The sequence below is a fragment of the Diabrotica virgifera genome, chromosome 3, assembly GCF_917563875.1.
Source record: "Diabrotica virgifera virgifera chromosome 3, PGI_DIABVI_V3a".
NCBI classification, from domain to species: domain Eukaryota; kingdom Metazoa; phylum Arthropoda; class Insecta; order Coleoptera; family Chrysomelidae; genus Diabrotica; species Diabrotica virgifera.
The window spans coordinates 42,706,346-42,778,434 of NC_065445.1; the positions used below are offsets into that span (position 1 = coordinate 42,706,346).

General features: G+C 31.7%; 1 protein-coding gene across 1 annotated transcript; it reads left to right on the plus strand.

Annotated features, from left to right (window-relative positions):
• Positions 1–876: 876 nt before the first annotated feature.
• On the plus strand, positions 877–53,664 carry LOC126881062 (odorant receptor coreceptor). The gene is made up of 11 exons (XM_050645077.1): positions 877–1,060; positions 8,168–8,340; positions 20,964–21,098; positions 21,921–22,057; positions 23,526–23,809; positions 33,228–33,321; positions 39,544–39,748; positions 39,829–39,928; positions 39,989–40,093; positions 44,243–44,398; positions 48,661–53,664. Exons 2-11 carry the CDS (start codon positions 8,168–8,170, stop codon positions 48,709–48,711), a joined length of 1,440 nt encoding a protein of 479 aa, XP_050501034.1. The 5' UTR covers positions 877–1,060; the 3' UTR covers positions 48,712–53,664.
• The last annotated feature ends 18,425 nt before the right edge of the window (positions 53,665–72,089 follow it).

A 72,089-nucleotide genomic window follows, 5' to 3' on the forward strand; every position in this document is an offset into this window, starting at 1 on the left:
AATAAATAAAACAAACTGTTTAAAGTATATTTATTTTTAAGAAATCATGTAATAGAAGTATAACTTCTTACGTGCGTACAAAGTACACACACATTCTTTTTTTGTGTTGTAAACTCGTTTTTTATTTTCTGTTCTTATATTTTTTTGTCCCAGTACCGAATTCAGGGCTCCTATCATCTGTTTTCCCTTTACTATCCTTTCCTTAATATTTTCTTCGTTTCGTCCTCTTCAATATTGATGAGACTTAAAATGAAATAGGTAATGAAAGTCATAAACTATGGCAGAATTCCCTGGAGGCAGAATGGTCAACAAAACTATTTTGTAACTACACTTTTTAAACCACTATTTTTGCATAAATGTTATATTTAAGTAGATTTAAAAACTCGTTTGAGACGTATTTAATAAAACGTCTAAAAAATCAATTAGCCTTCTCGTAATTTGTGTTTTGCATGATAAAATCGCTTAAAGTGTATTGCTATTCTAATCGATTGAAAACATTTGCAACAAATGCACAAGTTCAAGTAACAAAGCTAAATATCAAATCGATATCTAAAATACGTAGTTTTATAACTTTTCAAAATTATAACGAATCAACCCAATCATTTAGAACAAACTCCATCGGATTGTCATTTATACCGATTCATTGTTTCGGCATCAATATTAAATGAGATGAATTATTAAAGATTTTTCAATGAAATTATAGGCCACATCTTTTATCGTCGGGGAGGGTATCCATAGCTAGATAATACAATACGGATCACGTGACTAGCTCCGCCTTTCTCGTAGATGAGCCACTTTCTGATTGGTACACGAGGCTCTAATTTTGCGAGAAACGTTTGAACACGTTTAGAGTCTTATTCTATCTTGGTTATTTGAGAAAGAGTCAAGTGGGTTGAGGCCTACTTAATTTTCTTAACTAGACTTTTGGTCCTCTCGAATTTTCAGTTGTTGGTGCGACAATGCGCGAGTTTGGAGTGACGGCGTGAGTTTTGGTCAATTTTGAATGTAGCAGTGATCATCGGAATTTTCGAAAAAAACTGGGACTTATTTCACCATCAAGGTAAATATCTATAAATGTTTTCGTGTTTTCGTCACAATTTTTTGGATATGCCCCAATCTTGGATATAAGCCACAATTTTAGTTTAAACAAATTTATTTAACCATTTCCATTTCCACTTTGGAAATCGTTGCCAAAACATAAAACATTAATAAATGAAACAAATCTTGTTTTCTATTACTTGGTAAAAAATTCTTCTTATAATGTACTTTGTAATAAACGCGGGAAAAATAATAATACCACACATGAAAAAAAGCAGCGAAACATAAATCAATAAGAAATAAACTCAACGTTTCAACAACATTTAAAATAACAAAGAATTGTATTTGTAAAATACCTTGTGAATGCGAACATTTTTATTTAGGTACAACATCAAGACCATTACGTGTTAGAATAAGTGGACATCAATCTTATATCAAAAATAGAGAATTTAATAGTTCTCAAATATGTACGCATATACAAAAAAAATTATATTAGCGCTTCTAATTATGTCAAATGAAACCAATTGCGTCGCAAATTCGTCTGTAAAATGCTGGAGGACCTGATTACCCATAAAAAAAAATTAGTAGGAAGAAAATATCACTATTAGTAGATAAGTCAATAAAATATCGAGACTGCATTATTATTAGCCAGATTTAGCATACGGCTCACACTCCCTCTAAGGGAAAAAATGACTCATCGCAGATACCTACGGTATCAAAAGGATTGAGCTCTGGTGGGACTCTTTTCGGGTTATCAGCCCTAGCTGACTTGGTATGCAGGTGTATCTCCCAAAAATTTTCGTACACATCTGGCAGTTGCGAGTAGCACAGCTTTCTGGATGGTCTTGTAAAGATGTTCATTTAGACCCAGCCTTTTTATGCTTTCGAGGAGGTTCTTTGGAATGACTTCAATTATTATTATTATACAATAATACCCAGCCAAAGCAAAGCTTATATGGCTCAAAGTACAAAATATTTGTAGGTTTTAAACTAAATAATATAACATAAAACAAATTCTTACAAAATAAAAATTAAATTAAAGTAAATATTCAAAAGAATTGGTTTTTACAAAAGTTCTTAAAACAATAGAAAAAAAAAACAAAAAACAAAAATTAAAAAGTAGGTATATCCACAAATTACAAATTTTTTTCTCATAAAGAAAAAAACATAAAATATATCCTTACATTTTATAACAACTTTTTTAACAAAAATGGCTAACATTGCACTTACAATGTCTAGTTAGTTCTCATCAAACCTGTTTTGAAACTATTTAAGCTAATAGCTCATACGATGTCATCACTTAGACTGTTCCATTTATCAAAAACTCGATTTACCAAAAAGTTTTGCCTCACAGTAGTTTTAAAAGGTTCCTTTTTCAATTTATAGTGATGACCTTGTAGTCTAACATCTTCGGTGATATTAAAAAACTTCGATGTTCCCCGAAATTCCCCCCTAAGAATTCTATAAGTAGATATTAAATCACCTCTCTCTCTTCTATGAGTCAATGGAGACAACTTAAGCTTTCTTAATAGAGTTTCATAGCTTAATCTTTCATAATTAAAAGGTAGCTTAGTAGCTCTTCGTTGTACTTTTTCTAATAAATTAATATCTCTTTGTAAATGAGGTGACCAAACAGATACCGCAAATTCCAGGTGAGGCGTGACAAAACTTTTATAGAGTTTCAAAAACAAGTCTGGAGACATTCTAGGAAAAGCTTTTGATATGAGGTATAAAGCAGAGTTAGCTTTACCGACTACTTTTGCTGTTTGAGTAGACCAACCTAACGTTTGGTTGACCGTAACGCCCAAGTCATTAACTTCAGAGGAGCTCAATCCCAAAAATATGTTATATAACATGAATTATTATATCCACATTGACCGACACAACACTTACGCGTATTTATTGCAATAGCCCATTTCAAGCTCCATTTTGATAGCTGGTTAAGGTCACTCTGAAGAGTATTAACAATATAGGGACAGTAATATAACTTTAAATCGTCGGCATATGAAACTGATTTTGACTGGCATCCGGACGTTAAATCAGATACATACAATAAAAAAAGAATAGGCCCTAATATTGATCCCTGAGGGACACCACTGGCTACCGCACGAGGAACACTCTGCAGTCAGTTTCCACTTTGACCGAATAAGTTATTTCAGAGAAGTTTTCTAACCACAATAACAACTCACCACTCACTCCGTAATGTTCTAGCTTCAGCATTAATTTTTTTATAGTACCTTATCAAATGCAGGAGAAAAACCTATATAAATAATGTCAATCGGTTCATGTCGGTCCAAAGATAAAGTCCATTCATTAAGAGAGTGAAGAAGGTTGCTAGTTAAAGAATGGTTTTTCAGAAATCCATGTTGAGAGACTGGAATAACATTATGCTCTAATCAAAAGGATATTAATTCATTAGCTATTAATTTTTACATTATTTTAACTGTTGTTGGTGGAACTGTTACTGGGCGATAATTAGACGAAAGGAGTTTATTTCCACTTTTATATATCGGTGTTACTATACCAGATTTCCATGAAGCTGGTATTGAATTTGTTTGCAATATTTGCAAAGATTTGGCCAATAAAGCTGCAGATGGAGCCGCTAAACTATCTACACAATTATGATATAACATTGGTGAAATATGTTCCGATCCAGGAGATGCAGTAGTCTTTAAAGAACCTAATATCTCTCTCTAACCAATTCAGTAGAGATGTCAATTATTGATAAACTCTCCATTATTCTATCAGTAGTGGGCAAACCTGAAAACGCAGCCTCCGTGTCAACTGTAAAAGTACTGGAAAATGTCTCAGCAAATAATTCACAAACCTCTTCTTTTAAACATATTTCGCCATTAGATTTTTCTAATAACGGTATACCAGTTTTTGTACAGAATTTTGATCTAACGTATCTGTAAAAAAATTTGGGACCTCTGGAGCTAACTCGACAATCTCAACTCCTTTGTCAATCCGTTGGAAAATTGTTTATGTGTAAGTATGTCTTCTTCAGATGGATTTTTCTAACTCTTTTCCATAAAAGGTTTTTCTTTAGTCATTGCGATCAGTCGGTTATCGATCCAAGTGCTTCTGGGATTAGTCGTAATAGTGTACTTTGAAGTACATCAATACCTTTATATATAATTTCTTTATATTTATTACAAGAATCATTACAAGAACATTTATCCAAATCCGGCCAAATTACTTCTCTAAAATAGTGATCTAATTTAACATAATCTATTTTACTAAACTCTTTAACTATTTTTTCTTTAATTACTCCAGTAACGTCCAATTGAACTTTTGTCTGAAGAACTACATGGTCCGAAATACCTATTGGTGAAAGAGAATGAATTTCACTGATAAGTTCTTTCTCATTAGTGATTATCAAATCTAAAATTGAAGGTGTATTACCTTGACGATATCTAGTAGGTTCTGTTACCAATTGGTTTAGATTGGTTTGAAAAAATAAATTGTAAAATGGAACACTCGGATTATCTCTAATAAGCGGAGTTTGAACTGATCATCATTTATTTTTTAAAATATCATACATATCAAATCAGATTTTGGTGTTAAAATTCGGAGTTAACTAAATATAAGTACTTTGAGGTTTTTTCCTAATGATTTAATATAGGATCACTAATAGACGAATTGTACCTTCATGATTGCACTTGGTTGTATTTTTAAAGAAAAACCACAATGTTATGATATTTCTGAGAGGTATTCTTAAGTTAAAGTTGATTTCATGTAATCTAAAGAAAAGAACTATCTTCCAATATAGTCGTTTCAGGAACGCAACTCAAAAATATGAGAATATCATTTTAAAGTCATCTACTTTAAAGTGCATAATTATGTCTAAAGTCTAAATTGTCAATATGATTGATTCAAATAAAATTTAAATTATTCGGATTTTTTACCAAGTTAAAAAAAAGTTGCTAAATTTATTAATGTTTTGTATTTTGAGAACAATATCCGAAATAATAAAATATAATAAAGAGGATTAATAAAGAATAAAAAATAATAACATTATTTTAAAGTAAAATTGTTATTTCCATCACAAAAAGAAATTAAAGTATACATATTATATCCAAAGTGACTATCTCAAAAAACCATGGGATAGAAGGAATTTAAAGAATTTTATTGTGCATAATTTTATTTATTAAGTCAATTAGGGTATAAAACTGGTAAAATCGAAGAATCCTTACATTGAGTTTTTGAGATCGGGTAAAGGACACCACACACATCTTATTGAAAATATAATGTCACTCAAATTCAATAAAATTTATACGAATATATTCGTTTTAAATTAACGGTCAATTCTTATCATTGCGCCAACTCTTAGTTATGATTAATTACGGCCCAAATTGCAAATTAAACTTTATCCAAATCACATTTTTATAGTCTATAAAAGTGTCAGTTACAATCACTGTTGCTCTGGGTGCTATTCAAAACAGCTTAAACACCGCTGGGCCTAAGCGGATTAGTGAAACTATTATAATAAGATGCTTAATAGCCCGAGAAGATTTATGAAGTACCGATAATTTGGGTGTTTTAAAATATTTTTTCTCTCTCTAACTTATGTACGTACCCATTTGATTTCAGATTTATTTTTATCAATTTCTGCTCTTATTACTGAAAATTCAGAGTTGGCGCAATGATAAGAATTGACCGTTAATTTGAAACGAATCTATTCATATAAATTTTATTGAATTTTATTGACATTATACTTTCCATAAGATGTGTGTGGTGTCATTTGTCCACTCTTTGGTTTTTTGGACGTGACTCAAAATCTATGTGTTTTTCTAAAATACACGATATCTTAAGAATTTTTGTAGAGAATTACATTTTTTAAATTTTTTTAAACAAAATAAATGCAAAAATAATTTAAAACAGGAAAAAAATTTTCACAAAAAATAAAGACTGTAATTTTCTCATACAAAAGTAAAATACTTAGATTTGTATATTGGTATAAATTGTTTATTATTGGTTTGTGTCCATTGAACTAGCAAAAACCACGCGTTCTATTCGAGCACTGAACCATTTGCCCTTTGAGCATTAATAGTATATAACCCATTGAGCCGCTATATTTCATACAATCATACTTAATCCAGGAAAATAAGGCAAAAATATACCATAATACCCTGTTCGGGACACTTGACCAGCCAGGTTGCAAATGATATTTTGGATACTATATACCTATTACAATATAAATACAAAATTGCCCGTTCCAGTTCGGACGAGAATTTTAGTTACTAACAAATAAGGGTCAAAAAATGGCAGTTTTCCGTTTAGATCGTTACAGGTAAAAATAAGTAATTAAATATCTTATCTATAGTATTCACCTTTTAGTAGATAAACAAAGGTTTAAAATGGCAATTTTTGAGTTTCGGTCCGATCATTTGTTGCTTCAGAAATTGCAAAATAAAACTAAAATTTCGAAAATAAAAAATTTGTTGCTTGACAGTTTTCTTATAGAGTTGAAATATTTTTTTTATGTAAACCCAAATTGTATCTATTTTCTCACAATAAAACACTGAAAAACGTTTGTTTTCTATACTTCCACAAAATTTATTACAACTATGTTATTACTACAGCTGTTTCGGCAAAGTGCCTTTCTCAATTTTACAATGTGTTTGCCTTTTTAAGTCTTTAACTGAAGAGGTTGAGGAGTGGGGAGCTGTTTGTCTCGAGTTGGTCATTCAGAATTATATCTGTATTTTTCAATTTATTAATTTCCATTGATTCTAAAAGTGATAGCTTAAGGCCTTTATTTTGAATATGTATCTTTTTTGTTGTTGTTTTTTTGTTTATATTGTATTTACTAGTAGGTTACTTATGTAATTTCTTTGTTTTTGGGCATAATAGGGACTGGTCCCTCTGTCATTGTTTAAGTATAATAATAATAATAATAATCACTTTTTATTTATTTTTCCCCAAAGAAAATTTACAGTTCAGAAACAAAAACTTTCCTTTATTACACACTGTATGTTTAAATGGGGGCGTTAAAAACATATGTTATTAATTAAAGCATTTCGGGGACAATTCTTTTAAAATTTTGCCTGTACTTAAGTCAAATCCCGAGGTTTCTTAATATTTATTTTAGTCATAAATTGTTCTGACAACTACCTTTATTTTTATCGGTGCAATAGGGCGGCAGAACATGATCGGAAATACATACTCGCATCAATGATTTCAGTGTCTTTGGTAACATAATTTTGTCATTGATAAGTAACAAGTAGAAAAATAATATACCCAAAATAAAAAAAAGTTCGAACAAACTGATTATTTTAAACTACTTCATAGCCTAATAAAATAAAACAAAATCAAAATGTAATTCCGTATACGTTGAAACAAATTTTATATAAAATTTTATGTGAATACAAAAGATATTTTTAAAATAGTATTCTATAATCATATATAAGTATAATATAAGGGGATCATTATTTAAATAACTAAAAAGTGAGAATTTTTGAACAATATTTACTTGTTTAACTGCTGCGGTAATTCACGTTCTTATGAAGGTCTTTACGATTTTTTTCTGTAAAGGTGAACGACAGAGCTTTTAGTTAAGACTTACTAAATTAAATTTGACCTTCTATTTATTTAAATAATTATATATAAAACTTGAAAAACAAATTTGCAAAAAATTATTATTTTATTTTACAGGAGGATTTGAGCAAAGTTACTAGTATGAAGCAAAAAAATTGGTCAAAAAATATTTAATAATTTATGAGATATTGAATTTGTTTATCAAATGTTACCATATTTTCAACTATTTAGAGCTACTGTCTCAAAAATTAAAATTAAAAAATTTAAAATTAAAAAAAAATAAAAAAATAAAAAAAAAACAAAAATTAAAATAGCTACGATGATTGCCAACCTCCGTAGCGGAGATGGCGCCTGAAGAAGAAGATATTTTCACTACATACTCTACTTTTTACTACTGTTGATCAACAATTCTCTTATACGATTTGGATATTTTCACGAAAATATCTTTTGTACTCACCTAAACTTTGATATAAAATTTGTTGCAACCTGTACGAAATTACATTTTGATTTACATGTAGTGTAATTTTATTTTGCTAGACTAAATATTTTTTTGTGAGGTTTTATTAAAACATTTCTTGCTTGTTTACAGATGATGAAATTTAAGGTATCCGGCCTTGTGGCCGATTTGATGCCAAATATAAGACTCATCCAGGCTTCTGGACATTTCATGTTTAACTATTACGCCGATAATTCTGGATCGCTTCACACATTAAGAGTTGGATACTGCTGTGTCCATTTAGTTTTATGCTTACTTCAATACGGGTAAGTTATAGTTATTATAAATACATCTATATTATTTATGTAGGGTAGGTAATAAGTCTACTACTCACAGTCTTGTTAGATTTTTTTTATTTAGAATGTAGAAGTAAAAATAAAAATTTTTGGGCGACCGGTGTCGATGTTTAACATTTACAGCATCATCAGGCCCTTAACAAGATATATTATATCAGTATATTATTATAGCATTACCAGATTAGCCCCCTCCATTCAGACATTATTTTTTAGTAAATAATTTCTTTTAACTTTTGTGAAACAAAATAGATAACTAAAAATTTTACACCCAAATAGAAGTATATAAGTTGATTTGAAATCAAATTATATTTATATAACTGGGCAGCATATATCATTCCCCAAACGGGCACAAAGTTCATTACAAGGCTTTGAACTAGCGAATCGAAAAGTTGCACACGAGATTTCCACGAATTCATTTTGGTTTTAGCCATTAAACCTATTACGTTACCAATTGCGTGTTTTGCTTTTTCCACTGTTGTATCGGACATTGCTTTAAAAAGTAATGTTGTGGTTAGGGTGACTCTAAGGTATACAAATTTGTTGACAATTTCAATGTTTTCGTTCTTATATAGAAACTTCTCTGTTGCCAATTTGACCGCTTCGGGCAAATGGAATAATTTTGGTTTTGCCAACATTTACAGTTAGCTGGTTTTGGTCACTGTATATTTCTAGATAACTTAAATTTTTACCGAGTTCAACTTCCGAGTCACAAAGAATGACCGAATCATCAGCACACAATAGCATTATGATTTGATTTTGGCTAGCAATGGAGATACCTTTTGATCCTTGACTAATAAAAAATTGTTCTATATCCGCAATAAATAAACTAATAATAGAGGGCTCAAAGGTTCACCCTCTAAGACTCCCGTTGAGATATCAGATGGTCTTGTGTAGTCGTTTGGAATTTTGATGTACATTCTAGCATTATTATAAATGTTTTTCAAAACGGCTATTATTTTAGAACTCACCCCAAGGCCAAATACCTTTTGCCACAGCAAATGACGGACAATGGAGTCAAAAGCCCGCTTATAATCTACAAAGGCAGCGTACACTTTTTAGCGTACACGTACGCGTTTTTTCATTCGTAGTTGCAGTTGTACAGCAGAAGTGAGGGTGAACACATTATTAATGCAAACTCCTGATCCCCCGAAACCCGACTGACATTCGGGAATAACATTATTTTCTTCAACCCAATCTCCGAGTCTATTTAACAAAATATTAGTTAATATTTTTTCAGCACAGTTAAGTAAGTCAATACCTCTATAGTTTGCTGGATCATCTCTGTTGCCCTTTTTAAATATCATAGTAAAAATGACTTCACTCCAGTTATGCGGCGTAATGGTTGTTTCCAGTATTCTATTAAACATGTATACGCCCGTTAACACGTATATGTTAATGACCGTTAAATAAAGTATCCAATTATTTGGAAGATTTTTAAAAAATTCATAAGAAATATGGTCAGTTCCAGGCGATTTACGATCGGGACAGTTATTTAGAACTCTATATATTTCAAAATCCACAAGGAAAAGAAAAAGTTTTCCTGTAGTTGGCTGTATACCAACAATCACAAAATTGGAAAGAGATCCTTTGTAAAAGGTATAAATTTTTTTTTTATTAAAAATCCCTTAAAAGGGCTACATCACAACAAAAAGTTTTCGATTTTTATAAAAAATCATCATCAGTGTTTGATAAACTGGATGCTAGCTGAGCCACAAAAGAAAAATATCTGGGTAAAAACCCTTTACATAAAATGTAGATGCCTTAAAAGTGCATACTTCAATAAAAAGGCCTGTGATGGTCACAGTTGCCATTAAGTCATTGAAATGTGATCAACTCAATTTGGATCCCACGTGTTGGGAAACCTGTATACTTTACCTTAGGGCATTATCCTGTTTGCCATGTGACCATCACAGGCCTTTTTATTGAAGTATGCACTTTTAAGGCATCTATATTTTATGTAAAGGGTTTTTACCCAGATATTTTTCTTTTGTGGCTCAGCTAGCATCCAGTTTATCGAACACTGATGATGATTTTTTATAAAAATCGAAAACGTTTTGTTGTGATGTAGCCCTTTTAAGGGATTTTTAATAAAAAAAAATTTTATACCTTTTACAAAGGATCTCTTTCCAATTCTATATATTTCGTCACTGGTTATAATAGCGTCAAAAATGAGATGTCTTGCATCAAAAAAACAGGCAGTATGATATAGTTTTGGGGGATATATAGTCGAATAAAATTGTTCCCATACGTCTACATCGATAAAAGAAGTATTGTGATTTTTCCGAAATTTCTTAATCACTGACCAGAATGTTTTGGAGTCCCTGCTGTTTGTAAGTTGAGAATACAAGTTATGAAAATATACATGATTTTTCTTTTTAATTATTTGTCTATAGGTTTTTTTATGTCAAAAAATTTGTTTTATAGGGGTCGCGGAAGTTATTGGCTTTAGCTGCTTTGAGACTTTGTTTCATGTTATTTTTAGCTGCGGTACATGCATGATCAAACCATGGTGGACTTTGCCTGATACACGACGGGAAAGATTTTTCTTTACAAAGTTGTAATTGCGAAGCGCTTTCCTTAATTGCTGACAATAGATTATTGTATAGTTCCTGTGCATCAATATTTATAGAAAGAGACGTTTTAATGGAATGTGGCATAGCAATTTTATAGAAAAAGGCAAGATCAGTATTTCATTGATAAATAGTTTTTTTAAGTTTTGGAAGTGTTTTTTTGAAACGACTTTCACGAAAAAAGTCGGAAACGCAAGTTACCAGTATACCAAAGTGGTCAGAAGGGCTGTTATGGTTCATTACACATAAAATTGGATAATAGGTATTGCACTGTTCTGGATAAATGCTAATAATAAAAGTCAATTACATTATTTCCAGCTTTGCTAATGTGAGTAAATTGTACCGGTGTATCAGACTCAGTCCTACTATTTATTAAACAGAAAGAGTTGGTGTTCATGAAGTTATTAATATGGCGCCCCTTAGCATTTAAAATCATGTCATTGCTTAGACAATACTCCGATAGATTTGTGCCCTCCAGCATCTCTGGCGGAACTTCTCCAATATCTGATATTCTACTGTTAAAGTAAAGATTAGAAGCGGAACATCGAAATGGTTTTCTAGAATTTTCGACAGAGATACCTGAAAAAGTTCTAGAATATACACAATATCTAAGGGCGTTTAAAATATACTGTGCAAATAATAATAGATACTGGTTACAAGAACTGTAGTACTTAAATTAATCTGTTTACTTAATTAACCTTTACCTGACACATACATTCGAATGAAGCGGTGCATAGCATTCTGAAAAAGGAAGTACGCCAAGGATGCGTTTTACCTCCCTTCTTAGTTAACATTTATACAGTATTCATATTTCGCATGGTTTTGGATGGTTGGAAGGGAGAAATAAACCTAAGCGAAGTCAAGATGATAACTACACTTCTAGCAAATAGCAATATAGTATAAAGTCATAATCGAATAAATAAAGCAAAGAAATGAATCTAATATTAGTATTAGACATTTATTTCAGTACTAACGAGGACTATACTGTATTTACTCATCAAACGTTAAAAAGTCGAAATCAAGAAAGAAATTAAACAAACGGAGTGGACGATACTATGAAAGAAGATAAATGGAATAACGGGTACTTAACAGATAGCTACCATAAATTAAAAAAAAACAGAAATTATCAATATACTCAGAACTTAATATAAATTTTTAATGTACAGCAAATTCAAGCTCTTGCTATTTAATTTAAATAAGAGAGGTATAAGTAATAAAGTAGGATAATAGTAAATGTTCATATTGAAACAGATTTAGTAATGTTGGTAAAGGATTTATTGCCGGATCGTAAGTTCTGAAGAGATAAATAACCATAAAATATTTTTACTATCAAAGTTTAACTCAATATTCATGCGATAAATTTGAATTTACTTCTGTTATTAAGTATCAAGATTGAAGCTATCATAAAGCATAAAGAAGTTTAAATTAAAACAATAGCCGTAATAATTTGGAGAAAGCCCTATTAAAAGTTATTTTTGAAGAACGTACTTTAGACAAAAGTGTTACACTAACTATTACGTAAATAGGGATTTTTTTCCTTAGATAAAATGTTTTAAAATTTTAAAATGTTATAACAGTTTTGTTAGATACGTCAAATGAACGCCAAACCAAAATAGTTATTTATGAAACAGTTCGTGAAGTACCTATGCTTTTTGCGAACGCACGCGATCTTTAGAGCACTAGCGACAGCGGGGCGAGTGCTATACATCGCGTAAGTTCGCAAAAAGTACTTCACGCATAGTTTCATACAATATTTTATCTACGATTAACAAATAAAAAAAACTGTAACTCTTCGTCACTGGAATTCATTTCTATTCTATCATTTTTAGAACTTTGACATTTAAGAATTCTAACTTCTTTCAAACCACAAAACTGTCAAAATTTTTATTGTACATAATATATTGCTCATTATGTCATCACCATTACAACGCGAAAGTTAAGGATATTTGATTATATGAATGTGTGCCACAAAACAGTGCGAAGTAGTATATTAAGTATAGAGGACGGTAAGGGTTTTATACCGATCGAAGACAATTGTTTGGAGGAGGAGCGGAGCGACGACTTCAATTATTGTCTGAGATCGGTTACCCTTAACGTTCGACATGCTTATAACGTTTTTTGCACGATTGATACCATTATAAATTATAAAATTAAACATTTTCGTCATATTGACTAGTTTCATTCATTTTATCAAGATAGATACTTTGGTTGTTAGGTAGTAACTAGGGTGCATAACAACAATGGAGAATTGAGTTTTTATTTAGTTGTCAATAATTTTAAGTACAATTTTAATTATTATAAATTAAAATATGAGCGAAAGTGAATTTGAAGAAACTGAACGGGCTTGGGAAGAAGGGTTTTCCGCAATTATTCCCGAAAAATCCAAAATCCGTTATCAAAATAGCTACCAAAGTTTTAGAAAATGGTGCGAAGGCAAGAATTTAAGAATCGAAGAAAAGACTCTATTGGACTTTTCATTATTGCCGTGTTTATAATAAACATAGCAATAATGAAAAGTCACATTCTAATGTTTTGACAGTTCTCTTACGTCAAAAATTTTGACCTACGTAATAACGTTTTTGTAGTAAAAATACTATACCCCGTACCCCCTTAACATTTTGTAATGTTAGGTGGGGATATGTATACATAACGTACTCTAAAAGACTACAAGTACATACAAATTAAAAAATAATGGTTAAAATCCATCAACAAGCTGCGGATATATTAACCGTAACATATGTTTGAAGAATCAATTTCATTTTTTGAGTTCACGGATTTTAATAATACTCTACCGACAAAGAGTCCATTTCGTTACGACGATATTTTTAAAGCTTTTTTAACCACTCGGTTCAAGTTCAAAGTTTACTCAAACTTTTCAACATAAACTATATTAAAATGAAATAAAATACCATTTTTATTCAGTTGTAATGCGAACGCAAAACTGTCTTACTTTTCACTTAGGACAGAGAGCGCAAACCAGCACTCTAAATCGACCATTTTTGACTCTATTTGGAGTCATCATCAGAGAGGTGTATGTTTGCTGCTCTCTGCCCCAAGTGACTAATCTCCTAGAGCTTATCCCCGCATTGCAACTGACGTTTATGGAGTAGGTGTCTAACGACATCTGATAACTGAAAGTCAAATTTTCAACCTAATAGAAATATCAAAAATATTTAAAAATACTAAAAATATTTATAAAAGATATTTAATTGAAAAGTTATTGGACCATTTTCCTGTTAACACCTCCATGGCTTCTAAAAATTGCAAGCCAGATGAATGCTGAAGCGAAGAAGACAAGAGAGAATTCAAAAAATTTACAATTCACCTTTAAAACTTTGACTTTCAGTTACCAGATGTCGTTAGACACCTACTCCATAAACGTCAGTTGCAATGCGGGGACAAGCTCTCGGAGATTCGTCACTTGGGCCAGAGAGCAGCAAACTCACGTCCCTCTGATGATGACTCAAAATAGAGTCGAAAATCGTCTATTTAGAGTGCTGGTTTTCGCTCTCTGTTCTAAGTGAAAAATAAGACAGTTTTGCCTTCGCACTGCAACTGAATAAAAATGGTATTTTATTTCATTTTATATTGGTTTTACTCCTTTGAGTATCTAGGTCCATTTTCCGTTGGAATTTACCAGCTGAACAGACGGGGTCGTGAATTGTAAGTTTTTTGAATTCCCTCTTGTCTTCTTCGCTTCAGAATCCATCTGACTTGCAATTTTTAGAAGCCATGGAGGTGTTACCAGGAAAATAGTCCACTAAGTTTTCAATTAAATATCTTTTAGGAATATTGTTAATATTTTTTAATATTTTTGATATTTCTATTAGCTTGAAAACTTTAAAACTTTGACATAAACTATATTCTTTGAACTTCAAAAGGGTGCTTGTTAGGTTGCCTAATTGTTATAAACAAAGAGCTGTCAATTAAATAAAAAAAGTGGCTAACTTTTACCGTAATTACACTAGGCGAAAAGTTTTTTTGAAGTCATACTTCTTTACGATCGAGAGTGAAATTATATAATTCCCTGGCGCATGCGCAGACAGGCAGTATGTAGTTCGTTGCTAATATTTCAAATTATGTATGTATCTGCACAAATAAGTCATTAAACATATATTAGTGTTTTTAGTAAATGTATTATTTATTATAATTTTTGTGTCTTTGGATTTGTCCTCCTTGGGAATAAAATATTTTATAATAATAGTAAGTATATTTACTTTAAATTTTAAAGTTTTTTCTACTTTTCACTGGGTCTATTAAATTAGTCAGTATGTATGAGAAATCTTGTAACCTGTCAAAGAAAAGGGAGTATAGATTAGTGGAAGAGCGTTCGTCCGGAGATCGAGAGATCCCCGGTTCAAATCCGTGTGTTATCTAACTTTTTTTATTTTTGGTAGATATTGTTTTAATAAAATAAAAAAAATAAAAAATTAGTTTAATCTTTAAATAAAATACAAATAACCTGTTGAAAGTATATTTATTTCGTTGAAATCATATAATAGAAGTATAACTTCTTATGTGCGTACAAAGAACACACACATTCTTTTTTGAAAATTCGTGTAAAAATACCTGCTTTTCAAATCTTATTGTAGTTTTAGCCTACAGTTATTATTAACAAACTTATTCAAATTGTTTATAAGCCAAATATGACTACTTTAGTAAAATGTTTTCGGAATGATAAAAATGACTTTTTAATAATTTTTTTAAAAACTTTGAATATGTAACGATTCTTCTTTCATGTGGATTCCACAGAACTGCTATTACCCCAGGCCGTGGGTGAAAAATAGGTCGATTTCAGGATATAATTCAGGAATTTTTGAAACCTATCAGGTGTTGTTAAGGACGATGCCAGGAATAACTTCTACTAAAATGTAACCAAAAATATTGTGCGCTTTTTTTATTGCGATTTTCATTTGTTAAATTTGCAATTTTTAAGGATTTTTAATTTTGCAGCTTAGGATATTGATTTTAGAGAAAAACTTTTTAATAGAAAGTTGTAGTAAATTAAAAAACCTACAATTTGAGGTATGGTAAGTTTAATTTGGTTAAATGGTTATTGCAAAACAGCCTTCGAACAGTCCAAAATGGCCGTCTTTAACAATTGCATTATTTATTGTACAAATAATTTTTTTATTTTTCAAAGCTTTAAAATGAAGATCTTTCGATTCCAAACATAAAAAAATTGTAAAGCCAGATTAACGAATTTGTTGCTTAGATATTATAAATTGTTTATCCCAAGAGGTCAAATGTCGAAGGCTATAACTTTTTGAAAAAAAAAATCGTAGAGAGTTGGTGAAACATCTAATCTCCTTCTAAAGAGATATATTTTCATATTCTGATGCAAATAAATTCGTAAAATATTTTTAAACCTCTAATTTTTGGGTTTGAAAATAAGGGGGCAAATTTCGTTATTAACATTTAGAGCTGAAGCGGCCCTGTACATCCTATGAGTTTTTAACTTAAAGATTATTGTTGCTGAAGATAAAACGAAGATTTATAAAAAATAAAAATTTTCTACAACCAACTGAAGCCGAGATAATTGTTTTTTTTTCTTAAGTCGTAGTGCCTTTATTTATAACAATTAAGAAATTATTTTATAGTTATATAGATTTGAAGCGAGCCGAGCGATTTGCAAAATTCGGCCGCTCGCAAAAGCACCGATATTAAAAATAATTTTTAATAATTAAATGTAATTATATTTTATAATAATTTTTATTTTAAGATAACATAAGTCTTTCTTTAGTCAATGACTGTAAAATAATTTCTTAATTGTTATAAATAAAGGCACTACGATTTAAGAAAAAAAAAAACAATTATCTCGGCTTATGTTGGTTGTAGAAAATTTTAATTTTTTTATAAATCTTCGTTTCGTTTTCAGTAACAATAATCTGTAAGTTAGAAACTCATAGGTTATACAGGGCCGTTTCAGCTCTAAATGTTTATAACGAAATTTGCCCCCTTATTTTCAAACCCAAAAATTATCTCGGCTTCAGTTGGTCGTAGAACATTTTTATTTCTTTATAAATCTTCATTTCATCTTCAGCAACAATAATCTGTAAGTTAAAAACTCATAGGATGTACAGGGCTGCTTCAGCTCTAAATGTTTATAACGAAATTTGCCCCTTTATTTTCAAACCCAAAAATTAGAGGTTTAAAACTATTTTACGCATTTATTTACATCAGAATATGAAAATATAACTCTTAAGAAGGAGATTGGATGTTTCACCAACTCTACGATTTTTTTTTTCAAAAAGTTATAGCCTTCGACATTTGACCTCTTGGGATAAACAATTTATAATATCTAAGCAACAAATTCGTTAATCTGGCTATACATTTTTTTATGTTTGGAATTGAAAGATCTTCATTTTAAAGTTTTAAAAAATAAAAAAAAAATTATTTGTACAATAAATAATGCAATTGTAAAAAACGGCCATTTTGGACATTTCGCAGGCTGTTTTGCAATAACCAATTAACGAAATTAAACTTACCATAGCTCAAAGTGTAGGTTTTTTAATTTACTACAACTTTCTATTAAAAAGTTTTTCTCCAAAAATCAATATCCTGAGCTACAAAATTAAAAATCATTAAAAATTGCAAATTTAACAAATGAAAATCGCAATAAAAAAAAGCGCACAATATTTTTGGTTACATTTTAGTAGAAGTTATTCCTGGCATCGTCCTTTACAACACCTGATAGGTTTCAAAAATTCCTGAATTATATCACGTTTTTTCACCCACAGCCTGGGGTATATATCATTATTATTTTCTGAACAATATCATTGCAAAAAAGCTCTTTGGGAAAAACAAACTGAATAACATTTAAACTAATTGATGAATCGTCTTAAAATTTGTTGTGCATTATGTGGACTGTTTGACTCAACGTTTTGTGCAATATGAAAGTCTTAAAGTCATTTTCGCAAAAGTTATAGCAAATTTTTTATTTTATGTTCGAAATTATAGTTTTATGTTGCAATTTCCAATGCAACAAATGATAGGACCAAAATCTAAAAACTCACATTTTAAACCTTGACTCATCTATAAAAGAAGAATACTATAAAAATAAAATATTTAAATATCTACCCAATTTTTACCTGTAAAAATTTAAACGAAAAAACAACCATTTTTGACCTTTATTTGTTAATAACTAAAATTGTCGTCCGAACTGGGACGAACATTTTTTATTTATAATGTATTAGGTATATAGTACCCAAAAAACCCATTTAAAACCTGGCTGCTCAAGTGTCCCCAACATGGTATATTTTCTCCTTATTTCCCTAGCGTATTTCTCTTTTTATTCAAAAACGTTATCCCTTATTTTACTCATTGCGCATGTAGATAAGGCAAATACGGCGGGTTCGTTGGGAAAAATATTCCCATGAGATTTTTTTGCACAATCACATTCGTGAGACATCCAGAATAAGGTTCAAGAAGTCGCCCACGCGAAAAGTGGTCCAAATTTCTTTTAACAATTTTTTTTTAATTAAATTGCAAAAATCAATATTTTTGGCCACGACAATTTTTTTAGGTTTTTGGACCATTCTGGATAAAAAAGGTCTCTTATAATTTTTCTCTAAAGTTGATCGTTTTCGAGTTATAAGCAATTTAAAATTGAAAAAAGAAAAATGGCCATTTTCAAGGCTTAATAACTCGGTTAAAAGTTATTATTAAGAAAGTCAGGAAGTGACTAAATCAAAGTTTAATGCCCCCACCCCCTACAAGATCCTGAAGAAATTTTTGTCATTATTTTATTAGTAAGCTGTTATTTTTAAGTAATAATAATGAGTGCCACGCACGTGTTAGGCGGCCGTAAACGCTGAGTGCGAGAGAGATCCCAGTCCGGCAGTCCAATTGTGCATCTTACTTGCACTCACATTTACAGCCGCGTCAATATGATTTAACCGCCCATGGTTATTAATTAAAAATAACAGCTTAGTAATAAATTTATACACAGATCTGATTCAGAATCATGTAGAGGAGGCTTTAAATTTTAATTCCGTCACTATCTAACTTTCTTAATAATAATTTCTAACCGAGTTATTAAGTCTTAAAAAGGGTCATTTTCGCGTTTTTCAAATTTTAATTTGCTTATAACTCGAAAAAAATTAACTTTAGAGAAAAATTATGACAGACTTTTTTGGCCAGAATGGCTCAAAGAACCTAAAAAAAAAAAGATGTGTCCGAGCCAAAAATATTGATTTTTGAAATTTGATTAAATTTTTTTTTAAATTGAACCACTTTTCACGTGGGCGACTTCTTGATCCTTATTCTGGGATGTCTCACGAATGTGATTATGCAAAAAAATCTCATGAAAATATTTTTCCCAACGTACCCGCCGTTTTCGCCTTGTCTAATAACAAATACATATAACGTTTTACGTTACCGTACATCAAAAAGTAGAGCACCTAAAAACTGTCTATTATGGTCATTGATCCTGAGAAAACGTATGGGCGAATACGATACCTCGAAAGGAAGGAAATTTTGTAGTGAATTACCAATAATACTTATACATTTAGCGGGAATAAGAGCGAAATTGACGTGATACTAGATATGGAATCTCGTTTTATTGTTAAGTTATTCTAATAATCTATCAACACTACGTAACTTAAGATTAAATTTAAGAAGCACATCGTTGATTAACCACACCGCACGACACCGCAACAGTACGTTTTTCATTATTCGATCATTTTGGTTTAACCTAAGTATTTCCAAATATTTAGTAATTTTTTTATAATTAATTATATGCGTAATACATATTAATTTTTTCAATCTTGTACAACTGACGTGTAACAGTAATGTTACGTTATAATCAGGCGAATATTACAGAAGATCACATTATAGTCCAAGAGGCAGCGCTGAAAAATCTCTTTGAATTTACTAAAGCTAGATTTTCACAGTTGATTACTGTGATTGTGTAGAGAAACATACTGCGGTCGGTCAAGCGAAACGTAGAACAGGGGTTATTGAGAGGGTATCAAAGTTGCTTTCCTACGAAGGTAAAAAAATCCATTTAGTAAGGCTGAAAAATAGTACACACATTCTAAATTAAATATACCTAAATAAAAGTTATTATAGTCGGTCAGCTGTATGACGGGACAGAGTCGGTCGGTCGGTCCCAGTGAATGTACAGGGTTATTCACTATATTTTGTACCCGTTGTAAACTGCATTATTTACAAAATTAGAAAAAATGTAATACAGTCGAACCCGCTTATTAGAATAGCCTTTGTGCCAAGCAAAAATATTCTTTTCGGGAATATTTTGAGTTCTTGATTAAATAATATTGATAGTGAATTTGATAAATAATTGATTTAAGACGTGAAATAAAATCATTTAATAAAAATTTATTTATTGTTTATTATTTATGGAAGATCCAAAGCAGAGAATATACCAGGATATATTCAGTGATCCAAGTATTTTGTTGTTAAAGATGTTTAAAAATATAAGCGTTTAATAGTAACAATATATTATTAAAATATCACTTTATCACTGTTCCTCTTTTCTCGATTGATTATTAGTTTTTGTTGTACAGTAGATAAATTATTACAATCACTGAATACATAGTTAGGGAAAAAATTATCATATTAATAAACTGACTTAATAATTCAGGCAATTAATTATACAAGTAACAGTTATTAAAGAACATTCAAAAGCCATCTTTAAAGTTAATGAAGACATTTCAAGTCAAGTTTACATATCCATACCAGTGAGAATTTTACTACACATAATTTGCCGTGTAAAGACAGAAAAAGTAGGAATAGCCTTAAAATATTCTTAAATGAGCTATAACAATGACATGACCCCTATTCTCATTAAAAAAAATCATCGTACACGTCATTATACCCAGATGGATGACGTCATTAACATGATACATATTATGCAAATAAATTGTAATTTAAAAATAAAAATCGACCTGTTTCGAAAATTTCTAATAATATTGTTTATTTGGCTAATAATGATTTTATGCGTTAATACTTTATGGACACACTTTATTTATGAAATTATATTAATTTTGAATTTTGTTTTAGTTGCACTTTTGGTAACTTAGTAGTAGAAAGAGAAGATGTTAACGATTTAGCGGCCAATACAATCACTGTCCTATTCTTCACACATTGTATAACGAAATTTGTCTACTTTGCCTTAAGATCAAAATTATTTTATAGGTAAGTAAACAAGAAATATTTGTTATATCGCAACTGTCGTTGTTAGCTGAATTAGTTGAAAAGATTAAACTGTACTAGTGGACTATACTACAATCACAATAAAGATGCACTAGAAATAAACAAACCAAGACTGGTTTTATCATGATTCGCGAGTGCTCCTCTGCTCCTCATAACATTCAACGTCTCTTGTTTTGCTTATTTCTAGTGCATATTTATTGTGATTTTAGTATAGAATTAAATATATTGGGTGGTTAGTTCATAATCTTTTGTGTTACAAAGCATAGGTCAGAGTTGTACTCTTTACTTCACCCTGATGATTTGAATTTACTCGTGTTATTAGTGTTATTAGTAGGTTTACGGATATACTATGCAGCATGTCGTTTTCATAGTTGGTATTCATTAAGTGGGCATCTTTTATGCTTCTGCAAAATATCTACGCGACACTTCTACATATACGGTAAGATATAGATCTCTGTGCTTTGTATCCCGGTGTTCCCTTCCTTGTTTTTCTCAGTTATGTTAATCTTTTAATCCAGTGTTTTTGATAGATGCTCGCATTTTGACATACTTCTAGGTTTAGTTATCCGAAGAGTTGCTCCAATTTCCTTGATGATTTTATACGAACGCTTTGTGTGATGGTATGTCAATGCTTATAGTAGCCATAAGATCTCGATGCGATATTCTGATTACCATCAATTGTCTAATTCATTTAGTTCAAAAACTTTATATCTAAGGTACACCACGGGAAGAGGACCTAGTTTACACCAAACATTTGTTTGACCGTTTAACTGTAAGAAATTGAGTACTTTTTTGTAATTTTAGGACGTTAGGAATATGGAATCAACCAAACAGTCATCCATTATTTATAGAATCCAACAACCGATATCATGCGCTGGCTTTGAAAAAAATGAGGACTCTCTTGATATGCGTTGTTGCAACGACAGTGCTCTCAGCAGCAGGTAAAGTTTGAAAGTATATTTAGACATCTTTTAAGATGTAATTTAATATACAGTTCACCAAATATAGATGAAAGTGTGAAAACGCGTGACGATCATGATGCGCATTAGTCAAACGACGGACCTCGCACTCGCACTGACGGTCCAGACCATTTGTATGTACGTTCTCGCTTCATTGTTAGCTCAGGCAATGGGAATTTCACACTTTCAGCTATATTTGGTGAACTGTACCTAAACCATTAAAAAAGCAAAGTAACATTGAAATATTACTACGAGCTACTATTGAAATATTACTATGAGCTACGCCGAGGGCCAGCGTAGCTCAGACGGTAGTATGCTTTTCTCGAGTGCTGGTAGACCGGAGTTCAAATTCTTATTGCTTTACCATTCGATAGGTAATTGTTCTGTGTGTGAAATCTTGAACCAACGTGGATTTTTACTGTTCCTGATTACCAGTGGCCTTTCTTTGTCCCTCATCAAATTGGTGCAAAATATAATTCTGATTATATCTTTAGAAGCCTTACCTCCAGTGCACCTTTCTCTTTCAGCGTGTAACTTTTCTTGGGTAATGCTGTAAACTCTAAAAAATAATCCCGTCCCATCTGCGTTAAAAATGTCTCACGGAGAATATACTCTCATTAAAGTGAACAGTTTTTCCTTCCAGTTAGAAACCACTAATAAATCTATAGCAGCTGCTTCGCCACACACAGATTTGAAGGGAATATTATTATGGTATCGCTTACAAAATTTCTTGAGCCACCCACCAGAAGCTTTCACATCAACGCTTAATTCCCTTGCAACTTCTAATGAACTTTCTTGAATAATTTTTGCCAGAAACAGAAATATTTTTAGACCGCTCTTTACAAAATCAATCGAAAACAATTATTTCTAGGTCTAATGCAGTACCTCAATCGACTTTTCCTTTGCAACTTAAAACTTCCTTCTGGCGGACCCCATATTATTCACGTTACAAAAGCTCTCATAAAAATACAACTACGCCTATTGATTAGGCTTAATTAGACATTTCGATTAAAATTCTTAAATCCCTGTTCCATTCAAAACAATAAATTGAATGAGTTCCTGGTGTCGCATTTCTTTCATCGACGGACACACACAATAAATTTTTATTACTTAGTGTTGATAACGTGAACATTATCAAATATCACGTCGTACACATCTGTGTTGATTTGAAATAATACATGTATTATACACATTTATATGGCAAAATATTTGAAAAACAAATATTAATTTCTTTCATTTACTGTCCGCGTCCTTTGTTGAGAGTGTCCGCCTAAGGGAGTTAAAGGGTACAGGTTCGGATCGACGAATGATTTTTGTTTTAGAAATCATCCGTAATGATCTTTGTTTTAAAGATCATCCGTAAGGGGATGTCCGGCGAAGAGAGGTGTCCGTTATGAGAGGGTATACTGTACTATCTTTTTTTTAAATTAATATTTTTTTTGTCTGATAGCATGGACTGGTATTACATTTGTTGGAGAGAGTGTCCATAACGTGAAGGATCCCAACAACGCAAACGAAACCATCGTAGAAGAAATTCCTCGACTGTTGGTAAAATCATGGTATCCGTTTAATGCAATGTCGGGTGGAGCTTATTTCCTGTCTCTAGGTTTCCAGATCTATTACGTATTATTCTCACTGATGCATGCAAATCTCCTGGACAGTTTGTTCTGTTCATGGTTGATTTTTGCCTGCGAGCAACTGCAACATTTGAAGGAGATCATGAAACCCCTTATGGTAAGTAATTTAGATTATAGACTAAGAGCCGCTATAGGTGAAATTTGCTAATCATTTTAGGCACGATAAGAGCCTATAACTTAAACAGTAGAACCTAAAAGAACGTATGAACAATGTGCCGTCACTTTTTAGTGGCGCATCAAATTTCCACTTATGGACGGGATAAATAAATTAAAATGTACCCTCTCTCACTCCCTGAATTAAATTTTTTTAATTTTTTACTTTATATGTGATTAGAAAATAAGACTAAGCGTAATTTTAAGCCACCACCCCCTTCCCCCTTTCCCCACCATCAAAAACTTAATTTCTCGTTTATGTTTTTTAGGTAGGGTGCAACCAATTTTAAAATTTCAAAAAATTCATAGTCGTACCTGAGGCTTTTACAAAACACGTCTATTTTTTATAAATCCGTAGGTTTAGTGTACACAACCTCAAAAAAATTAATTTTTTTTTGAAAAAGCCTGTAACTTTTTTTGGAGATGGCTGGAGGTCTATTTTTTCTATTTTATGTATTTTATCAAAACCTATGTTTTTTAATTTTTTTCAGATTTTTCCGTAATGTTCACCAGCTTCAAAAATACAAAAAACTATTTTTTTTTCGTTTTTGGGAATTTTGTCTAGTTTATAGGATCCAAAATAGATCAAATCAATGTTTTTTTATAGGTTATATATGTAAATTAAAGTAACTGAGTCCTTTATAACATGTAAAGATGGGAGAAACACGTTTAAACCCACCAAACCCCCATAAAAAAACAATTTTTTGGATTTTTGAAGATGGCTAACTTTACGGAAAAATCTGAAAAAAATTTAAAAAACATTTTTAGTAAAGTACAAAAAATAGAAAAAAAAATAGATCTCCAACAATCTCTAAAAAAATATACGCTTATTTGCCAAAAATAAATTAAAAAAATATTTTGAGGTTATGTACCCTCAACCTACGGATCTATAAAAAATAGACATGTTTGGTAAAAGCCTCAACTATGCCTATGAAGTTTTTGAAATTTTAAAATTGATTTCAACCCACCTAAAAAAATTTAGTTTTTGATGGTTGGGGAAGGCGGAAGGGGGTGGTGATTTACGCTGAGTCTTACTTTCTAATCACATAGATCTTAAAAAAGTGAAAAAAGTTAAATTCTGGGAGTGAAGGAGGGTACCTTTTAATTTATTTTTCTCGTCCATAAGAGGAAAGTTTGATGCGCCACTGTCGACGCATATGCCACTAAAAAGAGACGGCACAGTGTATATATACGTTTTCTTTTAGGTTCTACTATAGTTATAGGGTCTTATTGTGCCTAAAAGGATAAGCAAATTTCATTTATACCGGCTCCTAGTCTATTAGACATCCTCCATAAAAAATTAATTAATGTTGAGTACTTTTATATGGGACCAGATGATGTGCCCATCGAATTATTATAACTCATTGATGAAGATGGTATTGATGTAATGGTTGAACTGTTTAATCTAATATATCAGACTGCCACAATCCCCAGACAATGGCTGCAATCGACCTTTGTAGCAATTCCCAAAAAGTCAAGTGCAACAACCTGCTCGGATTACAGAACAATATCTTTAATGAGTCACACACTTAAAACATTTTTGAAAATAATACACAGTAGAATTGTTAAAACTCTCGAATATGAAATCAGTGACAAATAATTTGGCTTTAGAAATGGTATGAGCACACGAGATGCTTTGTTCGGCTTGAATGTGCTGGCCCAGAGATGCATGGACATGAATCAGGATATGTACTTCTGTTTTGTAGACTTTGAAAAGGCATTTGATAAAGTTCAACATAAAAAGCTTGTAGATATATTAAAAAGCAAAAATATTGACAGTCGTAACATGAAAATTATATCTAATATATATTGGAATCAAACTGCTAAGGTTAGAGTTGACAATCAGGACACCCAAGATATCAAAATACAGAGAGCAGTCCGCCAGGGTTGCGTGCTGTCTCCACTACTTTTTAATGTCTACAGTGAAGCGGTATTTCAAGAAGCGCTCTCAGATTCAATAGAAGGTATATCTATAAATGGAGAAGTTTTGAACAACTTACGTTTTGCAGATGATACAGTAATAATAACAGATAACAACAATGATTTACAGAACGTAATGCAACGCCTTAATGAACGCTGTCATGAGTACGGACTGAAGATGAATTTAAAGAAAACTAAATGCATGATCATAACTAAATCAGCACACGTAAACATCCAATTAACTATTGAAGATACTGTGATTGAGAGTGTGGATAACTACAAATACTTAGGAAGATGGATAACATCAAATGTAGACCAAACCGAAGAAATTAAGACACTTATTGAAATAGCACCTGCATCATTCATTAAACTTAAAGTTTCTTTGTTGTCGGGATATAAGGTTAGAACTACGCCTAAGGATGCTTCGATGTTACGTGTTCTCTACTCTTCTTTATGACCTGGAAGCGTAGACGTTGAAACAAGTACATTTGAATAAGTTGGCCGCCTTTGAATTTTGGTGTTACAGAAGAATCCTACGAATATCATGGATTCAAAGAATGTCGAACGTGGAAGTAACTAGAAGGATAGAAAATCAACCGGAAATAATACTAACTATCAAAGGACGAAAACTTGAGTACGTGGGACATGTGATGAGAGGGCAAAAATACTCATTATTACAACTTATTATGCAAGGCAAAATTCCAGGAAAGCAAAATGTGGGAAGACGAAGAACATCCTGGCTTAAGAACTTACGGGAATGGTTCGAATGCAGTAGTGCAGAGCTATTTAGAGCGGCAGTCAACAGGGTCCGCATTGCCATGATTATTTCCAACCTTCGATAGAAGATGCAACTTAAAGAAGAAGAAGAAGAAGAAGACCTTTATATAAAATTTACATCACAATTTGTTCGCTACAGCCATTTAAATCAATCTCTTTTATTTATTTTCTTTCCGCCTTCTCATTTTAGCAGTAGAAATATATGAAGAATAGGCGATAAAAGATACCTTGGAAGAAATAAATAATAAGAACTGTCTTAAAGGGCCTAGCCGGGTAAGATGGTGAAAAGTGCCCCCAACTCAATTTAAATTCCATATAGGTCACTTTTTAGCAAATATAGAGGAACTCACTTTCTGAAATTTTTAGCCCCCTAGGTGGTCACGTGACCCCCCCTAGGGCCTAATTAGGCTTTTTATGTTTTTATTTTTTATCTCAGCCGCGTTAAGAGCTAGCCAAAAACTTTATTTAAAAAAGTTGTAAGTTTCAAAAAGATCTGTATGAAAATTTTTTTTAAATTTTTTGGCGGGAAATTCGAATTTTTAGAACAATTTTAAACTTTTAAAAAACTCTAAAAAAAAACTAAGACGCTCGTTTTTACGAAAATCAATTATAATGTGTATTTTTGCACAGTATTTCATCCTGAATTTTTTCACATTTTTAAAATTGGTGAAACGTACCTTTAAAAAGGAAAAACCGCATTTTTTCGGTTTTTTTTTTCGTTTTTTGATATAATTTTATACATATTTTTCAAAAAAGGTAACACCGTCACTAAAATAGGTAAAAAAATGAAAAATAATTGGGGTTTGTTTAATAAAATTTTTTTGTAACGCCATCCATTTTCAAGATACAGGGCGTTGAAGAAAACAAAATTTTACACATTTTTTACGATTTTGCCGAAACTACTAGCAACATTGCAATAAAATTTGGCAGGTTTTAAGAGGTAGTTGTTGTGCATTTTTTGACATACAATTAAGAATTTTATATTCATCATTGGCGCGCATACGGGTAATGGTCTGAATTATTAAAGTAAAAAGATGGTACGCCACTGACATATTTCAAATTAAAAATCATTTTTGAATTCCTCGTTCTATTTTTGACAAAAAATCTATCTTCCCATTTTTTCATACGACGCGCCGTTTTGTTGCAAAAAATAAAAAAATGATCTTAACGCTTCCAAAGTATTCGAATTAATTTTTATAATGGATGTACGGTAGGGTGGGCCGAAACTGGACTTCAGAAAAAAAACGAATCAAACAGGAACGCAATACCCGTAAAAAGATGCGTATATGTGTAAAAAATACTTGTGATTTTTTGTTTTATTTTGAAAAAATGTCTTCAGCCCTCTACCAGCCCTTAAGTGACCTTGAAAAATAAATAAATAAATTAGGAACACAATACCGCTCAAAGTTTGTCTTTTACCGTGTATAAATCTTTTGTTTTTTTCTTATTATTTTAAAATGATTTTATCAGCCCTCTACCACCCTCTAACTAAAATAAAATCTCAATTTTCCAACTTTTTCCAAACACAAAATGTAAAATTAACTCCGTATAACTTTAAAGCATAAAAAGTATAATAATATAATATAAAAGTATTTAATACTGATGGTCTTGGTCGTGAAGCCTCGGATACAATCGAACAGTCCCGGCTGAGATGGATCGTCGAGAGTTATGGTACTTGTCGTCGCTTATCTTCTTAGTGCGAAATAAGCTTTCGGGTGAAACGCATGTTTATTGTTTATTTGTTGAAAGCCAAGACGAATAGATTGTGTTTGTTGTATTTGCGTGAATACCTAGCACGACCATAAATATGGCTGCTTTAAAATTAAATATTACAAGAAGTAAAGTAGAATGTCCAATTTTCGGTAACCCAGTCGACTTAAACTGTCATGTTTTACCAACGATAGAACATGTGCTTCGATGTTATTTGTTTATTCGTTATGAACTGAAGTTTACTAAATATTTTGGAAAGGAACCAAGTTTTAATGAAGTTTGTGAAGTGCTTGTGCCAAAAATCAAAAGTATATGGGAATCAGCGTCAATTCCAACCGTGTCAAAGGACCGCATCATGCAATTATTACGTAAATATCATAATAAATATTTAAACCTTATCAGATATCCAAAAAGCAAAAGAAATGTTCAATATGAGTTAAAGATTACCAGCTTCAAAGAGGAAACAAGGGATAAGTTGTTCGACATTGCTGCCTGTAAGTGTGATTTTTCTGCATGCAAGTGTGATAAATCAAGAAAAGTACCAAAGCAGGAACAGGAATTTCTTTTGGATCAACGGTCCACTAGAGATATGGCTATAGGAACTGTTGATCGTGAAACAACTAAAAAGTTGAATGTAAGGACGGAGAGACAAACAAAAGAAACAGAACGAGTACAAAAATTCAAATCTGAATTTCACAATATTTCTATGCCCAGCTGTTCTACTGAGGTCACTAGGTTATCAACAGACTCTGACAATTCTTCTTCATCTGAAGCCTCACCTAGTGTTGCAAATATTGATTTACCGTCGAAACCATCCTGTAGTCAAATGAGGATAAAGTTGCCCACATTAGGTACCATATGTGACAAATATGGAATTTCTGACAGGTCAGCAGCTGCTGTTGCCACAGCTGTATTAAAAGATGTGGGAATTATTTGCGATAGTGATACCTCAAAAGTAATCGATAAAAATAAAGTTAGAAGAGCTCGTCAAAAGAACAGAAATATCCTTAGTAATGAGTTTCAGTCTACAAATAAACCCATTAAGAGTATTTACTTTGATGGCAGGAAGGACAAAACCTTAGTGCAGGAAAAGAAAGGTGAGAGATATCATAAAAGAACTATTGCAGAAGAACATGTGTCATTGATAGAAGAACCGAATTCTGTTTATTTGGGGCACGTTACCCCATCTGCAGGCTCAGCCAAGTCAATTGGAAAGGCAATAATAGACTTTCTCATTTCAAATAACTTCTGTTTGGATAATTTAGTGGCGATTGGTTGTGACGGAACCATAGTGAATACTGGACATAAAAATGGAGTTATAACATATATCGAAAATGAACTTAAGCGACCTTTGCAATGGTTTGTGTGTGCCTTACATGCTAATGAGTTGCCATTGAGACATTTATTTCAACGTTTGGATGGAGCTACTACTGGACCTCGTCAATTCTCTGGAGTGATCGGGAAATTATTGGAAAAATGCGAACACCTTCCAATCGTAGATTTTGAAATAATTGAAAGTGATCTCCCAGAACTAACAATACCATCTAAAGAATTAAGCTCAGACCAGTCATATCTGTACGACATATGCCAAGCAATATCAAATGGCAACGTCTATGAAAATTTAGCAAATCGTAGCCCTGGAAAGTTAGCTCATTCCAGATGGCTGACAATGGCAAATAGAGTTCTCCGCCTCTACGTTGGAACCGAACATCCTACATCAAGATTGAAAGATCTTGTTCAATTTATAATTAAAGTCTATGCACCAATGTGGTTTTTTATAAAGCTTAATCCAAGTTGCACACAAGCCAGTTTGCATGTTTTCAAATCCATTACACTATCAAGATATTTAAGAGATGATCTTAAAAATATTATAGATGCAGTTATCCAACGAAACTCCTATTATATTCATCCGGAGAATCTTCTCTTATGTATGTTAACAGATAATCGTCAATGGGTACGAGAATTAGCTTTACGGAGAATTATTAAAGCCAGAAAAGAGAAAAAAGTCGGAATAAGGCAGTTTAAAATACCAGAAATAAACTTTAATGCTGCGGAGTATTTTGAGTTAATAAACTGGAGTGAATGTGAAGTAACGGCCCCACCAATGTTAGCTGACATACCAGATGATGAGCTGAAACAGTTAATTGATAGCTCTATAATTGCAGACTTTGACTTTCCAAAATATCCATGCCACACGCAAGCTGTGGAGAGATGTGTGAAATTGGTTTCGGAATCATCTTTGCTAGTTACAGGGCCAGAACGCAGAGACGGATTTATTCGATCTAAAATAAAATCAAAAGACTTTCTTGTAACTTACGATAACAAAGCACAATTTAAAATTGAATGAACGCATTTTTCTATTGATTTTTATTTCGCATTTTAGTGTGTTTAAAAATAGGATATTTATATTTTTGTTTGTTTTCGGTTTCCAATAAACTTTTAGTTCAGTTCAAATTTTGTTTTATTTCCCAACACCCTATAAAATGTGCAGTAGTTTCCCATATTTACACACAATTTTTCAGAAATAATTGTGAATTTATTATTTTTATTTTTGATTCAAGATCATTATCTGTTGGTAGAGGGTAGAATATCTTATTCTAAATGTATAAAAAAAATAACATGAACTCTTTGCATATAATTGAAACTTTTTACAGGTATTGCTAATTAAATTAAATAATTTTGATTTAGGGTTCACTTTAGGGGTGGTAGAGGGCTGAAGATGTTTTTTTAAAAATCCTAAAAAAAATACAGTGATTATACTTACCAAAAGGCATCTTTTTGGGGGTATTGTGTATTAAAACTAAACAAATAATTTTTTCGGCCCACCCTAATGTACGGGTTTATGTATGTAGATGTACAGGGTGTAACGAAAATACAGGTCATAAATTAAATCACATATTCTGAGACCAAAAATAGTTCGAATGAACCTAACTTACCTTATTACAAATATGCACATAAAAAAAGTTACAGCCCTTTGAAGTTACAAAATGAAAATCGATTTTTTCGAATATATCGAAAACTATTAGAGATTTTTTATTGAAAATGGACATGTGGCATTCTTATGGTAGGATCACCTTAAAAAAGAATTATAGTGAAATTTGTGCACCCCATAAAAATTTTATGGGGGTTTTGTTCCCTTAAACCCCCCCAAACTTTTGTGTACGTTCCAATTAAATTATTATTGTGGTACCGTTAGTTAAATCCAATATTTCTAAAACTTTTTTGCCTCCTAGTATTTTTTCGATAAGGCAGTTTTTATCGAGTTGCGGCTTCTTTTTAATATGTTGACATAAAAATTTTATGGGGGTTTTGTTCCTTTAAACCCCCCAAATGTTTGTGTATGTTCCAATTAAACTATTACTGCGGTACCATTAGTTAAACACAGTGTTTTTAAAACTTTTTTGCCTCTTTATATTTTTTCGATAAGGCGCCTTTTATCGAGATGTGGTTTCTTTTTTAATATGTTTCAAAATATGCCTAAAAATGTAAATCATAAATAAATTTTCATATTATTACCAAGTCTCCATAATCTTACTTAGCCATATACAAATATGTGGTGGATTTGACAAATATTCAAAATATCTCGATAAAAAGTGACTTTTCGAAAAAGTACTAAGAGGCAAAAAAGTTTTTAAAATATTGTGTTTAACTAATGGTACTACAATAATAATTAAATTGGAACGTACACAAAAGTTTGGGGGGGTTTAAAGGAACAAAACCCCCATAAAATTTTTATGGAGTATCCAAATTTCACTATAATTTTTTCTTAAGATACTACCACCATAAAAATGGCACATGTCTGTTTTCAATAAAATATCTTTAATAGTTTTCGATATATTGGAAAAAATCGATTTTCATTTTGTAACTTCAAAGGGCTGTAACTTTTTTTATGTGCACATTTGTACTAAGGTAAGTTAGGTTCAATCGAACTATTTTTGGTCCCAGAATATGTGATTAAATTTATGACCTGTATTTTTGTTACACCCTGTATATGTATGTAGTAGAAATTACTAGAAGTTCGAATGCTTTGTAAGGGTTAAGATCTTTTATTTTTTGAATAAAAATGGCGCGTCGTATGAAAAAATAAGAAGATAGATTTTTTGTCACAAATTGAACGAGGAATTCAAAAACGATTTTTAATTTGAAATATGTCAGTGGCGTACTCTCTTTATTCTTTAAAAAGTTCAGACCTATGCGCGCCAATGATGAATATCAAATCCTTAATTGTATGTCAAAACATGCACAATAACTACTTCCTAAAAAACGCCTAGTTTTATTACAATGTTGCCAGTAGTTTCAGCAAAACCGTAAAAAATTTGTAAAATTTTGTTTTCTTCAACACCCTGTATCTTGAAAATGGATGGCGTTACAAAACAATTTTATAAAGCAAACCCCAATTATTTTTCAGTTTTTTACTTATTCTAGTGACGGTGTTACCTTTTTTGAAAAATATGTATAAAATTGTATCAAAAAACGAGAAAAAAAAACCGAAAAATGCGGTTTTTTATTTTTAAAGGTACGTTTCACCAATTTTAAAAATCTGAAAAAATTCAGGGTGAAAGATTGTGCAAAAATACACGTTATACTTGATTTTCGTAAAAACGGGTGTCTTAGTTTTTTTTTCAGAGTTATTTATATTTTACAGAGTCTTAGTTAAAAAAAAAAAAAATTTCGTATAGATCGTTTTGAAACTTACAACTCTTTTAAATAAAGTTTTTGGCTAGCTCTTGATGCGGCTGAGATAAAAAATAAAAACATAAAAAGCCTAATTAGGCTCTAGGGGGGTCACGTGACCACCTAGGGGGCTAAAAATTTCAGAAAGTGAGTTTTTCTATATGTGCTAAAAAGTGCCCTATATGGAATTTAAATTGAGTTGGGGGCACTTTTCACCATCTTACCCGGCTAGGCCCTTTGATTTTAAACTCAGCAATAATTTCACAATGTTTTTATTTTAGGAACTATCAGCATCTTTAGATACCTACGTCCCCAAGAGTGCGGACTTATTCAGAGCCTCAAGCGCAACATCTCAAGATAATCTAATTGAAAATGGTAAGCTTGTTTTTCTTTTAGTCCATTCTTTCACGGTGTTTGCTCTAAATTTTAAAGAACCGCTTGGATTGACATGAAATTTGGCATACTTATAGCTTACATGTCAAAGAAAAAAAGTGATATTGTGCCGATGTGTGCTTTTGCCCTGGGGGTGACTTTCACCCCCACTTGGAGGTGAAAAAATATATGTCCAAAATAAGTCAGGAAATGGATAAACTGACTAATTTTAAGTAACTTTTGTTCTATAGAGCTTTTTCGCCAAGTCAACACTTTTCGAGTTATTTGCGAGTGAATATGTTCATTATTCAACAAAATAACCACATTTTTAGACGGTTTTTCGCAAATAACTCAAAAAGTAAGTATTTTGTCGAAAAAACGTTCTTAGCAAAAATATAGCCTATAAAAAAGTAAAAAAATGGTTTACGCGTTAGGTCTCTGGATCTCGTAGAACCAGAGTTATAGCCAATGAAAAATAGATTCATATTCACCAAATTTCAAATAGAATATTTCGACGTAAAATATCCAAAAAATTAAGCACTTTTTGGGAAAAACCCATTATAACTTTTTTAAAGTGTTTAAAAAAAGCTTTATTTCTGTTTTTACAAAAAGTTTCTAGCTTTAAATTTAAGCAAGTTACGTTCAAAATAAAGTTGGTCCCTTTTGTTTTTGCAAAAAAAAAATCGGGAAGACCACCCCCTAATTAGCAACTTAAATGAAATTAATCGTTACCGCTCCACAACTCATTTTACTTACATATGTTGTGTTTATATGAACAGTAAGTTTCATCGATTTACAGTGCTCATTTTTGAAAAAATTTGGTTTCAAAGTAAAATTTTTAAAAATTAAAATTTTGAAAAATATGCTTTTTTCAAAATAACTTAAAAATTGTTAGATACCGAAAATCTCGAAAAACAAAAAAGGTCAGATTTGCTTTTCTGAATATCATGTATTTTTTTGTTTTTCTGTTGGACAAAAATTGATTGAGATTTGGTGTTTCTAAATTTGCATACATTCGTGATCAGTGACTCGTTCAACCCCTTTTAACTACAGCCGTTTCAATAATAAGGACTTTGAACCGATGAAACTTACAGATCATATAAACAATATATACAGCAGTCAAGAAACTTGTGAAGTCGTAACGATTAATTAAGTTCATTTAAGATACTAATTAGGGGGTGATTTTCTCGATTTTTTTACCAAAACCAAAAGGGACTAACTTTATTTTGAGCGTAACTTGTTTAATTTTGATGCTAGAATTTTTTTTAAAAAACAAAAATGAAGTTTTTTTAAAACACTTTAAATAAGTTGTAATGAGTATTCCCCGAAATGTGCTTCATTTTTGGTTATTTCACGTTAAAATATTCCATTTGGAATTTGACGAATATGAACCTATTTTTCATTAGCTATAACTCTGTTTCTACTAGGTCTAGAGACGTGATGTATACACCATTTTTTAAATTTTTTACAGGCTATATTTTTGCTAAAAATGTTTTTTCGACAAAATACTTACTATTTGAGTTATTTACGAAAAACCGTCTAAAGGCGTGGTTATTTTGTTGAAAAGATGAACATATTCACTGCCAAATAACTCGAAAAGTATTGACTTAGTGAAAAAACTCTATAGAACAAAAGTTACTTAAAATTAGCCAGTTTATCGATTTCCTGAATTTCTTTGGACGAATATTTTTTCACCCCAAGGGGGGGTGAAAACCACCCCCAGGGCAAAAGCACATATCGGCACAATATCACTTTTTTTCTTTGACTTGTTAGCTATGTGCATGCCAAATTTCATGTCAATCCAAGCGGTTCTTTAAAATTTAGAGGTTTTGCAATATTTTACCGTTAAAGAACGGACTAACATACGGTATGCGGCAAAATAAACAGTACTGAAATTGTTATGCCTTTTTGTATGTAACGTACGGAGTGGTTTCCGAACATCATTATAACGTATACTGTGGGTGAAAAAACGTGATATAATTCAGGAATTTTTGAAACCTATCAGGTGTTGTAAAGGTCGATGGCAGAAATAACTTATTACTAAAATGTAACCAAAAATTTCAGGAGTATTTTTATTTATGACGTTTTCATTTGTTAAATTTGCAATTTTTAAAGATTTTTAATTTTGCAGCTTAGGGTATTCACTTTAGAGAAAAAATTTTAAATAGAAAATTGTAGTAAATTAAAAAACCAAGAATTTGAGCTAAAACAAGTTTAATTTTGTTAATACGTCATTGCAAAACAGCCTGCGAAAGGTCCAAATTGGCCGTTTTATGCAATTGCATTATTTATTGTAAAAATAACTTTAATTTTTTTAAGGCTTTGAAACAAAGGAAAGATTAAGACAAGGAGACCCACTATCAACGACTCTTTTTAATGTAATACTGGAAGGAATAATTAGGAAAAGTAAAATAAGCATACAGGAAACGATTTTTAAAAATGGCCACCAATGTATTGCATTCGCAGATGATCTAACATTATTATCGACAATTAAGAAAGAGCTAACAAAGTTAACTAGCAATATAATAAAACAAGCCAAAACTGTTGGTCTTCTCATAAATAAGGAAAAGACCAAATACATGATAATGGGAGAAACAGATAAAGAAAAAGAAGACAATTTCATATTGGAGATAGAAGGAGAAAATGTATGCGCATTTAAAATAATTTCAGAATTTACATACCTGGGTATAAAAGTAGATGAAAAGGGACACGGGGAAGGGGAAATAAAAGCAAGAATAGCAAAAGCAAAAAAAAGTATGGAACATTGCGTCCATTAACCCGCGAGTAGTCGCGCGGTGAGATAGAATCTCAATTTTTACCCTTTTTCGCGATAACTTAATGAAAAATTTTGCAATTTTGAAAAAATTTCGTAAGTGCCTCGAGGAAGGGTGCAGTAATGCGTAGGAATTTTTTTTCTTCTTCTTCTTTTTGTGGAATTTATGGCTTTGGGGAGAGCCAATTAGCTTTAACCCGCGAGTAGTCGCGCCGTTAGATAGAATCTCACATTTCATCCTTTTTCGTAATACAGTAAAACCTGTCAGTAACGGTCACTAAAAATGAAAGAACTGTTGGCCGATATAGAAAGGTGGCCGCTATTGCCAGTTTTTGTAGTCTACATATAATTGGTTTGGGAAATTTTTAAACTGGCCGTTAGGATAGGTGGCCGATGTTAGCAGGTGGCCGTTAACACAGGTTTTTTTAATAAAATTGTTAGAAATACATATTTTCAATATAAAAAGTAGATAAAAATATTTCAAAATAAAAATTTGTTTTAAATTCGTATTTTGAGATAGAATCCCACACGCGACTATCGACGTTACAGAAGTGAGCGCGACTACTCCCGGGTTATTTCCAAAGATGTCTCAAGAAAAACAAAAATAAGAATGTACAAAACAGTTATCAGACCTAGAGCTACATATGCGTGTGAAACATGGGTACTTAAAAAATCAGAAATAGACCTTTTAGAAAGATGGGAGAGGAAAATATAACGAGCAATATATGGAGGCGTCAAAATAGACGGTCAATGGAGAAGAAGAAATATTACTGGAGAATAATAATAATGGAGAAGAAGAAGGAACTTGAAGAACTATATAATGAACCAAAAATAACGACGGAAATCAAAGCACAGAGAATCCGATACTTAGGACACATCGAAAGAATGGGAAAGGCGAGAATGCCAAAAATGGTTTTATTACGTAAGCCAATACAAAAAAGAAGAATAGGAAGACCAAGAAGAAGATGGAAGGACAGCGTATATGAAGACTTAAAAAACGTAATATTGTAAACTGGAAATAAAAAGCTTTGGACAGAAAACAATGGAAGGAAGTGGTGAAGAAATGTATGGAAATACTATAATGTTAATTGTAGTATTCAGTCTTTTATACAAACAAATGTAATATTTTATATATTATAGTATAGACCGGGCAGTATCGTCGCCCCCGCTAGCGAAATTATTCCGATTCGATTTTTTTGCAAAAACTTACTCAAAAAGAGGTCCTTATAAGATATCCACAGGGTGCCGGCCGGTGCCGTGGTCGAAAAATTGTTTAAACAATTTTTGAAGATATTCTTCTTTAGCGACGAATCGATTGAGGGTAAAATTGTACATCAACCACGCGCCTGCGCACACTGACAGTATGTAGTTCATTGCTAATCTTTCAATATAGGTATGTATGACAATGTATGTATCTGTAACCGTGCAAATAAGTCATTAAAAGAATATATTAGTGGTTTTAGGAAATGTATTATTTATTATAATTCTTGTGTTTTTGGATTTGTGTTTCCCTGTAGTAAAATAATAAAATATGTAGGCATAACATGTTTACAGTTTGTCGCCGTGTTGTGTAATTATATCCGAAACTTACGTGTCAATTCAAGTGGCTCGATGGCGTAGTTGGCAGAGCGGTGGACAGAAAACGGAAGCACACGGAAGGTCGCGGGTTCTAATCCTAGACGATTCATACTTTTTTTTATTTTTCGTTATTTTAATAAAAATTTTTTGGAAGTGGTAGATAAGAAAGTTAGTTTAATTTTTAAATAAAATACAAATAACCTGTTAAGTATATTTACTTCGTTTAAATTACCTATATAATAGAAGAATATCTTCTTACGTGCGTACAAAGTACACACACATTCTTTTTTTTAAACAAATTCACAAAAATAATTTTTTCATTTCGAACACACTTTTTTTTAGATAAATTGGCTTATTCTCAGCAAAAAAGGTATCTTGTCATTTTTTTCTAAAATTGATTGTTGTCGAGTTATATGCGATTAAAAATTTGAAAAATGCGAAAATGGCCATTTTCAAGGCTTAATAACTCGAGTAAACATTATTATTATGAAATTCAAAAAGTGACCAAATCAAGTTTTAAACCCCTTCTTCAAGGTCCTGAAGAGATCTTTGCGATTATTTTATTAAAAAGCTGTTATTTTTAATTATTAACAATTAGCGCTATAGTCCAGAATGTATCCGTCGCCCCCGTTAGTAAAATTATTCCGATTCCATTTTTTTGCAGAAACTTACTCAAAACGAGCACCTTATAATATCCACAGGGTGCCGGGCAGTGACGTGGTCGACAAATTGTTTAAACAATTTTTTTAAACAAATTCACAAAAATATTTTTTTTATTGCGGACGATTTTTTTTAGATAATTTGGGTTACTCTGAGCAAAAAAGGTCTCTTGTGATTTTTCTCTAAAATTGATTGTTGTCGAGTTATATGGCCATTTTCGCATTTTTTAAATTATAAATTGCGTATAATTCGACAACAATCAATTTTAGAAAAAAATCACAAGAGACATTTTTTGCTCAGAATGTCCCAAATTATCTAAAAAAAAATTGTTCGAAGTGAAAAAATTATTTTTGTGAATTTGTTTAAAAAAATTGTTTAAACAATTTGTCGACCACGTCACTGCCCAGCACCCTATGGATATGTTATAAGGTGCTCGTTTTGAGTAAGTTTCTGCAAAAAAATGGAATCGGAATAATTTCACTAACGGGGGCGACGATACATCCTGGACTATAGCGCTAATTGTTAATAATTAAAAATAACTGCTTTCTAATAAAATAATGACAAAAATCTCTTCAGGCCCTTGAAGAAGGGATTTGAACCTTGATTTGGTGACTTTTTGAATTATATAATAATAATGTTTATTCGAGTTATTAAGCCTTGAAATTGGCCATTTTCGCATTTTTCAAATTTTTAATCGCATATAACTCGACACCAATAAATTTTAGAAAAAAATGACAAGAGACATTTTTTGCTCAGAATAAGCCAATTTATCTAAAAAAAATTTGTTCGAAATGAAAAAATTATTTTTGTGAATTTGTTTAAAAAAAATTGTTTAAACAATTTTTCGACCACGGCACCGCCCCGCACCCTGTGGATATGTTATAAAGACCTCTTTTTGAGTAAGTTTGTGCAAAAAAATCGAATCGGAATAATTTCGCTAGCGGGGGCGACGATACTGCCCGGTCTAGTAGTATAGGAATTATAGCATTATATATAATATGTAATAGTAATTGTAAGGAAAAATTAAACCTTTCAGCCCTAGGCCTTCTCGGCCTGTTGAGCTTAATAAATAATAATAGCACTTTGTAACAAAGCGGTGAATAGTTTGGGAAAATGGTTTCTCCTTGACTAATAACCCTCTCCAAGGAAAATGTGTTTTTGGGCTTCTTAGAGATTATATTATGTAGATCTTATCTAGATCTTATCTCTTACAGATTATAATACCAAAAATGAAGAAATAAACCTAAAAGGGGTGTATAATACGAGGCAAGAAATGGGTGCCAACTTTAGATCTGGAGCACTTCAAACATTTGGACCAGGAGGTGGAGGTGTCGGACCAAACGGACTAACTAAGAAGCAAGAACTTATGGTCAGATCGGCTATTAAATATTGGGTAGAAAGACATAAGCACGTTGTAAGGTAAATTCACTCACTTTTTAAATAAAATCCTCACTGCAATTTGTTAACAATGTATCACCAACTTATTTTTTTATTTTCAGGTTAGTAACAGCCATCGGGGATGCTTATGGTGTTGCTCTTTTACTGCATATGTTGACCTCAACTGTTATGCTGACTTTACTGGCTTACCAAGCAACCAAGGTACTGTCTTTCTAAGATATAAGATTTATAACATAATTGATATTTTGGTGTTTTCTGTAGATAAATGGTGTTAATCCCTATGCCGCAACTGTTATTGGGTATTTGGTTTATGCCTTGGCTCAAGTATTTCATTTCTGTATATTTGGTAACAGACTTATTGAAGAGGTAAGTAACTGAACTAACCACTTTATTTTACACTACTTAATTATGTCAAATATATCAGCGGATATCAGTATCTATCTAGGTCAATTCCATTCGCCCAATGTTCGACATAAGCCTCACTAGTTTTTTGAACTCTGCTGTCTCTTGATTTATTCATTTTACTCAAAATCCACTATCTAGCTACGGTAAGTTCGAAACAAAAGTGAAAGATCAAATGAATTGATCTAACAGAGCCTCAGGTTGCCTGAAGGAAACAATATCGAGAAATAAAGATATCGGAAAAAAATGAGAAACATAATTTACAAAACATCAGGCCAATCAGACCAATCAGACCAAATCATCAGACCAATAGTAACATACGTCGCAAAAATACGACCTGACATAAAGAGGACAAAAATAATGCTAGAAACGAAACAGAAGAGTAGAATGGAACGACCACATAAGCCGAACGACAACAAATATAGTAGAGTAGTAAGAATGGTGAGAGACGGTTCTCTAATAGGAAGAGGATCAGTGATCAGTGATCTACGAAAACGATGGAACGACAACTTACTGGAGGAACATTAAAAAACAGACAGAGTCATGTCTACACAAACAAGAAGAAGAATAAGAAGAACTCGACATCCAATAGTGTCCTCTCGACATACATACAAATAATGCTCCCACTCTAAATGTGTTTTAGATTAATACTCTTTCTGGCACTTCTTCCTTTTCTTAAATCTAAAGCGTTTAACATGTCTGCTCAAATGGAAACAAGGATAGAACCAACTATAAAAATACTTTGGGTGGAAATGGGGCCAAAGAAGAAGGAACAGGCATATAAAGCTCCTTGCGAGATGGCAGCTCATTTGTTGTGCGGTGGCAGGTCGTGGAATCGTTAGGGGGTAAGAGGTTTTATAGAAGACTAACTACCATAACCAAATAAGCAAAGGATACTTACACAGACTTGAGGACTTTCCTACTATTTAAAGAAATTTGGACGCCGTTTGAAAAATCCTCAAATTTACATATCGAGTACTTACTGGACACATTCCGTACTTATGGGCACCAATTGGAGGACATTCGTCTTAGATTCCTCGTTTGGTTCAAACTGGGCTATTATTTACCATCCTATGGCTTCTATGCCATTTCTTTTTCTCTACTCTAAAATTTATTTCACTTGTATTAGACATCTGGTTATTAATCTTCCAGAAAAAGGTACAGAAATAAAAATAGGTACATTTTATAATGTTTATTTAAACCTTTAGACTTTATTTTTAAAACTGGGGTGAATGATAAAAATAACTATAAATTTTTAACAAGACAATAAAGATTTTACAATCTTTTCTATTTCCAAAAATACACAAAGTTTATTATTTCACATTATTTTTACATACATAATAACTTTTTAGAGCAGTGTATCAAAACAAAGTTTGACTTATGCTGTCAAGTCAAACGTCACTGCCATTTTATCTAATTTACATGAGACTTTCTGGGAGTCCATGTTGAAAACAAACTATTAAAATATTTAAAACCAAATTAATATCCACTTGTGAATTTAATCAAAAACAAATATTATTTCATACCTTTTTTTAAACAAAATCCATCGTCACACGTCACACTTGGCACTTAACCAAAATTTTCCATCCAAGATTGGGGAAGCATTCAATTCTAACCAAACAGGAAACAGGACCAAAGTTGAGACCAAATCAGAAATCTCATCCAGGAATCAGGAATTGAATACAGGAACATGACCATAACATCATAAAAACAGCAAAAGCTTCTCAATACAATAGAATCGCACACTTCTTTACCGGCATACCAAACTGCGTCACAATAATACTGTATACTCGATTTTCACATAAATATATCCAACGTAATTCTGTGAAATTTTGTACCAGTATTCCTTAATATTAACAGGACAAATTGCAAGTCCTTCACTTCGTTTACCATAACGAAAAAAGCCATTTCCAAGCCGGTAAATACGATTCTCTGCGAGTCTGTGAGTTCTACGAGAATCGATGTTTACCTTTAAAACATGCTTTTAGAACTGCTTATTTTTCTTCGTCACATCTCTCGCGCCACTCTTTCGTTTGAAAACATTGACCAATCGTCCGAGACAACTCAACGATCTTTCAAAATTCAGGCCAATAATAACAAAAATGCTTCCCGCTCAAAAGAAAGGGAAATATACCAGAACTTTTCAAGGGTTCACTCTAGAATAACGAATGTTTACACAAATAAACAGGAAATTTCCTAACGTTTTTCAATGTTGCGAAATATTGAAATATTTCCAACAGTAACGGCTTAGGAAATATTTATGATATATAAACTCGCACAATAAATTATAAAAATAGATATTTTTCTTGGGATAGGATATAAAATTAATGAATACTATTAACAAAACATTTTAGCGGAAATTTGTAATGCTACAAATCAGACAAGATTTTTAGTAGTCTCTGGTACTTCGTGGTAAGGCTTATGTACCATACCTATCTTGGCCACTATATCCATGTACAGTCGAACATGCTTATTGGAATAGCCTTCGTGCCAAGCAAAAGTATTCCTCTAACCGGGATCTTCTAATAACCGATCACTAATGGCTAATAGAAACGTTCCGGGACCTTAAGTTTCTATTCCTTAAACCGGGATATCCGTTTAACCTATATTCGCTTTAACCAGGTATTCCAATAAGCGGGTTCGACCAGTCGAATCCGCTTATTATAATAGCCTCGGTGCCATTCAAAAGTATTTATATAACCGGGATATTCTAATAACCGATCATTGGTGGCTAATATTAACATTTCGGGACCTCAAATTTCTATGCCTCAAAGCGGGATATTCCTATAACCGGTATTCTAATAAGTACTCCTGTTGCCAGGGGAGTACAACGGCCTCCTTAATTCAGATGGACTTTCCCAAGTTTTTTGTATGTATTTTGACCCGTAGAACACGAATTTTTTGGGTATTGATCCGGATGTCGATAAGATTGTTATAAACAAAGAACTTGAGGAATTACATAACAGCGATTTTTCGCAAAACAAAACATTTTTTTGTATTTTTTTTACAAGTTTTTTCGTAGGATGCATAGTTTTCAACATAAACGCGGTTGAACTTTCAAAAAATCGAAAAAGTGCAATTTTTGAACCCTAATAACTTTTGATGACTTGCTGCTTACTGCATTTGAAATTTCAAGTCAAATTCTCTCAGTTTTAATTATTTGCGTTGCTAAAAATTAATTTTTTTATTGTTAAACAAAGCTATAAACACATAGTGTTTCCCGTGCCCAATGCATGCGTTTTAATGTACGTAATCTACGTAGAACTTGTCTGTATGAGTGCCTACTCATTCAATTTCAAATGAGAAATGCATTGAAACCTCATTCAAGCACTATGTGTTTATAGCTTTGTTTAACAATAAAAAAATTAATTTTAACAATAAAAATAATCAAAACCGATAGAATTTGACTTGAGCTTTCAAATTCGGTAAGCAGAATTGCTATTTCATTTTTAAATCAAAAGTTATTCGGGTTCAAAAATTGCAATTTTTCGATTTTTTGAAAGTTCAACTGCGTTAATGTCGAAAATTATGCATCCTACCAAAAAACTTGTAAAAACATTTTTTGCTTAGAATGACCCAAAAAATACAAAAAAAATGTTTTGTTTTGCGAAAAATCGCTGTTATGTGGTTCCTCAAGTTCTTTGTTTATAACAATCTTATCGACGTGCGGATCAACTGTTACCCAAAAATTCGTGTTCTACGGGGCAAAATACATAAAAGAACTTGGGTAAGTCCATCTGAATTAAGGAGGCTTTTGTACCCCCACTGGCGATAGAACTAAAACCAGTTCGACTGTATATTATGATTGTTTTATGATAAGGCACAATAGCAAAGTTAAAGTTACGACATAATTATGTATTTCAATCATTCTTGACAATTAAAAATTAGCTACATATTATGTAGATGACACATTTTTTAGTTCCATCTTCCATCCACTGGAGAGGATCTTCCATCAAGAGAGGACAATATAAACCAACAAATTGGAAGAAAGCGGCAAAAATCGGTTTTGATATTCTAAGTAATACAATAAATAATAATAAATATATTTTTTATTGTTTACAAATTAAAAAAATTGTTTTCTTCTAAAATTTAAAATACTTCTTTCATTTACAGAGTTCGTCAGTTATGGAGGCAGCTTACAGTTGTCATTGGTATGACGGATCCGAAGAAGCAAAGACATTTGTACAAATCGTCTGCCAACAATGTCAAAAGGCTATGTCAATTTCGGGAGCAAAATTCTTTACAATCTCACTCGACTTATTCGCTTCGGTAAGTTAAAACTTTTTTTCTTCGTGTTTAACCCATTCGCTGCCAATCTGGCCCATCACGCACCAGCACGTGATATGGTTACTTCAGTCAGATGCTGTGCAATAGGATGGCTCCTAGCCGAGTTCCATCCTCTTCGATAGGCAGCAAATGGGTTAACTAACTTTTTGAAAAATTTAAGAAACCCATTAAGTAAGTTCCTAAAATGTTATGTGTATCCTGTATTACTGCATGGATGTGAAACCTGGATCAGGAAAGTTAACATGATGAACAAATTAGAAGCCTTCGAGACGTAGTCATATCGTAGAATGCTCAGAATATCTTGGGTTCATCGCATTTCAAACAGAGGAGTCTTCTACAGAGTAGGTCAAGGCAAAGGTGACTTAATCAAGATGATAAAAAAGAGGAAATTTGAATATAATGAGAGGTAGCAGATACAGGATGCTGCAGTTAATACTCAACGGAAAAATTGACGGAAAAAGAGGAATTGGTAGGAAGAAATATTCATGACTCCAAAAATTTCGTCAATGGACTGGTTTATCAGCAGATCAACTATTACATGCCGCAAAAGATCGAGAACAATATCGGCAAATTGTCATGGAAGCTAACCACGCCTAAAATTTGGGCAAGGTACTTAACCTTTAACTACCCGCGCATCAAGTTATAACATAACTACACGCGTGGCGTACTTTGTACGCCACAAGAAAATACACTTAAAAACAGCGGATTTGTTTAATTTTTTATTTAAAACTACACTTAATTGTTTGTTATAAACCTTATCCGGCATCAGTGAATACTTGGAGTTCCTTTTGAGTAAGCCAATTGGGATTTATAACTGGAATCATGGAATAACTGGATTCCATGATAAATAAAATTACTAATAAAAAATTTTTTTAAATGTGATTTTTTACAGGAGAAAAAGTATTGTTTATAAAGAAAAATACATTTTTTGCCATAATGACTAAAAAACAATTAAAATATGTACTTATATTACGACTTATAGTAATATAATCCTGGGGTATATTGTCCACCACCGGAAACAACAAATAATAAAATGTAAATTACGATATTTCCAGAACGCCGATTATAACGAAACTAAAACCAAATTGTAAAGCACATTCCAGTGATAGGTTAGAAAAATAAGCAAGGTCAAACATTAAATTTTTAAATATATTTCCAGTAGAATTCTTATATCGGGCGTACAAAGTACGCCAGCGCGTGTAGTTAAAGGTTAACAAAGAAGAAGAAATATGTAAGAATATTTTACCTCTTTAACCTTCGGATGAACAAGGGGGGTAAATTTGAACCCCAACGTATGTTTTTTTTAATAAGTTCAATAGTATTTTCAATTATTAACTCATTATTTTTTTATTTGACTTTAATATCATTCTAGACATCCTCATATGCTGAAAAAAAAAATCGCTATATTTTACAAATAAAAAATATATTCTGAAGTTGATGTTTAGTAAAATACCGTCTATTATGTGGAATTCCAAGTAGTTTTACACTGCGCGTTATCAAAATCTATTTTTAGACTGTGGTGCCTATTATTTACGAATTATGACATTTTTTTTGAAGTTTTTTAGTATTTTGTGTACATATAAGATATGGCCCGCAAATATCTTACTGAGACTGATTTACAGGATATTGTTACTGCTAGCGATTTTTATGATGATATAGAAGATGAAATAGTATCAGAAAACGAGGATGTATTGTTAGATGAAGATTTAAATGCTAAAAACATTCATTCTAGGTCATTTTTGACCTAGGGTCATTTTTACCTTCGTTGGTCATCTGTATAACAAAAAAAGGTTGGTCATCGAAGACTAAATAATAAAATAATAAAATACTGTTTTAATGTTGGATATTATCAGAGGTCAATTTAAAATTTTCCACATTTAAAGACAATGTAGGAATCATGACATATCCAATTAAAACACTGAAAACAATTTTTAAATATTCTGAAACGTATTATAATGAATGCTTTTATGTTAGACTATGTAGGAGTGTTTACTAATTTCACTTTTGACTCACAAAGAAAAAATTCTACTCCTTTGATGAAAAAGTGTTATGAACTTTATTTTGGCTATGAGATGGGTAACAAGGACAAAAACTGTGCTCCACACATAATGCTGTCTAACGTGCTATTAGACAAGGCGATAACGGCGGGTCCGTTGGGAAAAATATTCCCTTGCGATTTTTTGCATAATCACATTCGTGAGTTTAGTAACTATTTTGTTAAAAATTGAATTCCACCGAACACTATATCCTTCTATTTTGTCATCAACGTCTTACAACAATAGACACTGAATATACCCATTTTAACATCATAGCATTTAATAAAATCATTTAATATTTCTACATAAACATTAGGGCTTCAACTTAATAAAATATCCATACACCAAGTCAAGGTCATTGCAATGACTTACATAAATGACAAAAAGATGATAAATAACAACAATATAATATTATCTCAATCTTTAACTTCAACAAGCTAACATCTTCTGAATATTGAATTTGAGAATTCACAATCAAAATTGATCTTTCTCATTACTTTCTGTTTAATAATTTTTTTGTTTTTTAATTTTTAACTTAACACAGTGTATGTAAGTTGGGCCAATTAGTCTCAAAATCAAGCATGTCATCAATTAATTTAATAGTTGATTAGTACAAACATCTAAGGTACTAGGTCTGGATCCCGCGTATAAAAAAAAAGTTGATTAATAGCAAGCTGATAATTTGTTAATAGCTTAAGGGTGTCTAGTCGAATAAACTTTGATATGTGTGAACACTGGAACAGGGGCAGTTTTAATTGTGGAACAGGTTAAAAATTTCGAACGGTCACAGCACGAAAACGGCACATTTATTTTGTCCGACAGAACAGACTTAAACTCTTCGAACAGAGATTAAACTCTCATGCAAAAATCAGACTGCTATTTATCACCAAATGGGCGTTTTAATGAGTGGAACATGTAGAATATGTCAAATGACAGGAATTATGACAGGTAATAAATAGCAGTCTGATTTTTTCATGAGAGTTTAATCTCTGTTCGGAGAGTTTAAGTCTGTTCTGTCGGACAAAATAAATGTGCCGTTTTCGTGCTGTGACCGTTCCAAATTTTTAACCTGTTCCACAATTAAAACTTCCCCTGTTTCAGTATTCCCATATATCAAAGTTTATTCGGCTAGACACCCTTAAGCTATTAACAAATTTTTAGCTTGCTATTAATCAACTTTTTTTTCATACGCGGGATCCAGACCTATACATTTCCTTATCAATTTCATTGTAAAAATTTTCAATTTTCCTTTCAATATGTTTAAAATATTCATGTTTCAACGTCAGCTGTCAACGTCAACGCAGAACAGATAAAAGCAGATTTGAATATCCGACCTTGTCAGTCAGCTGTTGTTACTAGGCCAAGGATGGACGGGTGATATCGACACCCGTACCATGAAAAAAGTTTATATGTTTTTGTGCAACGTGTATGTGGCCGTTTCTTTCTGTTTTTTTGCTGTTTGCTGTTGTACGGAGGACTAAGTTAGCATTCACAATTTAAAAATCAAATTTACATTCCTAAGATGCACTTGTTTACACCTCTATGTAGCGGTACTTTTTTAGTATTTGACGTAAGTAAAAAAAGAGTTTTGTACTTCTTTTTCTTACAAGATCTCTTTTTTTATTTTAGCATTAGCTCCGATGATGACGTTTATGTCGAAAGCGCTCAGCTAAGGAAATAAATTATTTTCACACTTTGACATACTACATTTTCATTTTCCCTTATTTTAAAATAATATTGTATTGTAAAAATAATATCAAGAAAGATAGAGTCTAAGAATGCTGCTGTTGGACTACTGCTGGATACTTAAAAGAGTCCAGAAGTAAAGTAATTATAACTGAAAAAATCCCTCATAACAACCCGGGAGCAAAAAATATGTTATTTGTATTTGACGGTCATAAAAAACCATGCGTCATAAAAAAACTTTTATTATTTTTGGATTCAGTGTAAAAAGTATTAGCCAATAAAACTTTTGGGACAAAACATTACAACACATTTTTTATGCGAAGAGTAATTATCTGTATTGGGCTTTGGAAGATGGGCTTTATAGTATGGGTATGGGTATGGGGTGTTCATAGTTTTCTAGTATATTATATATAACTATAATTAGCATGAAATGATTTTAGTCATACTGGCTTAAAGGGTTTCTTAAATCATACATTTAAATATTTTTTCAAGTTTGTACTAGAGTTCTTATATTTTCTTTAGGTACTTGGTGCTGTAGTTACCTACTTCATGGTGTTGGTTCAACTCAAATAATTTTTTTACCAGCTTCGGTGGGTATGTGTGCCTTTTATTAAAAGTGTACCTGAAAATAATGATGGTTTAAAGAAATCAAGAAAAAAAGTGATATTGAAAATTATTCTTAAAGACATATTTTATAGTTAAGTTTGTTAAAATGCAATAAGTGAAAAATATTTTGATAGATTCAAAGTTTAGGTGTTTTATTAGTATATAAGAGTAATAACATTATTTAGTGTTTAGGGTAATTTTGGACCAATTGTTTTTATTTATGTTTATTACCATTACGTTAATAATAAGCAATAAAACGTAACAAAATAGTGTGATTTGCCATGTACAATGTGAGTTTTGAGTTGAAAATCTGAAAGTATCAATATTAGAGAGCAAAAAATGCCGAGATTCAGTCAAAGCAATATTTTGCTATTAATTTTGAATAATGATTACTCTGATCATATCGCAATCTGTTTCAGCACATGATTATTTTCTCAGTTTCTTGTGTTGACCGATCTCATGTTCCATACGGTAACTCTCATCTTTTGGATATATTTCTCTTGTCCTTACTTCTTACCATGGTTGTCTTCATATTATCAATCCGATAATACAAAACCGAGACTTCACATTATTTTTTAACAGTATGTATTCGGTTTTACGATTGGTAGGTTGTTAGTAGTAGTAGGTTGAAAAAGTCATTAATGCCTACTATTCGCATTGCTTTCCTTAACTGTAAACTTGTTTCTCTTCCAGACGCCAATTTTGGACGTATTGACTCATCATCATCATCATTAGTGGCGTTACAGCTCTTTATGAGCCAAAGCCTTCTTCAGAACAATCCTCCATTCGCCCCTGTCTCTGGCAACTCTTCTCCATGCTCTAACTCACAATAGATTTTAAATCAGTTTCTATGTTGTTTTCCTCTTGCTCGTTTTCCTATAGGCCCTCTTCGGTCAATATTTTTTAATTTTTCTAGATATTTTTGAGGCCATGTGTCTTCTTAAGCTATAGTAGCACTTATTGGCGAGCAGTATTCTTCTTTTAATTTCTTCACTGATATTGTTATCTTTAGTTAGCAGCGAGCTTAAGTATATGAAGGTGTCGACACCTTCCAGTTCTAGGTGGTCAATTGTTATTCTTGTAAGTGTCGGGTTGCTTGACCTAGTGCAACACATATATTTGGTCTTTTGAACATTTATATTTAATCCCATTTTCTGTGCATATTCTCTTAACGACCGAAATGCTTCAGTCAGAGATTCTTTAGATCTTCCTATGATGTCTATGTCATCTGCGTATCCGACAATTTCTACTGATCTGTTAAAGATAGTACCATTCGTATTAATTTGGGACTCTCGAATTATTTTTTCTAATGCCAGGTTAAATAAGAGACACGATAGTCCATCACCCTGTCTTAGTTCATTTTTGCAATGGAAGGGTCTTGAAAAATCGTTCTGGATCTTTACCACGCTCTCTACTCCTGTGAGCGTAAGTTCAGTTAATTGGACAAGATGAAACGGTATTTTAAATTCTACCATAGCAAGTAGAAGTTTACCTCTATTAACTGAGTCGTATGCGGCTTTGTGGTGTTTTTTTCAAGGATCTGCCTCACTGTAAATATTTGGTCCGTTGTTGATTTATTAGGACGGAAACCGCACTGATATCCTTCTACTATTTCTTCAGCGTAGGGGAGAAGACTTTTGTACAATACGTTGGACAACACTTTATATACCATATTGAGTAGAGTGATGCCTCTATAATAATTATCACACACCATCATGTCTCCCTTTTTGTGTAGAGGACACAGTACATCCAACTTCCAGTCTGTGGGTGTTTTTTTCTGTTGCCAAATTGCTGCCCTTTCTTATCAGTGTATGCATGTGTTTCAAGAGGGTGTTGCTGCCGTTTTTGAAGAGTTCAGCAGGGAGATTATCCGAACCGGGGGCTTTGTTATTTTTAGGTGTTAAGATGGCTTCTCTAATTTCTTCTTCGGTGGGGAGTGGCTGCCGATCATCTTCATTAATTTGAAGCATGGGATCCTCCATCTCGCCATCTTCATAATTGCCACTAAGCAGTTCTTCAAAATGTTGCGCCCATCTGTTTAGTATTGTTCCTTGTTACTAATTATAGAGCCTTCCCTATCTTTACAGGCTATTATTCAAGGTGTGAAGTCTTTTCTGCAGCTATTTATCTGTTGGTGGAATTTTCGTATGTCTTTTCCATTGTGGTAGTTAACAATTTCGTTTAGAGCGTGTTCGTATTGTTTTTTCTTTTTTCTTATGAACATTCTCTTTTCTTTCCTTCTAAGATTTTCATAATATTCGAGAGTTGATCTCGTTCTGCGCTACTGGAGTCTCTTAAATGCTTCATTTTTTTATTGGTTAATATATCTACACTCTTCATCGAACCAATCCTCATTTTTTCTGGTCTTGATAGGTTTTAATACGTATTGACGTATTGACGGGTCGTTTACAAATACGAGCCCAATCGGATCGCTAAGCATTCCTAACTCTTCCGATGTGTTAGGGCTTATCCATATGAGGGCGGTTTGCCAACGTCGACTGCGCGGTTTACCTGTTATCCTTGGTAACTTCAAAGACGGCATTAGGGTGAGATCAAGTAAAACAGGTAAACCGCGCAGTCGACGTTGGCAAACCGCCCTCCGCATATGGACAAGCCCTTAGTCATGATGATTAGGTGGTTTGTCCTTGTCTACCTGATCGTGATAAAGAGAACCAAAATGCGGAAATTACTAGAAGAGCAAGACTAGCATAGTCAGAATTTGGGAAATATAGTTGGATACTTAAGAACCGCATAATACCCCAATACATGAAAGAGTTCTACCAGTACATCGTTCGTATCATCACATATGGATGTCAAATCTGGACCCTAACCAAGGCAAATATAAATAAAGTAGGGCCAGCAGATAGGGCAATGGACATAGAAATGTTAGTCGACTGTCATATAAAAAAAGAATGACTGGTAAGGTGAAAAAAAAAATCGAGGATATAAAAAAAAATTGCCAAATTCAAATGGAGCTACGCAGGTCATACTGCTAGACATGAACACTAAGGTTGAAACGCAACAACACAACATTGGAGGCCTACGAAGTTAAACGATCAAGATGAAGAGCACAGATGAGATGGGTAAATGACATAAAGAGAATAGCCTGGTTAAACTCGAAGTTTGTTGGTCAGGATAGAGATAGATGGAAGGACTTGGGAGGGGCATATGTTCAAACATGGACGATGGAAGAATAAGAAGGAGAAGGACAAGAAGAAGACCTTATCGTCAATGTAAACGTCTATCTGCGTAATTTTTTGAGAAAATCGTGTTACCTTATAAAGGGGGAGGGCGCTCTTTACACCATGCAGTAGGGTCTTGACTAGTGAGATGTTAAGGTTCCACTTGAATGTCTTTATTTGATCTGCCCATCATGTTGTACATCTTCCCCTTCTTCTAGCTATCTGGCCGAAATAAATTAGCTGTAGTTTTATTTTTGCATAGCTTGTCTTTTATGTGAAACTTTTCCAGAATTGTCAGGTTGGTTCTATTTTCTGTCCAGGACACCCGTAAAATTCTTCTGTAGGTCCACATTTAGAAGGCTTCGATCTGCATTTTAGAGTCCATAATTCTGCTGGGTATGTAGCAATGGAAAAAATAAGGCCATTGACCAACATGAGCTTAGTACTCCTTGTCATTGGTCAGCCAATTCATTGGTCATTTATGAGCAGAAATCACCATTGTTGGTACTTGTTCTGTGGTTTATTTAAACTAAATATGAAACTACTCGAATTTCAGCATTTTTTGTTTAATGGATAATGAAAGTTAATAATCATAATACTTTGATGACTCTTTTGGTGGTTAAGAATAGTAAATTACAAAATTTAGCAAACTAATTAAAAGTGCAAATATACAGGGTAGCGAGAAAGTATGGAAACACGGTAATTTCTCAAAAACCGCTTAAACAATTTTTATAAATTTTGGTGGGCAAGGATGTTCTAATGTGCCCGATAATATAGTGGTAATTACATCGTTGTCAGATCTTCCGTTTTTCTGGAAATTTAATGAACTTTCTTATTTTAAATGGAACACCCTGTATATTTTTTGCCTGTATATTTTTTGTGCGTTTTGTAGTCCTTAAGAAACACTGATTATTTTTATTGTTATATTCCCTATACCTAACTGCCATAATTTCGAAATTATTGCTACATTTATTAAAAAAAAATAACAAATTATAAAAAATCAATTTTTTCAGCCCGAGTAGATATTATTTTAGGTTATTTGTATCATTAGGAACAAAAAAGGTCTTTTGTAATTTTCCTCTAAAGTTAATTATTTCCGAGTTATAAACAATTTAAAACTGAAAACATCGAAAAATGACGATTTCCAAGGTTCAAAAACACAAGTAAAAAAATTATTTTTAAAATTAGCAAGTACCTAAATTCAAGCTCAAAACTTTTTGTATCAGATCCCTATAAGAACTTTTGGCATGTTTTATTCTAAAATATTGTTTTGTTTTTTAATTTTTAATGAAGCTCATACGAGAGGACGGGCGATCGGGCATTAACAACTAAAAAATAATATTTTAAAATAGGATAAGACCAAATCACTTATCGGTATCTGATACAATAAGGTTTGAACTTGAATTTAGGTACTTCGTAATTTCAAAAATCAAGTTTTTTACATGTGTTTTTGAACCTAGGAAATCATCATTTTTCGATTTTTTTCGTTTTAAATTGTTTATAACTCGGAAACGATTACCTCTCAGGAAAATCACAAAAGGCCTTTTTTGTTCCTAATGATCCAAAGAACCCAAAATAGTGTCAACCCGGGCCGATAAAATTGATTTTTATAATTTTTATAATTTTTAAAATTTTTTTTTAATAAATGGTATAATAACTCCTAAATTATGGCATTTAGGTATAGGGAAGATAATATAAAAAATAATCAGTATTTATTAAGAACTTCAAAACGCAGAAAATGTACAGGGTATTCTATTTAAAATAAGAAAGTTAATTAGATTTCTAGAAAAACGGGAAATTTGGCAACAACGTAATTACCACTATAATATCGGACGCATTAGAAAACCTTTACTCACAAAATTTTATAAAAATCGGTCAAGCGGTTTCCGAGAAATTACCGTGTTTCCATACTTTCTCGCTACCCTGTATAAAATTACCTTGCCCTGATGTTATAATGAGACGGTTGTGATATTATATGATCAATTTTACGTGAAGTGGAATACAATGATTTGAATATTATACTCACAAATTGAATGAATATACATTTGGTAAATGCAAGCCATATACATATGGAGTTACAATAGACATGATGACGCCCAAGTTAGACCTGTTATCTGGTCGAACTTGGACATCATCATGTATATGGCTTGCATTGATCACATGTACATTCATCCAATTTCTGAGTATAATAATCATTATATTCCATTCCACAGTTATGAATAAGACCAAAAATTATAGGTATAACTAAAAGTCAAATACTAAGCAACAGTTAAACTTCAGCGTCAAACTTAGTAGTTACTACTTATTACACAAAATTATTTTATTCCTTACCTCTTTTATTATTTAAGATTTTTATACTTTTTGTATTTACACTAATGTACTTATGTAGAAAATTTAGCTGTCGTTTTATGCGCAAAGTTCTTAGTTGCTTAGAAATATTTCAGGGATAGAACTTCTAGAAAATACTATAAGTACACCATACAAATAGGTTTAGCTTTAACTGGAAAGTTTCAAATTTATAGAAAAGTTTATATACAGTCGGAAAAATGAAAGGGTCCCCATGAACGATCATATCAATCACATATTATTAAGATAATTAATAATCTATCTCTCTCGTTTGTTATTTATAGAAAAAAAAAAACAGCAAATACAAAATATGCTATTTTATGTGATTGATATGATCGTTCATGGGTATTCTTTCATTTTTCCGACTGTACATTATCCGCAAAAAAAGTATGACACAAATTACATCTCAAATTTATTTCATATGTTCATCCTGTAAAAAACTAATCGGGATAAAGATCTACTCTGAAATTAATAATAACCTTATTGTGAAAGAACAGAGGTTACATACTGATGTACATTGTGATTGTGATTATTTATTTTAGCAAGAAACCTTAACTAAAATGGTCATAGCTAAGTCATGATGGTAATAACATATTTTGAAGTTTTTAACATGGAAAAATTGACACCAGAAAAAAATATAAAGAAAAATGTATTACAAGTTTAATATAAAACAACATTATAATTCTAATTTTTTTTAAGATGAGTCCAAAAGAATAAAAAACGAAGAAGTAACTATGGCCATTAAGCGGATTAAAGATGGGAAATCACCAGGACCTGATGAGGTGCATGGTGAAATTTTAAAGTTATTAGAGGCATACCAAATAACAGCTCTTACGAAGTTATTCAACAACATATATGAGACTGGTTACTTACCAAAAGACTGGCTACTATCAATATTCATTCCACTTCCCAAAAAAGCCAACGCTAGAAAATGTGAAGAACACAGATTAATTAGTTTGACGAGCCATGTACTTAAAGTACTCCTTAGTATCATTCACTCGCGCATATACACCAAATTAGAATGACAGCTGAGTGAAGTTCAATTTGGATTCAGAGCAGGACTCGAAACGAGGGAAGCACTTTTCAGCTCTAATACAGAGAGCCAGGGATGTCAACTGCGATGTGTATGCATGTTTCATAGATTTCGAGAAGGAATTTGATAAAGTCCCACATGGAAAACTAATCGATATCCTAAAAACATCAGGACTCGATGGTAAGGATATAAGACTCGTCTCAAACTTACATCTCCAACAAAAAGCAACAGTTCGATTCGAAAATGAACTGTCCGAAATCTTCATAGTCGAAAAAGGGGTTAGACAGGGTTGCATACTGTCACCAGCATTATTTAACATATACTCTGAAAACATCTTTAGAGAGGCCTTTGACGAATCAGAAGATGGTATTGCAGTAAATGGACAACTTATAAATAATATTAGATATGCATACAATACAGTATTGCTGGCAGATAGTGCGCAGGGGCTCCAAAGGATCATGGATAATGTTGTAGAAGCATGTAACAAATACGGCCTAAAACTAAATTGTAAGAAGCCAAAATTTAGTCCGTCCGCTATAACTTTACCCATGCGGTACGATTCATTTTCAATCAAATTAAGTCAAAACATAAATTGAAACGAACGTCGATGTGTATATACATTTTGTATAATGTATACCATATACTACATACATCAGCGTACGTTTCACTTCCTGTTTTGACTTAATTTGATTGAAGATGAATCGTACCGCATGGGAAAAGTTATAGCGGACGGACTATATAATGATCACTAGTAAAAACACCAACATAAACGCCCAAATTACCGTAAAAAATACACCCATAGAGAGAGTACAGAAAATATGCTATCTGGGCTGCAACATTAAGGATACTTGCGATCATAGCTACGAAATAAAAACTCGTATTGAAAAAGCCAGAAGCTCTTTTAACAGTCTTAGGAAAATTCTGTGCAACTTGTCTTTAAGTATCAATATACGCATAAGAATTCTTAGATGTTACGTCTTTAGTGTCCTCCTCTATGAAGTTGAAAGCTGGAGCCTGACAGAAGATGCCATAAAACGGCTAGAGGCGCTTGAAATATGGTGCTACCAACGTATGTTGAGGGTCTCATATATATACACCACACAACTAATATAACTATGTTGTTCTGAAGCTATTTCCTTGTGGCATTTTTATAATGAACTCTTTTAAATAGGAAATAAGCCACAATTTTACTAAAAAAATGAATTAATTAACATATTATAAATTTATTAAAATGTTAATAAATTCATTTTTGTGGTAAAATTGTGGCTTATTTCCCATTTAAAATAGTTCATTATAATATAACTATTCTCCAGAGGCTAAGAAAAGACAAAGAAATGATTAACACCGTAAAGAACACAAAATTACTTCGGCTTACTTCGGCCACATATTATGCGTAATGAAAAATACCGACTACTACAGTTGATTCTACAAGGCAAGATTAAGGGCAGAAGAAGCTCTGGACGTAGACATATATCCTGGCTGGCCAATCTTAGGAAGTGGACTGGTCTAAAGTCAACTGATCTATTTCGAGCTGCCGTAAATAGAATAAGATGGTCAATGTGGTCGCCAACATCTCCAGAAGATAGGCACTTTTAGAAGAAGTCTGGCTAAGAAGGAGCAAGCCCGCGCAGTCCCAGCGAAAAAAGTGCTATGTCATGTTGTACACATAGGCTGATGCCATCGCTGTAATTCCAGCAAATTTAGTCAATAAACGAGTTTTCGTCAGTGCATAAATAATAAACAAACACCAGAAAGTCTTAACATTTAAAACAATTTTTCTCGAAACATATTATTTTGACATAGGTAGCACCTTCTTTGCGCCTGTACCTTTCAAATACAAATCAGAAGGTAGGTCAATAATATAAAGTATTCGTAGTTCAATAACAAAAAAATGCTTTTCCTGCTTTCGAGTTTCTGTTGCATCCGAGCATTGAATTCTCCAATATAATTTTAAAATATTATTAGGAGGGCCTTTGTTGTGACTGAGCATTAAAGTCTTCAACATAATTATAATACTATAATTCGTTAACAGACACAAATATGATATCTAAATAAAAGACGATATTTATATTCAAATAATTATGTGAAGCTTGTAGGAAATGTAGAAAAAGGAAGGTGGACCAAATACAGGGTGTAACAAAAGTACAGGTCATAAATTAAACCACATATTTTGGGACCAAAAATAGTTCGAATGAACCTAACTTACCTTAGTACAAATATGCACACAAAAAAAGTTACAGCCCTTTGAAGTTACAAAATGAAAATCGATTTTTTCGAATATATCGAAAACTGTTAGAGATTTTTTGTTGAAAATGGACATGTGGCATTCTTATGGCAAGAACATCTTAAAGAAAAATTATAGTGAAATTTGTGCACCCCATAAATATTTTATGTGGGTTTTGTTCCCTTAAACCCCCCCCCAACCTTTTGTGTCCGTTTCAAATAAATTATTATTCTGGTGCCATTAGTTAAATTAAATATTTTTAAAACTTTTTTGCCTCTTAGTATTTTTTCGATAATGCAGTTTTTATCGAGTTGCGGCTTCTTTTTTAATATGTTTACATAAAAATTTTATGAGGGTTTTGTTCCTTTAAACCCCCCAAATGTTTGTGTACGTTCCAATTAAACTATTACTGCGGTACTATTAGTTAAACACACTTTTTTGCCTCTTTGTATTTTTTTGATAAAGCATCTTTCATCGAGATGTGGCTTCTTTTTTAATATGTTTCAAAATATACCTAAAAATGTAAATCATAAATAAATTTTCATATTATTACCAAGTCTCCATAATCGTACTTTGCCATGCATATACAAATATGTGGTGGATTTGACAAATATTCAAATATCTCGATAAAAACTGACTTTTGGAAAAAGTACTAAGAGACAAAAAAGTTTTTAAAAACCTGTGTTTAACTAATGGCGCTACAATAATAATTAAATTGAAACGTACACAAAAGTTTGGGGGTGGGGGGTTTAAAGGAACCAAACCCCCATAAAATGTTTATGGGGTGTCCAAATTTCATTATAATTTTTTCTTAAAATACTATTGCCATAACAATACCACATGTCCATTTTTAATAAAAAATCTCTAATAGTTTTCGATATATTGGAAAAAATCGATTTTCATTGTGTAATTTCAAAGGGCTGTAACTTTTTTCCGTGCACATTTGTACTAAGGTAAGTTATGTTCAATCGAACTATTTTAGGTCCCAGAATACGCGATTAAATTTATGACCTGTATTTTTGTTACACCCTGTATAATAAAAAAACTATTTAGTGATAATAACCATCCACAAAACACAACACTATTTTTATTGAGAATAAACCAAATTGTACTTTAAAATAAATCTATTTCGACGTGTCTATTTATACTTTGATATTGTACTTTCCCAAAATAGTATTTGGAGAGAGAGAAGTGTAAATCAATATTATTCGGGAGCAGTCGCACCGTTAGAAAAAATCTCACATGTTATCCTTTTCCGTGATAACTCGATGAAAAATTTGGCAATGTAACTTTCCTCTCGTAAGTGCCTCGAAGAAGGGTGTAGTAATACGTAGGTTTTTTTTCTTCTTTTTGTGAAATTTATGACTTTAGTGGGAACCAATTAGCTTTAATAATTGTTAGAAATAATATTTCTATGTTGGAAATAATATTTCTAAGATAACAAGTAAATAAAAATACTATAAAATAAAAATGTGTTGTAAAATCGTATTTAAATCCATTACCAGCCATTAGTTGGCTGGTAACTTTGACTTGACATAGACATGATCGCCATTTCTAGTAAGGGCTCAGTATGTACTCTTTTGGATAAATGTTTAATCATTGACATTATGTCGCCTAATTTAATGCATTTTACAGTTTAAATGTAAATTTAAGATTTTTATAACATTATCAAAGGCTTTAAGAATCACTAATAATGTTCTAATAGGACCAAAAAGTTTTGAATAATTTTGTAATGCTTTTGGATATTTTTTCCAAATTCCCAATTTTTTTGGAGTTTGTTTAAAACTACATATAGCCAACTATTTGGAATTTTTCAATTTTTCATAAATTATATTACCTCATTCCACAGTTTCAACTTGGGTTCACTGATAGGTTTTATTTTGCTTTCTGTTTGTTCACCAACATATTTTAGACATAAAGACTTTTAGGCCAGGGTAATAAGACAAAAATATACCCTGTTCGTGACACTTCAGCAGCCAGGTACTGAAGAGTTTTTTCGACAAGTAATAGCTATAGGAACAAATTGTAACTTTTTCCTGCGTAGGATCTGGCGGCCATTTTTATTTATAAACAATTAACTGTCAAAAAATGGCATTTTTCCCTTTTTTTGAAATCAATGGAAAACAATGAAACTTATGATTTTTTTAGTACAAATATCTTTGATATTATGGAAAAAGCTTTAAAATGACATACTACAAAGTTTGATATACTCATTTATTGTTAATATAATTGCGACATAAAGTTGGAATTGCAAAAAAAATTATTTTCGCAATAACTGTTGTAAAAATTAGTGTACAGGATTGAAAAATGACAAATGAGGGTTCTTTGGTACTTAATATGTGATAAAAATTTCAAAGCAATTCATTCAATTGTTTAAATTTTATTCGAATTTTTTATCTCAGAAAGCATTTTTTTGCAATAACATAAGTCAGAAAAAAATGACGTTAGAACCTATCCACAGGTGTCAAATTGAAGATCATGAGCTATATTTTCAACTTGGTTTAAAAAATGTGAATAAAAAATGCATTTATTAGCAATAAATAATTATGCAAAAGTATCGTAAATCTTTCCTTATAAACTTTTTCCAAAAAAATTACCTTTTTTACCCTGTTTTAAGTGCATAACTAACAAGTAATGTTATTTATATCATACCTGATAAAAAATTGTAATAAATATATATAATTTCTCACATAACAAAATAAAAAGTTTATAAGGAAAGATTTACGATATTTTGCATAATTATTTATTACTAATAAGTGCATTTTTTATTCGCTTTTTTTAAACCAAGTTGAAAACATAACTCATGTTTTTTCATTTGACACCTGTGGAATGGTTCTAACGTCATTTTTTTCTGACTTATGTTATTGCAAAAAAAATGCTCTCTTGGATAAACAATTTGAATAAAATTTAAACAATTGAATGAATCGCTTTGAAATTTTTATCACATATTAAGCACCAAATAACCCTTATATGACAAAAAGTTTAAAGCTGTACTAATTTTTACAATAGATATCGCGAAATTATTTTTTTTTGCAATTCCGACATTTTTTCGCAATTATATTAACAATAAATGAGTATATCAAACTTTGCAATACGTCATTTTTAAGCTTTTTCCATAATCTCAAAGATATTTGTGCTAAAAGAACCGTAAGTTTCACTGTTTTGCATTGATTTGAAAAAAAAAAAAGGAAAAATGCCATTTTTTGACACTTCATTGTTTATAAATAAAAATGGCCGCCAGAACCTACGCAGGAAATAGTTACAAGTTGCTCTTATAGGTATTACCTGTCGAAAAAACGCTTCAGGACCCTGGCTGCTCGAGTGTCATGGAAAAAACCTTATTACCCTGGACTATTTGCCATTACGTGGGTATTGTAATACAAAACTTAATTTCACACCTTATTTAATAGAATATTCATTTAAAACTGCTTATTCTGAAATATTTCTTCCAAAGTACTATCATCACACAACCTAATACTCTACCTCAAAAATGAACTCTTGAAAACGTTTGAGATGTAGTTAGTCATTGAATTAAAATATAAATTTGAAAGTTTCCAACATCACTTCTAATTTCAGGCATTCCTATGTGTCTTATATAACATAATATAGTTTATAAATATTTATATATAATTTTCTTTAAATTTTTAAGGGGAAGTATTTTATTAACGCTATTAAAACTCACGTTTTTTCTATTTTGTAGAAACTTATGTAATATACTGGTTGTTTCAGAATGTTTATTTAATAAATATTACAAAAAACTCTCTTTTATTGTTTAATTATATGTTTTTTGTTTTACCTATTTATTTGAGAAGGGTTGTAGTAAACTGTTTTTAAGTTAAGTTGTCTGTCAAGATTTCAGTAGATTATAAATTTTCTTATATTTGTGACTACTTGTCAGCAAATTGAAAGTTATACACGAGCGGGACACCCTCCAAAATGCGCTTAGTTTTCGAGATACTGACCATGGAGGGGTGAATGGCTAATTGTATTTATACTTTATATTTTCGAGGGTGCTGAAAACGAAAATAAAGTTTATTTTGAATTTTATGTAGTGGAACATTCTCAAAATTCCAATTTTAACCTAAAAATAAAAAAAAATAAATCACGTTTTTTTGCGTTTACCTCGCTACAACTCTGTTCGGTTTTAATTTTTTTTTCTGAAATTTTTACAATATATAGCCCTAATATTTCTGAAGAAAATAGTACATGTTTCAAGCTTTTATTCTTATCCTGATAAAGGTTATGAATTTTTAAAAGGAAAAGGTGCGGATTTGTGCATTGCAAAGTTTAATCGCAAAAAATGTGTAAAGAAGTTTAAAATTTAGCTTCTTAATCACATTTATATTAAAGTATAGATTACAAAGAAGTTTTTTGGTAAGCTTTAGATCAAAATATTTTATATAAAAAAAATAGTGCAACTTTTAATGTCGACATTAGAAATCCCCAATATAACGCTTATTTTTCGAGATACTGACCACGGGTCAAGAATGGCTAATTTTGGTCTTAGGTTATGTTTTTGACCGTGATGAAAACGAAAATGAAATTTATTTTAAAGTTTAGGTTTGAGAATATTGTCAAAATTGCACTTGTACACTAAAAATAAAAAAAAATCACGTTTTTTGCGTTTAGCTCGCTAGAACTCTGGTCCGTTCTAATATTTTTTTTCTAAAGTTTGTACACTATATATCGCTTACTTTTTGGAAGAAAATGGTTTCTGCTTTAAGCTTTTAGTCTTATTCTAGTAAAAGTTATGAATCTTCAATAGTACAAGGTGCAGATTCGTGAATTGCAAAATTTAATCGCAAAATTTGACTGACAAAATTTGAGATATAGATCTTAAATCAAATTCAAAAATAAATTATGAGTACAGAAAAGTTTTGTGGAAAGTTTTGGAGCAAAATGTTTTAGAGAAAACAAATGGTGCAACGTTTAACATCTATGTTATAAATCCCCAAAAAAAAGTTAATTTTTCGAGATACTGATCATTGGTGGTGAATGGCTAATTTTGGTCTTACCTTATGTTTTTGATGGTGCTGAAAACGAAAATCAATTTTATTTTTATATTTAGGTGGGAGATAATTGTCAAAATCGCAATTTTTCCCTAAAAATAAAAAAAAGTTAAACCACGTTTTTCTTAAAATTAAAAGTTGCACCATATTTTTTTAATAACACATCTAGACCTAAAACTCCCCATAAAACTTCTTTGAACTCTATGGTTTAACATAAACGTAATCAAATAGATAAATTTTAAATTTTGTCACTTAATTTTTGCGATTTAACTCTGCAATTCACGAATCTGCACCATTTATTTTTAAAAATTCATAACTTTTATAAAAAAAGAGTAAAAGGCTACAGTTACTTTCATAGTCTTCCCAAACGTAAGAAAGGCATGCCGTAGAAATTTTAGAAAAAAATGTTAAAATTGAACAGAGTTCTAGCGAGTTAAACGTAAAAATTCGCGACTTCACTTTTTGCATTTTTAGGTTAAAATTGCGATTTTGACAATGTTCCGTCACATAAAATTCAAAATAAACCTCTTTTTCATTGTCAGCACCATCGAAAACATAAAATAAGACCAAAATTAGCCATTCACCTCCCATGGTCAGTATCTCGAAAATAAACGTTATTTTGGGGATGTATAACGTCTATATTAAAAGTTGCTCCATTTTTTTTTATTAAACACTTGTAACTAAAACTTTCGAGGAAACTTCTTTGTACTCTATGTTTTAATATAAACGTGATTAATAAGATAAATTTTAAATTTTGCCTCTAATTTTTGCGGGTAAACTTTGCAATTCACGAATCTGCACCTTGTACTTTAAAAAATTCATAACTTTTACTAGAATAAAAATAAAATCTTAAAATGGATACCGTTAGCTTCAACAAAGTGAGAAACATATAGTGTACAAAACTTAGACAAAAATATTTAAACAGACCATAGTTGTAGCTAGTTAAAAGCAAAAAAACGTGATTTCACTTTTTTTTATTTTTATGGTAAAATTGCGATTTTGACAATATTCCCCGACTTAAAATTTAAAATAAATTTTATTTTCGTTTTCAGCACCGTCAAAAACATAATCTAAAACCAAAATTAGCCATTCACCACCCATGGTCAGTATCTCGAAAAATAACCGTTATATTGGGGATTTCTAATGTCGATAATAAAAGTTGCACTATTTTTTTTCTGTAAAACATTTTGATCTAAAATTTTTCAGAAAACTTCTTTGTACTGTCTATTTTAACTTAAACGTGATTAAAAGCCTAAATTTTAAATTTCGTCACTCAACTTTTGCGATTAAACTTTGTAATGCACCTTTTCCTTTGAAAAATTGATAACCTTTATCAGGATAAGAATAAAAGCTTGAAACAGGTACCGTTGTCTTCAGAATTGTTAGAGCTATATACTGCAAAAATTTCAGAAAAGATATTAAATTAAACAGAGTTGTAGCGGAGTAAACCCAAAAAAACGTGATTTCTTTTTTTTTATTTTTAGGTTAAAATTGCGATTTTGACAATGTTCCCCCACATAAAATTCAATATAAACGCCATTTTCGTTTTCAGCACCTTCCAAAATATAAAGTATAAATAAAATTAGCCATTCACTTCTTCATGGTCAGTACCTGGTCATTTTAGGGGTATTTCCCGCTCACCAGTAGTATAAAATATTTTAGTTTCTGTCTATTATTCTAATATTTGGGGGGTCTTGCGCCAAGTCCCGCATTTCGATGGCCATTCCCTCATTGTAGCCATCAAGTAGTCCAGGAGCCAAAGCTTTTCAATTTTTACAGAATGGATCAATTTGCTTGAAAATTTGAGAATAAATAGTGGATAGTCCATGGATCAAAATCTATATGAAGCTGACAGGCGCTTTTACCATGGGGATGTTTGCCACCCCATATCGGGGGTGGAAATTTTTTATTATATTTTGACCGCAAAAGTTAATAAAAACATTCATTCTAAGCAAAAAATGTTCTATACATTTTTTTGATAAAATTAATAGTTTCTGATTTATTCGCTATCGAAAGTGTTAGTTTTATATCTAAAAAATCAATGTTTTCCGATGGTATACTCATTTATGATTCACTCAATTTTTGCCGTTGAACAAATTTTATCAAACCAATTTCTTGGGAATTAAATTACCTATAATTTCATATTTAAACATTTTTTCGTATCTCTGATGCTAATCTTTCTATTCTGAAGAAAATGGCATTTTTTACCAAATTGCAAACATTCGTTATTCGCTTTAAACTTCAGTTTTTTAAAAAATTAATCATTCTAAGCCAGTCAAACTTCTAAAATATATTAATAATACATAACTAAAGAAGAATAAATAAGGCCAATGACTAAAAACACCGCTAACTTACATTATTATGCTTCCAATTGGATTTATCCTTTTTTTTTTCAAAAAATATATTGATTTTTTAGCCGTAACTTTTTTATTTTTTTTTAGAAAGTTCGGTAAAAAAGAATTTTGTAGGTTTTTCTAAGATCTATAAGGTTATTGATATTAAATCCCTTTAAAATTCTCAGTCACAAAAAGAGGTAGCATTGAAAGGGTTGGTAAAGGTGGTTTTTGCATGATATTACAAGATTTAATTATCAACGGCTCACTCAATTTTTTCTGTAAAACAAATTTTTTGCAAACCGTTTGTTCTTTGTTATTAAATAAGCTACAAATTCATATTTAACAAGATGAAAATGCGAGCATTATCATAGCGAAAACTTTGTGTATTTACGTATTTTAATTCATGGAAAATTTCTATTATGAAAAGTAGTTTAGAATTAATAATTATGTTTTAATGTGCAATAATATCATTCGAATTTAAATGTTATGAACTATAAAGGAATAACATGGAAAATTTCTATTATGAAAAGTAGTTTAGAATTAATAATTATGTTTTAATGTGCAATAATATCATTCGAATTTAAATGTTATGAACTATAAAGGTAGTTTACCCTTGATCGAAATTCATATTTTTTATACCTATACCTCGTATAAAATTAATAAAATTTTATATATGATGGTTGCATCATAAATCTTAGAACATGAAGAGCTTTTTATGAAGAATAACTTTTCTTCGTGAAATTAAAAATAAAAGAGTTATAAATGAAAATGTTGTTGGTATCCATAATATGAGAAAAATTTTCAAATATTTTTTTCCATTAGAAGGATGTAATTGCACATATCAGACAATAGTTTTTGATACCAAACAATATTATTTCATATACTGTCTGGTCGCTAAACTCAGACACAACTGGCTAGTGATTTTGGTCAACAATTTTGCCAATTCGCCAAAAAAAAAATAATTTCTAAATAGTTAATAATTACTAAATAATTAGTAATTTTGCCAATTTCGGCAAAATTCTCAAAAAACAAAAAAATTAATTACTAAAATCACTAGCCAGTTTTGTCTAGTTTAGCGAACCGACTAGGTATATTTTAATTTCATAGCAAATGGAACAGTCCATTTATCATTAAAGGGAGGTCGTATACTGGTATAAACCTTTTTAAAACTGTTAATAAATTTATTGCTTTTAAAATATTACACTCACATTGTATTTTTGAACATCTTATTTATTTTATATAATAATTAAATTCACTATCAAATGTCATTGATGTTTTATTAATACTTAATTTAAAATTTAGTTTGACATTCACGAAGTGTCAAACTCAAATGTAAATAACCTATGCTTTGCTTAACAAATCGAGATTTAAAAACTAGCCTACTTAATAATAGCAACGATTTCAGCTGGACGTGTAGTGTGTCGGTAGAAAATAAACCGAATTTGACGTCACATTTAAGATTTTGAGGTCGATTATCTCGAAGATGGTTAGAAATATCGAAATGCCGTTTTCAGATTTGGATTCAGAGAAAAAACTTCATAATAATCCATCGATAAATCTGATCTGAATATTGCAGGAGCGCCAACGCAATAACACACACACTTTTGCGAATTTATAAACGAAATGTTTTCGTTGAAAAAGAAAAATGTGTGTAATTTATTTAACTCAGAATACATTCTGCTGCGGACAGAATACAGAAAAAAATGTTTGTTTGATAAGTAAACATTTATTTATCAAATAAACATAGTTTGTTGCTTAAATTCAATATTCAACCTACCAAGAGGCAGATGGATGGCAGCTTGAACATTGAAATTAAGTGAAAAGCAATGTCTATCAAAAACATTTTTTTTTCTGTTTTGTGACAGCAGTAGAATGTATTTTGAATTAAATAAATTACATACAAAATATGTTTTTCTATATAAATAATTAGGTTAATGTTGATATTACTGAATAGAGAATTGAATAACTTTTCAAATGAGCTAGAACACGGCCCCTATTCCCTATTTAAAAATAAGGGGTGGGGAAGGGGAAGGGAAGGGGTTGACAAATGACAGATGTATGTACCGTAAAAATGTGTCCCCCTTAGGTCAAAAACCGACCGGTTTCGTCATTTCCTTAAAATCTAATAAATACTGCCAAATATCGAGGTGGACTGTTTGGTCCACTCTGCATATTGAAATACTTTCATCGCTGCACAGCCGATTAGAAGACTTTTCCAATCCCGTGACCTTGGTGTGTATTAAAAAAATCGTGGATTACGTCATTACGCCAACAGTGAAGCCGTAATATCCAATACCTACAGCAACTGATGGCCATTCAAACCTTAAAATTTTAAAGAGTTTTAAGATTTTTGAAGTTATATTTCTTTAGGCGCGATTGAAATTGAGGGTGAATTTATATTGATCTGCGCGCATGCGCACACCGACAGTATGGTATTAGTCGTTATACGGGCTCTGATTGGGTGTTGAAATGATCTGTCAATAATAAATAATTGTTCAATATGAAGGTAAACAAATGTATAATATATTAGTTTTATTGTTGTGAGGACAGAAACAAAAAAGTTTATAATTGTAGTGACATTCAAATAGTTTTTAAAAGCAACAGGTACGTAATCATTGTAAATGTATCATAGGTACCTACCTATTTGAACCTATCAAAATACATAGTATGTAATACTTTTATTTACATAATTTGATTACCATCAAAATTTCTATCAATGTTCACCTAATATATTGTTTTCTTACGTATTTTTTATGGGAAATAAGCCACAATTTTACTAAAAAATGAATTTATTAACGTTTCGAAGCCCAAATCGGGTTTCTTTGTCAAAATACAAAATACTATTAAAATAAAATAAACATGTTGTTGCTAAGTAAAAAAATTCTTCTAATAATTTATTTAATCTGACTCATTTATATTGGCAATTCAGACGTATATTATACATTTTAAAGTAGAAGACTTTAAAATGATTTCGCCAATATTTATGAGTTGCGTTCCTGGGACGACTTTACTAAAAGATAGTTCATTCGATTACATGAAATCAATCCCAACTCAAGAATATCCGTCGTAAAAAATCATATGGAATATGATTAAAATATGAAAAAGAATATAAAAAAATACTATGGAATCTCTAACGCGAGAATTTTACTGTGATCGTTGCATTTGGTTGTCTTTTTAAAGACAGATCACATGCTATGATTTTTTTACGACGGATATTCTTGAGTTGGGATTGATTTCATGTAATCCAATGAACTATCTTTTAGTAAAGTCGTCCCAGGAACGCAACTCATAAATATTGGCGATATCATTTTAAAGTCTTCTACTTTAAAATGTATAATATACGTCTGAATTGCCAATATAAATGAGTCAGATTAAATAAATTATTAGAAGAATTTTTTTACTTAGCAACAACATGTTTGTTTTATTTTAATAGTATTTTGTATTTTGACAACGAAACCCGATTTGGGCTTCGAAACGTTAATAAATTCATTTTTTAGTAAAATTGTGGCTTATTTCCCATAAAAAATACGTAATTATAAAAATGCCACAAGGAAATAGCTTCAGAACAATATTGTTTTCTTACTATATGTTTTGTTGTATTTTTTCAATTCTAAATCATTTCAGTTCAAAATCAAAATAATTTAATTTAATTCAAAAATGTCAAAAGCTTAATCCGTTTAGTTAATCGATCTTCGCACATAATGACACATTGCCTCCGTGGCGAAGCGTTTAAGGCGAATGAACTCCAATATACCAACCGCGCTGATAGCTGGTTCGAATCCCAATAAAAAATTTTATTTTTTTATTTTTTTTTATACATTTTATGATTGTAAGTGTATTTATTATATAATTTTGTTTTCAGAAAATACGTATTTAGTTAAAAAATTTTCCGACAATTAATGTTCAGAAATAATTTGTGGCATTTTTAATGTGTTTGTGTGTGTTTTATTCTTTTATTATTTTAATTTTTGGCACTGTTTTATAAAAATGTTTGAGAAGTAGTAAGTATAAATTAGTTTAATATTTAAATAAAATATAAATAAAAAGTATATTAATTTCGTTTATATCATATAATAGAAGTATAACTTCTTACGTGCGTACAAAGTACACACACATTCTTTTTTTAAAGTCGTCTGTTTCTGAAACAATGAATTTATTTCATATTTTGCATCATACTGTATAATAGTTAATTTATAACAAGCCGAAATTACACGTCAGCAACCTTCAACAGTTTAATGGAAATTGAATTTCGTTTTACATTCTGCTTCATAGCATTAAATAAATAATGAATCGTTGCTTTAAACACCACCGTTGTTTAAAAGATTAATTAATAGGAGATGTCAAAAACATGGACAACGTTAATAACATCGTACACAAAAACAGTTTTAATAAGTCTATAGTGCAACACTGAAAACTAAATTTTCTTATATCTTTTAGTAATATGATTGCTTGGGTGATTTTTTTATACTTAAACGCGTCTTACTTCTTTATTTAGTCTAAAATATTGGACAAACTTCAAAGATAAGATACGAAAGATAGTTAAGACACCACCATTCGCTTATAGGCATTTCTTCCTTTGGAATCTTCAAAGCGAGCCGAGGTGGTAAGCTCTCTGAATCGAAATAGAATCTCTTTGTCTTCTTCTTTCTATACTTGTTGTAGATCTGTCGATCTGTTAATTCCGACGTTAAAGTATGTCTTGAGAGGTAGACGGCCAGCTATCTCTCCATCTTTTTGGCGGTCTCCCCGGTTCACGCTTGCTGCTGGTTTTCCTTCTAGCGCAATTCTTGGTAGTCTGTGCTCCTCCATTCTTTTTACATGACTGAACTATTCTCTTCGTCTTTGCCTGCCCCATGTGACTACATCTTGCACGCCACATTGTTCCCTGATGATGTTGTTTCGTATTCTATCTCTTCTTATCTTCCCTGCTATTGCTCTTAGTGTCTTCATTTCGTATGTTCCGAATTGGTGTCTTCTCTTGATTCAATGCCATAGGTCATAACAGGTCTGATGCAAGTTTTATAAATCCTGACTTTGCTGTCCATTCTCATATATGGGTTATTCCAGACCACATATCTCAAACATCCGGACAAGACAGCGGCCTTGTTAATTTGTCCTCTTAGGTCTCTGGCTGGTTCATGATAACTTGATAAATCTACACCTAGATATTTGAACTGGTTTATCTGTTCTATGGGTTTCCCCTCTACCACGAGCTTGCATCTAATTTGGTCTTTCGCAATGGTAATGCATTGTTTTGTTCTGATTGTATTAAAGGATATTTTTCCAAGTTTTTAATATGCCTTGAAATGAACAGCCCTCAATGTTTTATACTATTCCTCGTCAATCGTGTAGCCTAAGGTTGGCGCGTACTCCATTATTCCGATTTTTCAATTACCAATTTTCTGTCTAAAGGTCTTGAATCTGCCTCTTTGGACGCGTCCTGATCGTTGCTTGACAAACTTCTTGTTTGAGGACTCGGATGATGACCATGGGCTCTTAGATATATTATTGTGATCAGTCTTATTTAAGTTTGCTCCCTTCCACAGGCCCTCCATAGTCCTCACCACTTGAGTAGTCCATTTTTTTTGTATGCTTATTTATTTGCTCAACCACAAGGTCCCTTCGTTAAAAGATGTTTTATAGAACTGCAGAAGTGGATTCTGATCTCCAATAGGAGTCTCATTAACTGATTGTTCCATTATTTTAATTATCATGTCTGCTTGAGTCAGCTAGTTGAGTATTAGGATGGTGTCTGTGTGCCACCGCCATTCTGAATACTTTTCTCACGTTGCTATAAAATCTATTCTGCTCGTTAGAGCTGCTTGGTTTTTTAGCAACTCTTTTTTGCGTGGTTTTATTTGGTTTTCTTGGGATTTGCGATGGTCCATCTCCAAACAGCCATTCTTACCCATCTCCTCATCTTTTATTATTGAGCTCTAGAGAGGTGTTTTTTGATACTTTGAGAAGAGTATATTCCTTTCGAAATGCTTCTGCCTAAGTATTTGAGACAGATACCGAATTCACGACTGGAGTCGCCTCTCTGATGGTTATCTTAAGAGTGTTTTGTCTGGCTATCTCACGAGTTGGGTCGAAATACTGCCAGGCATCAGGCAGTGTACCCTTGCAATGTTAAGGCTATAATCTCCTAGAGTTCCTAAGTTCTATTGGTCAGCGCTTGAGACCCAAGGCCCACTTTTAACATTAGCCCATGCACTTTTAAGCACGATTGTGTTACACTTTGGGGTGACGGTATATTAGATTGATGCATAACTAGCTGATCTATGCATCTTCCTTTGTTTTTAGTGGTTTCTTCCACTGGTTTATATACCAGTAGCGGTTTTCTACTCGGGTATAGGTTTGAGTATCAGAACCTATATGATGGGTAGAGATGGGTGTCATATAATAGTTATATATAGGGAGCAATTTATTTCCATCATCTGGCTTATAACGAAAATTGCATCTCTTGGTGATCTGCCTTGCATAAATCCAAACCTTTTATCAATTACTGTCTTTCATATTGTTACGGTGTGACCCGTACGGTGTAAGTAGGGTAATAGCGCTGTAGTTTGTGCATTGTTATATCTTTTTTTTTTGTTTCTGTAATAATACTAACATACTGCCTTTTTCATTCCTGTGGCGTTTGCTCCACTTCCATAATTCCATTAAAATAACCCCTTAGCCAACTTGCTACTGTCTCTTCTAAAGCTGCCCACACTTTCCTAGGAACATCATCTGGTCCAACTGCTTTATTACTTTATTTCTTAACCCATTTAGCGCCAAAGGTGCGAAAACGCACCATTATTTTGTAGAATTTTTTTTTGACAATTCGTTAATTTTTTTTAAATCTTTGTATTTTTTAAGCAACCAGAAGATATAAGTGTAACTAAATTTAATTTTGTTTAATTTCCAATCTCATGCTTTCATCACAAAGATATTTTCTAAATGTCCGACATTTTCAATCCTTCGACACAACTTTATTTTTACTGTAGTAATTTTATTGGCATAACACTTTTGTGGTCAAATAAAATAAAACATTATTTTTTTAACCTATTTGTACACCAATTGCTATAAAAATACAAAAAAAAATTTTCTGAGTCATCAAATCTCGTATTTGAAAATAATGGTTCGATAACGAACCATTGGCGGAAGTCGACATATAATCCTGTCTGATCAGGAATAAGTTCAAGGTGATGCACAGGCAGTAATTTGTTGGGA

Coding starts and splice junctions, on each gene's coding strand:
- LOC126881062 (XM_050645077.1), top strand. CDS start 8,168: ATGATGAAATTTAAGGTATCCGGCCTTGTGGCCGATTTGATGCCAAAT. Junction 23,810..33,227: donor AGATCATGAAACCCCTTATG/GTAAGTAATTTA, acceptor TTTTTATTTTAG/GAACTATCAGCATCTTTAGA. Junction 44,399..48,660: donor CACTCGACTTATTCGCTTCG/GTAAGTTAAAAC, acceptor TATTTTCTTTAG/GTACTTGGTGCTGTAGTTAC.